Raw genomic sequence first — 72089 nt, forward strand, 5'->3', positions numbered from 1 at the left:
AATTCTGTGATGCAAATATTAGATAATGTCTTTTGAAACTTTTAGTTCCAAATTTTATTTATTTGACACAAAACAATATGATAACATCATCAGAGCTATCAGATATGTGTTGTAATTTATCTCAGAATAATGTAACACCTTGTCTTCCTCAGCTTCTGGTGAATGGAGTCTCTATTACTAACATAAATTTATCCAACACTGTAATCCGGAATGCTTTTAATGAACCATATCCCTTTTCTTCAAATAACAATGTAATATTCCAATATTTCTCTGAGGATGAAGTTAAAATTAAGAACAAAATATTTGAAAATTCCAATCCTTTGGGAAATTTCCAGTTGCACCGAAAGCAAAGGAAGTCCATTTTACAATTCTTAATGCAGTATATCCTTCTAGAGAGATGCGGATTTGTTCTGTTCCTTTTGTGATGATCAAACTGAAACATCTTTTGTATGATTGTAAATTTGCCTGTGCCTTTTGGGAAGATTTGCATTACTGCCTATTTCCTAAATTTGAAGATTTACATGTATTATTTGGATTATTTTTGAAAGATGAAAATGATTTAGCAAAATTCTTCCAAATGTCTACGTATTTCACAAGGAACTATGTCATTAGCCTACTTTTTGTTGCTGAAACGAATGAAGAAAAATAATTCCTTGAATTTCTGTAATTTAATAGAAAATCCTAAACTTGCTGAAATTATTGTTATTTTTTCTTCCTCTTCTCCTTATGTTATGATGCTTGTCTGTTGTCTGATTAAGAAATTTTAGATTTTGTAGCAGGCCATTTACGGTTGTAAAGTTTACATTGTTCAATAAAGTAAAAAACCCAAACTTTGAAAGCGGCCAGTGATTGGGAAACACCTTCGCCGTGGCCCCGCCCTCGCGGTGACGTCACTCCGCTCTGACTGCTGTTTTCTGGTTTTTAAGCTAAACTTGAGTGCATTCCTGCAGCTGTCAGTCATCCAGATGGGTGTAATACTTCCCTGGTGGAGAATCGCAGAGGCCTGCAGAAGATCAGAATGAGATCGTGTGTGTTTGTGCCCGTTAGCTGAAGGATGAGGATGAGGATGATGTTTGCTGCTGGTGCTTTTAGCTTGTATGCTAATGTTAGCTCTTCAGTATTTGTGTGTGTGTGAACAGCTAACAGCAGCCCACAGCTTTCGGCTTCACTTCCGTCTCTTCAGAGCAGGTAAGACTATAAAGTGTTCGCTGTTTATCAGCTCTAGCATCATGCACGTGTTGTGTTTGTGCAGGAAGAGTCATTAGCTGCACACATGCTGCTGTCAGTCAAACTCTGGCTCTTAAATCGCTCTGTTGATTTGACTAAAATCAAGCAGAAATGTAATTTAACAAAGAGAATCAAAGAAATGTAACAAGTAAAATATTCGAAGCAGTCAAATAAAGCTTCTGTAATTTTCGTTCTTTAAAACGCATTAACTTCAAGTAAATGGTGTTTATCTGACTTTGATGCTGTTATTCGATGCTTATGTTATTTGTTTAGTGCTGTGTGAGGAATAAGGTTTCCGTTTTCTCTGGTGTGTGTGTGTGTGTCTTGTCTCGTGTGTTGTGTGTCTTGTCTCAAGTGTGTTGTTGTGTGTGTGTCACGTGTGTTGTGTGTGTGTCACGTGTGTTGTGTGTGTGTGTCACGTGTGTTGTGTGTGTGTGTGTCACGTGTGTTGTGTGTGTGTCACGTGTGTTGTGTGTGTGTGTGTCACGTGTGTTGTGTGTGTGTGTGTCACGTGTGTTGTGTGTGTGTGTGTCACGTGTGTTGTGTGTCTTGTCTCAAGTGTGTTGTTGTGTGTGTGTCACGTGTGTTGTGTGTGTGTGTGTCACGTGTGTTGTGTGTCTTGTCTCAAGTGTGTTGTTGTGTGTGTGTGTGTGTGTGACGTGTTGTGTGTGTGACGTGTGTTGTGTGTGTGTGTGTGTCACGTGTGTGTCACGTGTGTTGTGTGTGTGTGTGTGTGTCACGTGTGTTGTGTGTGTGTGTGTGTGTCACGTGTGTTGTGTGTGTGTGTGTGTGTCACGTGTGTTGTGTGTGTGTGTGTCACGTGTGTTGTGTGTGTGTGTGTGTCACGTGTGTTGTGTGTGTGTGTGTGTGTGTCACGTGTGTGTGTGTGTGTGTGTGTCACGTGTGTTGTGTGTCTTGTCTCAAGTGTGTTGTTGTGTGTGTGTGTGTGTGTGTGTGTGACGTGTGTTGTGTGTGTGTGTTGTTGTGTGTGTTGTGTGTGTGTGTGTGTGTGTGTGTGTGTGTGTGAGACGTGTGTTGTGTGTGTGTGTGTGAGACGTGTGTTGTGTGTGTGTCTTGTCTCAAGTGTGTTGTTGTGTGTGTGTCACGTGTGTTGTGTGTGTGTCACGTGTGTTGTGTGTGTGTCACGTGTGTTGTGTGTGTGTCACGTGTGTGTGTGTGTGTGTGTGTGTGTGTGTGTGTCACGTGTGTGTGTGTGTGTGTGTGTGTCACGTGTGTGTGTGTGTGTGTGTCACGTGTGTTGTGTGTCTTGTCTCAAGTGTGTTGTTGTGTGTGTGTGTGTGTGTGTGTGTGACGTGTGTTGTGTGTGTGTGTTGTTGTGTGTGTTGTGTGTGTGTGTGTGTGTGTGTGTGTGTGTGAGACGTGTGTTGTGTGTGTGTGTGTGAGACGTGTGTTGTGTGTGTGTCTTGTCTCAAGTGTGTTGTTGTGTGTGTGTCACGTGTGTTGTGTGTGTGTCACGTGTGTTGTGTGTGTGTCACGTGTGTTGTGTGTGTGTCACGTGTGTTGTGTGTGTGTCACGTGTGTTGTGTGTGTGTGTGTGTGTGTGTGTGTGTGTGTCACGTGTGTGTGTGTGTGTCACGTGTGTTGTGTGTGTGTGTGTGTGTGTGTCACGTGTGTTGTGTGTGTGTGTGTCACGTGTGTTGTGTGTGTGTGTGTGTCACGTGTGTTGTGTGTGTGTGTGTGTGTGTGTGTCACGTGTGTTGTGTGCGTGTGTGTCACGTGTGTGTGTGTGTGTGTCACGTGTGTGTGTGTGTGTGTGTCACGTGTGGGTGTGTGTGTGTGTGTGTGTCACGTGTGTTGTGTGTGTGTGTCTTGTCTCAAGTGTGTTGTTGTGTGTGTGTGTGTGTGTGTGTGTGTGTGTGTGTGATGTGTGTTGTGTGTGTGTGTGTGTGTCACGTGTGTTGTGTGTGTGTTAGGGCTGCAACTAACGATTATTTTAATAATCGATTAATCTGTCGATTATATTTTCGATTAATCGATGAATCGGATAAAAAACCAAAAACAAGGCATTCATTTCCAACCCTTTATTCAAAAACAGAACTAAAATATTTAGAAAGTGCACAAACACGTTGCTCCTTGAACATCCCAGAGCTGTTATAATAATAATAATAAAATAAAATAAAAATGGACTAACACAAAAAACATACACATGTATGCTTTACATCTGCCAAATATACCTGAGCTGCCAGAACAACAGGGGCGTGTCTAGAGCATTTTAAATGGGGGGGCCAGTCTGGGGCACTGCCTCAAAAGAGGGTGGCCGGGGGGAGGGGTTGGATACATGATGTTCATAGGCCTATATTATATAGGCTATTAATTGCACAGTGTGAGATTCATTGGTACTCACAGAACTTTGTGAGATCGCGATGAACAAAGAGTGACAGTTTTATTGGTTATGAGCGCTCTTTGCAAGCTTTCTAGGCAATCCATTTAAAATGTAGAACTTTGTTTTTTGCCCACACACGTTGCAAAGTTTTGGGAATGACATCTGCATATTTATGCAGGATTCGCTCTCGAAGTATCAGCATATTGATAGCAATAGAAGGGACAAAATATGTGAAAATGTGCATTAAGAGAGCACCCCCACTTATTTCAGAAGCAGCTTTGGTGATTATTTCTGGAACCTGGTTGATATGCTTCTATAACTATATACAAAAACAACAAAATACAAATGCACTACATAAAATAATTTAATAAATGCATATTTACAATTTAAGCACTTAACTAAAATAAGTATTAATAAAATTAATAACTAGAGAAGGCTAACTATATTCAGCTTGCCTCCATTTAGTGAGAAAAGCCTACTCTTCACTTGAATTAGAAAAAAAAGCTTTTCTGGTCTTCAGTGATGCGAGGATAACGTTTGAGCATACACACAATATCTGAGTGAGACCCGAGCCAATTCATAAAAGAACAATGTAGATTTAAAAGCACACGTCCAGTTTTGTGCGAGTGAAGGAAATCCGCTTGCGAGTGGAGAGATGCGTGCTTGCGCGGGAGAGACCGAGTGTGTTCACTCCGCTCCGCGCTCAACTAAAGTTTTTTTTTTTTTTTTTTTTTTTTTTTTTTTATAATCAAACGTCTCCGCGTCGCGCGACACAACGAATCGATTATGAAATTCGTTGCCAACTCTTTTAGTAATCGATTTTTATCGATTTAATCGATTCGTTGTTGCAGCCCTAGTGTGTGTCTTGTCTCAAGTGTGTTGTTGTGTGTGTGTGTGTCACGTGTGTTGTGTGTGTGTGTGTCACGTGTGTTGTGTGTGTGTGTGTGTCACGTGTGTTGTGTGTGTGTGTGTGTGTGTGTGTTGTGTGTGTGTGTGTGTGTGTGTGTGTGTCACGTGTGTTGTGTGTGTGTGTGTGTGTCACGTGTGTTGTGTGTGTGTGTGTGTGTCACGTGTGTTGTGTGCGTGTCACGTGTGTTGTGTGTGTGTGTGTGTGTGTCACGTGTGTGTGTCACGTGTGTGTGTGTGTGTGTGTCACGTGTGTTGTTTGTGTGTGTGTGTCACGTGTGTTGTGTGTGTGTGTGTGTGTCACGTGTGTTGTGTGTCTTGTCACGTGTGTTGTGTGTGTGTGTGTGTCTTGTCTCAAGTGTGTTGTTGTGTGTGTTGTGTGTGTGTGTGTGTGACGTGTGTTGTGTGTGTAACGTGTGTTGTGTGTCTGTCTTGTCTCAAGTGTGTTGTGTGTGTGTGTCACGTGTGTTCTGTGTGTGTGTGTCACGTGTGTTGTGTGTGTGTGTGTGTGTCACGTGTGTTGTGTGTGTGTCACGTGTCACGTGTGTCACGTGTGTTGTGTGTGTGTGTGTGTGTCACGTGTGTTGTGTGTGTGTGTGTCACGTGTGTTGTGTGTGTGTGTGTGTGTGTGTCACGTTGTGTGTGTGTGTCACGTGTGTTGTGTGTCTTGTCACGTGTGTTGTGTGTGTGTGTGTGTGTGTGTCACGTGTGTTGTGTGTGTGTGTGTGTGTGTCACGTGTGTGTGTGTGTCACGTACGTGTGTGTGTCACGTGTGTGTGTGTGTGTCACGTGTGTGTGTGTGTGTCACGTGTGTTGTGTGTGTGTCACGTGTGTTGTGTGTGTGTGTCACGTGTGTGTGTGTGTCACGTGTGTGTGTGTCACGTGTGTCGTGTGTGTGTGTGTGTGTCACGTGTGTTGTGTGTGTGTGTGTGTGTGTGTCACGTGTGGTGTGTGTGTGTGTCACGTGTGTGTCACGTGTGTCACGTGTGTGTGTGTGTCACGTGTGTCACGTGTGTGTGTGTGTGTCACGTGTGGTGTGTGTCACGTGTGGTGTGTGTCACGTGTGGTGTGTGTGTGTCACGTGTGGTGTGTGTGTGTGCCACGTGTGGTGTGTGTGTGTCACGTGTGGTGTGTGTGTGTCACGTGTGTTAAGTGTGTGTGTGTCACGTGTGGTGTGTGTCACGTGTGGTGTGTGTGTGTCACGTGTGGTGTGTGTGTGTGCCACGTGTGGTGTGTGTGTGTGTGTGTGTCACGTGTGGTGTGTGTGTGTCACGTGTGGTGTGTGTGTGTCACGTGTGTTGTCATGTGTTTTGTGTGTCGTGTGTTGTGTGTGTCTCACGTGTGTTGTCGTGTCTCACGTGTGTTGTGTGTGTTCTGTGTGTGTTGTGTCGTGTCTCACGTGCCTTTCTTTGCGTGAACATTTGGGTGGCATTACGCAAATATTTCCACATCGTGATGTAGACATGTGGGGGCGTGTTTGAATAAAGCGTTTTAGCCCGGTCTGGATCAGCCTTCTCTTTTAGATAGAATAAATCCTTTTGTGGGAGACTTTGAGCTTTGTAACTCTGCAGATCAAACATCTACATACCAGACTAAAGACAAGGAAAACAAGAAATCGCTTCATATGACCCCTTTAAACTATTAATCTATATTTAACCTCAGAATGATCTTAAAGTAAGTCTGTTTGTGTTGGCTGTGCTTTAAAATTAAATGACTATAATCTTAATTCAAGTGACGGAGGATTTTGAAAGTCTGACAGTAATCCGTGTTGAGGTTAACCCTGCCTGCTTTACATGTTTGAAAATGATTAACAGTTGAAAGCATTACAAATTTAGAAAAGTAATCATTACTTTAATAAAATAATTGCAATAGTTACACTACTTATTACATTTTAGATAGGATAATTTGTAATCTGTAGCCTATCACATTTCCAAATTAACCTTCCCAGCACTGCTTATAGGCTACTGATTCGTTTATGGGAAACGTTATCTCATTCCACCCTCACTATGTTGTTCCAAACCTGTATGATTTTCTTCTGTGGAGCACAAAAGGTATTTTGAAGAATGTTAAAACCAAACCATAGTCTTTAACTTAATGGAGAAAAAACACTGAGACATTTCTCAGAATGTCTTCTTTTGTGCTTAAATAGATTAATCTTTCCCCAGGTTTCGACTAGCCTTAGCTCTGTAACCAGCAGAATCTCAAAATTAGATTTTTTTTACAGCACAATGTTAGCATAGAGGACTCATGTTTGTGATGGCAGCCTGTTCGCTCCCCACCAGAGAAAAACTGCACTTACTTACCCATGCCAAAAAAAACCTCTCAACTCGGTACTCTCAAACTGAAAATGCTCTGCATTTGTTGCAATACTTAGCCTGCCTATAAACCACCTTAAAAAGATTTAGGAAAATTGAACCCTTCCCATAATAAAGTGACTCTAAGTGGAATCTTGATCACTGCATTTTGTTTGTGAAAGAAGGTCAAATATTTGCCTTGTCTTATTGAGTGCATGTTGTACTGTTCACAATCATCAGTGTTTATCTTTAGAGAAGTGCCATCTCTGATGAAAATGAGCACATAGCATGAAATAACCCAGTTCTGTTTTTTGTTTTTTTTACAGTAACCCAGTTCGACAGCTTTTTCTTTTATAAATCTGATTTAAACTGGATCATTTTTTTATCTTTTGTTGTTTTGCAGGACAATAGTATCTCTGAATTTGTTGTCGTCTAGGGATTATTCTGACACATTTGAGAGGTGAGTCAATTAACCATTCAACAGAAAATAGTTAATGATCTCGATCACTTTCAAATTAATACTGTGCAGTTCATACAATAACTTGAATGTTTTTTTTCTGAACATGGTTTTGTAACTTGGTAATTGTAATTTTAGATCAGTCAAAAATGTAAGTTTGATACAAATGTCCTGATGACAATTAAAAAAAAAAAATAGCCTAATAAAAATGAAATCCTTAAACGTTTTTGCATAATATTTTATTACTATCCCCTAGAAAAGAATATTAACAAAAATACTGTACTTCTAAATGTTTGAAAAAAATGTTGTATGCCAAATCAGTCACATGGTGCAACTAACAAAGTTACAGTCAAGTCAATATTATTTGTATAGCGCTTTTAGCAATGCAAATTGTGTCAAAGCAGCTTTACATCGGCTTGATATAAAGCTGGGTGGCTTTATATCAGCTTTACAGTATTTAGACGGGGAAATAGTTTGTCGAAATGGTGTCATTCTCCTCTGGCCAGACAAAATCAGCAGTTTAAATCTAGGCTAAAGCAGAGTCAGATTGTGCAAAGGACTCATCATGTTCCTGTGGTCTTGTCCCGATGGCCGTTTAGGAGACAGGGTCTTCACTGGGGATCAGTCTCTGAGGATCAGTCTCTGGGGCTCATCTAGGTGTCCAGGTCTCCACTGACGTTCAGGGCTGTAGAGGTCATCTCTAGGTGCTGATCCACCATCTGATCTGGATACAGTCTGGATCTGGGTGGCTGCGGTGATCTCGGAATAAGAAAGAAACAGACTAATATTAGCGTAGATGACATTCTTCTAACGATGTAACAAGTACATCGGGTGTTTTGGGAAGTGTTCCCCGTTCCGGTTGACCTAATTAATGCAGCCTAACAATCCTTTAACGGATTTGAATTATAGAAATGCAATAGTGTATTATGTGTAAGCCAGGTTAAAGAGATGGGTCTTTAATCTAGATTTAAACTGACAGAGTGTGTCTGCTTCCCGAACAGTGTTAGGTAGGTTGTTCCAGAGTTTGGGCGCTAAATAGGAAAACGATCTCCCGCCCGCAGCTGATTTTGATATTCTAGGTATTATCAAAAGGCCAGAGTTTTATTTCAAGTATTAGACAGTGATCTAGGTTATTACATGCAAAAGTTTTTGGTCCAATAATTAACACCTCTGTTTTTTCAGAATTTAGCAGTAAGAAATTGCTAGTCATCCAGTTTTTGATATCAACTATACATTCTGTTAGTTTTGCAAATTGGTAACTTTCATCAGGTCGAGAAGAAATATAGAGCTGGGTATCATCAGCATAACAGTGAAAGCTAACACCATGTTTCCTAATGATATCTCCCAAGGGTAACATGTAAAGCATGAAAAGTAACGGCCCTAGTACTGAGCCTTGAGGTACTCCATACTGCACCTGTGATTGGTATGATACCTCTTCATTTACTGCCACAAATTGATGGCGGTCAGACAAGTACGATTTGAACCATGCCAGTGCACTTCCTCTAATGCCAACATAATTTTCTAGTCTATTTAAAAGAATGTTGTGGTCGATAGTGTTTTTAGTAGCTAAATATATGTGAATAATGTGAACAATTCAGCTTTTCCATTACAGGAATAAATTTCATTTTATATAAATCAGTTGTTTTAAATTAAGAATGTTTGACATTACTGTGTATTTGATCAAATAAACGCAGGCTGGGTGAGCATAAGATAACATTAGAAGCTGCCCCTGAGCCAGCTGTTGTCTGTGCTGTGTTCAAGAGAGAGACTGTGAGGATGAGCGGCTGTGAGGAGCAGGAAGAGGCCTGTGAAGTTGGGTGTTACCAGCTCTAACCTTCATATGAACCTCTGCTGAGTGACTGACAGCTGTCTGCGGTGAACATGTCTGTGCACGAGGACTTGGATCACCCGCGCTTCTTCGTGGGAGCTGATGACGGCGAGGGAGACGAGCTGCTGGATCCGGGCAGAGTGCTCGGCTATGACTGCCTGTACGAAAACGTGGAAGAGGAGGATGAGGACAGAGATGATGCAGAATATGATTCGGTATGTGAACAGACTCGTATTGGCTGCTTAGGTTCTTGGCCCTCTGGACAATAAATGGTTGAGAAAAAACAAATATTCTAGAATCACCTTGTAGTTTGCATTTCTAAAACAAATACCAGCACGATTCTACAAAATGCAAAATAGTCTGCAGTTTAAAATAAATACTTACAGACCTTGACTTGGTTAATTATAAAAAAACGTGGCCCCAACAGTAACAGTGAAAGGATTATAAAACTCCTTCAGGAATAAAATCCAACAATGTGACACAATAAGATGGTTCTTCTCAAGCAGCTGTGTATACAATTTGGTAAAAAGTAAACAAAAGTGAATGTATAAAAATAAAAACATACAAGTAGACCAGGCATCAGGACAGAAAACTCAAAGCCTTTGTGCAACAAAACAACAACTGGATAGAAAGTCAATATGCTTAATTCATAGAACTTTCATATGTAATTTGCATGTAAAATACTCATTTAGTGCCAGATTTACTAGCTGCTTGTGTCAGCGCAAACCCTCTTTTGGTGTTAAAAATGCTATCAGGATTTACTAAATACACCCAGTGAAAAGAAAAGATGTAGACACAATTATTTTTGCTGCTGATCTTATTGCAAATGTAGGAATTACCCTTTCAAACACACAATTTATAAGAGAAGAGTTTTTAAATAAATCATGCAATAGTAAATTAGGTTTGCAGTAGCCAATTTACAGGTATTTCTTTAACACCCCAAAGTAAGCAAGTCTTAAGTTATTTTGTGCTTGACATGGTGCTCTGAGGCTCATCAGTTGTGTTCTGTTAGACTGCATTTCTAAAAGCCGACAAAGGATTCCTTATAATAACCTGCCCGTAAACAAACAATACAGTGATATGAGAACCTATTTTAATATCCAAAGTAACTCAAATCAGGACCTCTATGAATAAAATAGTTATATTAAGCAAGACATCAGGCATTTCAAGCATTAGCTGACTGGCATGTCATGCGTGTATGTTGCATTGCATAATGATTTACAGCACAGTAAAAACTATATGAATGAAAATATATACAACCTGAAGAAATGCACTGAGAGCTGCTCTTTCCTGGAGAGGATGCAAAAAGCCAGAGCTCTGTTACTCAAGTTTTTTTGTAGTAAAGTTACCACTAGATTGTTGCGTTGGAGTATGGGTGACAGGTGTAGTTTCAGCTGTCAGTGAGGGATGCTTTTTTACATCGCAACAAATAAATAAATTACAGCTATGACGCAACAATTTGTTAAACATTTTAATTTCTTGAAGCGTAACTCAAATGAATGAAATGATTGTAATTTGAGAAGCGTGTTGTTATCTGCAGCCTCCTGAGAGACAGATCGTGGTGGGTATCTGCGCCATGTCTAAGAAGTCAAAGTCCAAACCTATGAATGAGATCCTGGAGAGACTTTGTCTGTTCAAATACATCACTGTGGTTACGTTTGAAGAGGAAGTCATTCTGAATGAGCCGGTGGAAAACTGGCCACTCTGTGATTGTCTCATCTCTTTCCATTCCAGAGGTTTGTAGTGTCCTGTCTGTGTTTATTGTAACAGATTACAAAAAAAAAAAGTTTTTGCTATATATAATGATAAATAGGTCAGACCTGACTATAAGCTGCATATAAGTTCAAAATTACATTATTGAGAGAAAAAAAAGGATAAGGCTGTATTCACATCAGAAAAATCCGCTAGTTCACTTTCTTTGGTCCGGACCAAATACAATGTTTTTTTTTGTTTTTGTTTGGTGCAGTTCGCTTTCACACTGCCCTTTTTGCAAGTGAACCAGAAATTGTAAACAAAACTACACGTGTGCTAAGGTCATCCATTCATTGGACAGAAATTCTAAAGCAGGGAAAAGAGGAAGTGCCAAAACAGGCTAATCATGGAGATCTTTCGTAGTGCAATCTGGTGCTATCAGATACTAACGCAAAATGAAGAAACTTATGAGCATCATGAGGCAATGTCATACGATGTTGTAATTACGACTTGCCGAAAATAAAATCTATAGATGTTAGTTTAAACATTTAACCTAGATAAATGTGCGTTAGGCGCATATAGTTTGTGCGGAGAGCGGAAGCTGAAGCGTGCATCAGGACATCAGTGGAAGCAAATTAAATACGCCGTCATTTTTGCTCATAAAGGGAAGACTAATACATCGTTTGGAACTGTAAAGGGCCTATTTTTATTTGTGTGCACTCACAATATCAACACAACGTTGTGCTTTTGTCAAATAAAGAAACCAAACAGGATGCGCTTGCAGCCTCACTCTTGAGCTTCACAAAAATGAACGAATATTTTCCTTACATGAATATATAGAAAGCTTTAAATGACTACAAAACGAAATAATTCAAATCCAAAACAAATCTTTCATTATGTGAAAACACAAACAGCGTTTCTTTCTAAAGGCGCATCCAATGAGGAGATAGGATCATCAAATTCATCTTTGCCACACTGACTCAGAAAACACTAGTTTATTAATAATTCAAATATAACCTCACTATTTCCCTTCAACATATACATGGTCACTTTTGGTGTGCACGCTTTAGCCTATTTAGGGCGCTCGTGTTACGTCGGTGTGCGCGCCATGGTCATGAAAGCTCATCATTTGCATGCATCTTTAAGCATTGTGTTTTAAAAACAAGTGATTGAAATGCAAAAAACAGCACTACATGTGCAAGCTGTCTGTTTCAGAGCGTGGTTTCTGCAATTGGGTCGGAACGAGGCCGGTTCATATTCACACCTTAAACGAAAAGCATGTTTTGTGAGCTTGGAGTTAATTGTAAGTCGCAGCACATTTCAGATAAAAATGCTTTGGGCTTATTCTGAAAAATATGGTAACTAATTACTTCAAGTAAAATGTATACAAAATGGTTTAAATTTTAAATAACAGATTATGGTTAATGATTTTAAGTTGTGCCCTAATTTGTAAAATAATATAAATTGTTTAGTTTGTGTAGAATGTGAATTATGCTCATTTAAACCATGGTCTGAATACTCTTTTCTGATTGGCTGAAAGGTGCACATTAAAAATGTTGAATGCACAGGTAGCTCCAGTCAGCTACTGTATTGTCAACAAGAGCAGAAATGTAGATTCCCTCTTGATATGAACCTGTTTTTATGAATTTATGTTCGTTATTTACTGTCTGTTTTTAAAGGATTCCCACTGGATAAAGCCGTGGCTTACAAGAAGCTGAGGAATCCATTTGTCATCAATGATCTGGATCTTCAGTATTTTATTCAGGACAGGTGAGCTTCATTTCCACCATCAGGTCTTTATCAAGTTTCAAGTTAACTGCATTGTTTATTGACCTCACATGATGTGCTCTGATACAGAAGATATTGCCAGCTGTAATTCATGCTTTTAAAACTGGAAAAACCTTTGCTCATTATATACAGTCAGGTCCATAAATATTGGGACATCGACACAATTCTAACATTTTTGGCTCTATACACCACCACAATGGATTTCAAATGAAACGAACAAGATGTGCTTTAACTGCAGACTGTCAGCTTTAATTTGAGGGTATTTACATCCAAATCAGGTGTAGGAATTACAACAGTTTGCATATGTGCCTCCCACTTGTTAAGGGACCAAAAGTAATGGGACAGAATAATAATCATAAATCAAGTCCGGTGAGTTCTGAAGCATTTGGCTGAATATGAGCAGATAATATTGCCCGAAACACTTCAGAATTCATCCTGCTGCTTTTGTCAGCAGTCACATCATCAATAAATACAAGAGAACCAGTTCCACTGGCAGCCATACATGCCACGCCATGACACTACCACCACCATGCTTCACTGATGAGGTGGTATGCTTAGGATCATGAGCGGTTCCTTTCCTTCTCCATACTCTTCTCTTCCCATCACTCTGGTACAAGTTGATCTTGGTCTCATCTGTCCATAGGATGTTGTTCCAGAACTGTGAAGGCTTTTTTAGATGTCGTTTGGCAAACTCTAATCTGGCCTTCCTGTTTTTGAGGCTCACCAATGGTTTACATCTTGTGGTGAACCCTCTGTATTCACTCTGGTGAAGTCTTCTCTTGATTGTTGACTTTGACACACATACACCTACCTCCTGGAGAGTGTTCTTGATCTGGCCAACTGTTGTGAAGGGTGTTTTCTTCACCAAGGAAAGAATTATTCGGTCATCCACCTCAGTTGTTTTCCGTGGTCTTCCGGGTATTTTGGTGTTGCTGAGCTCACCGGTGCGTTCCTTCTTTTTAAGAATGTTCCAAACAGTTGTTTTGGCCACACCTAATGTTTTTGCTATCTCTCTGATGGGTTTGTTTTGTTTTTTCAGCCTAACGATGGCTTGCTTCACTGATAGTGACAGCTCTTTGGATCTCATCTTGACAGTTGACAGCAACAGATTCCAAATGCAAATAGCACACTTGAAATTAACTCAGGACTTTTTATCTGCTCATTGTAATTGGGATAATGAGGGAATAACACACACCTGGCCATGGAACAGCTGAGAAGCCAATTGTCCCATTACTTTTGGTCCCTTAACAAGTGGGAGGCACATATGCAAACTGTTGTAATTCCTACACCTGATTTGGATGTAAATAGCCTCAAATTAAAGCTGACAGTCTGCAGTTAAAGCACATCTTGTTCGTTTCATTTGAAATCCATTGTGGTGGTGTATAGAGCCAAAAATGTTAGAATTGTGTCGATGTCCCAATATTTATGGACCTGACTGTATGATAGATAAGTAGATGGATTTTCCCAGGTATTGTAATTGTGATTGTTGATTTAAAATTGTCATTAAAAGTTTTTTTGTGTGTGTGTGGGAAACTGTTACTTATTCTTATGCTACAAATTCCAAGTGGGTTAAACTGTTGCCTCCATGTTTGTTGTTCACAGGCAGTCAGAGATGCCAAAATGTTGCTATTGTTATCATGGCTTTTTTTCTTTTTTACAATTTCCTCAATTGTGTTTGTGTTTTTTATGACAAATAATTGCTTTAACTAATAGAGTACATTCATATACACAAAACAAGCTGAGAACCATTGCTTTTTAAGATACAAAAATGAAGGCTCTCTTTGTTAGTGACATGAAAAACAAAACGGTTATTCAAACTGAGAGTGACCAGTGAGCAAAGAACGTTCCCCATTTCTGGAGCGGTCAGTGATTTCAGTTCTGCACACTTACAAAATCTCCCAAAGCTCTGCGCAATGAAGCTATTACATATATCATCACCTTTTGTTAATGATGAGAGAATTTGCAAGCGTGCCAAAGTCAGTGCTCTGGAAAACGGTCTCTTTCAGCGGATTTCTTCACCACTGGCGACTAATCTAAATGCCTCTGATTGGCTATTGCATTCATGCACTCAACAGGTACATGGTTGATTGGTTATAATGCTAGACACTGAAGATAAAAACACGCAAAAAGAAACCTTTGATGCAACTTTAACAGATCTAAATGCAATGTTGCATTTGTCATATTTTACTTTAATTGCAATAGTCGTAATAGATTTCATTTAATTGTGCAGGGGCAGTTTTTGGACCCCCATTCTTGAAATAGGTGGGCATTTTTTCCCCAGCTGACGCAGTGCACAGTGAATCGATCAGATACTGATTCACTCATTTTGATTGGCCTAGTGTCCTTTCAAGTGTCTTGACATGTAGTCCAGTTGCACTGGGACTGGGTCTGTTTTTGTTCTGCCAGCAAAACATGGTTCCAAAGTAACTGTCTGGCAATACTGTGTCTAAAATGTACTCAGTGCTGTCGCGATTAATCACAGCCAAAATAAAAGTTTTTGTTTGCATAATATATGAGTGTGTACTGTGTATATTTATGTATATATAAATACACACACATTCAGTATATATTTTGAAAATATTTACATGTATATATACATTTATATATTATATATAAACATAACATATTTTTCTTAAATGTATAAATGCATGTTTGTATTTATATATACATAATAAATATACACAGTACACACTCATATATTATGTAAACAAAAACTTTTATTTTGGATGTGATTAATTGTTTGACAGCACTACTCAATATCAACTTATTGTTTTTATAGAATTCTTTAACACACACACATGCTTTAATTCACTTCACTGCATCCTCATGTCTTCAGCAGAACAGCAGCAGTTGTGATATTTTGAACAATGGCACTTGTGTCTGATTAGTGCCATTTAAGTCAACATTTACTCCTAATTTCATAACAAACATATAACTTTCAGTCCTCTTCAAAACACAAATGAAGAGATATTGTCTCTTTACCGAACATACACAGAGAAATATGGTAAACGGATGCTCTGATGTGCTTGCTTGATGCACAAAAACAAACCTTGAGGGACAGATGGGACTTGTTTTTTTTTTAATCACATGTTAAGTAATGCTGTCATATATGTAGACGGCATGATGGAAGATTAAAGAGGCTTCTTAAACCGTTTAAACATGGGTTTTCTTGAAGCACATTTAAATAACTTGCTGTATGATGGTTTTTTTTTCCTTTTCTCCCACAAAATCCTAATTCGTATGTAATATTTCCGGGTTTAGGAGAGAGGTGTATCGGATACTGAAGGCTGAGGGAATACAGCTCCCCCGCTTTGCGGTTCTGAACCGAGATCCTGCCAGACCAGAAGGTTTGTTAACTCCCTCAAATCTCACTCTGACCTACATTTGGACTACAGAAAATAAGGCTGTGTCACCAGTGAACGGTTTAGATCATCACACAGTTTGCAGGGTATTAGTATCATTTAGCTGATGCTTGCAAATGAGAAAAAAAAAACGAGCCTACAATATTAGCCGTTATAATGCGTTTTATGTGGAAAAACTAATTTGGTTTTGTTTTTCTGATAATTAAAATTGTGAGTTGCTTTCGCTGTATTACAGTGGGTTCATGAATGATTCAAATGGTTGCAGGTTCCCTATGTAGTTTATAGGATTTGTTGAGAGCAGTTGTGTACTTTTCCAAATCCTAATCAAATCAAGACTCTGTGAATTGATTTTTCTCCTTGTTATAAAGCAGTGATTACTTGAGTGTTTCTCTTTGAACTGAATGCGAGGTGGTTACAGCACTACACAAATGAAAAGTCACGTGGCTTTGCTGATTTGATTGGCTGAGAACCTGATCATGTGCGTTTGGACTCAAAATTGTTCTACCCATCTACCCTGTTTCTAAATCGAGCGATTTCATGGCTTCTTTATGATGCTGTGTGGTGTTTTTGCAGAATGTAATCTGGTGGAGGGAGAGGACCACGTGGAGGTGAACGGGGAGGTTTTCCAGAAGCCATTCGTAGAGAAGCCAGTGAGTGCTGAGGACCACAATGTCTACATCTACTACCCCACATCTGCAGGAGGGGGCAGTCAGAGGCTCTTCCGCAAGGTGTGACCATAATGATTCACAATCAATCCCTTCAACACCAAAATACACCACATTACATCAACTGATTTTTTTAAGCAAAATACTGTTCCTGCTATATATATTAAGTGACTTTTACTATGTTCTTTCATCAAAAAAATAAGTATAATGTACTTAGTGTTCATATTTTATTGTAAAACACAACAGTGTAATTATAAAAGTAATTCCATGCAGGTATTTTTAAAGGCAGCGGCTATTTGCACTATTTACACCAAGAGAAAATAGCTAGATTCTGTTTACACTGTTAAAATAGCAAGATTTGCTGCTATTTATACTACTTATTGCAAATAGTGGCAATTATCTGCACCTCAGTATTGCAGTACTTTATGAAACCGTATGCAATAATAAAGTATGGAGTATAAATTATAGTTTTAATTCCAATTATTAAATAGAGGCCACCTTATTGGGACTGATGGAGTTAGTGTAAATAGACACTTCGATTTCTTTTTAAATATAAGTATAATGTAAAAACGTATGTACTGTACTGAGTGATTAATTTAAATGTAAGTACATAGTAGTTAAGGCCACTTTATATGTGACCCTGGAGCACAAAACCTTAAGTCGGTATATTTGTAGCAATAGCAAAAATACACTGTTTGGGTCAAAATTATCCTTTTTTTTATGGCAAAAATCATTAGGATATTAAGTAAAGATCATGTTCCATGAAGATATTTTGTGAATTTCCTACCGTGAATATATCAAAACTTAATTTTTGATTAGTAATATGCATTGCTAAGAACTTAATTTGGACAACTTTAAAGGTGATTTTCTCAATATTTAGATTTTTCAAATAGTTGTATCTCCAAATACTGTCCGGTCCTAACAAACCATACATCAATGGAAAGATTATTTATTCAGCTTTCAGATGATGTACAAATCTCAATTTTGAAAAATTGACACTTAAGACTGGTTTTGTGGTCCAGGGTCACATTTAAAGTGGGACCAAAATTCTTCATAAAAATATTTCAAGACTTAAACCATTAATCAATAAAACTGAAAATACAATTATTAACAATGAATTTGATTAATCAGGTCTATTTCTATAAATAAAACACACCTGACACAAAGTGCAAGGTCTAAACTACCCAAAGCATGAGAATGAGCTATATTAAATGTGAGAGTGATTTTTGTTACAGTATATTAAACTGACTCATAAGTGAAGAGTTTAAGATGGCACAGGTTCTCTGTGTGTCCTGTTTAGTGTGTGAGACAGAAACAGTCGCTGTCACTCATGTTGCCAGCTTGCTATTCAAAATAAATTGTGTTGTTGCTGACATTGTGAACAGGGTTCAAATCCTAGCCAACTTTTTTTAAATAATCAATATTTGCAGCATTTATTCTTTATTAAAATAATCAAATATATTCCAGTTTATAGGTTGTCTTTATACTGGGACTCAGTTACATAACATGCAATGCTTTTTAGGAGTGAGTAGCAGAGCTGCTTAATAGCTTGTGTAACACTGACATCTCTGATTTTAATGATTTAAGGTGGTGTAGTGTGGTGCAAATAAGCATTTATTATTCAAAAACAAGAAGATTAGAATCATAACATGACATGGTATACTTGAAAGGTTCATGTTCGCACTAAAAATATGTAAATAATTCAGCTTCTGGTACGCTGTTGTTGTGTTCCAGTGCATCAAATCATCCAAACTCGTCCTAACGGATCACGTTACGTCTGTTTCAGATTGGCAGCAGAAGTAGCGTCTATTCTCCCGAGAGTAACGTCAGGAAGACTGGATCCTACATCTATGAGGAGTTCATGCCTACAGATGGAACTGATGTGAAGGTATCGCAGTCGTTCATCTTCAGCAGAGCAAAAAAAGCTCACACCCTTTTCATGTATTTTCATATTAGTGGTGGTTATTCTGATTCATCAGTGACTAAATTATTTGGATTTTCTTAAGAGGAAAGTTTATTTTTCTCTCTCTCTCTTTGTTTCTGTTCTTCACAAAACTTCTTGAAATGTGAGACATGGTGTATGTGAAAACTCTTGAGTCCTGTCTGGCTGTTCAGTTTCTTATTTTATTTCCCTAGCTGAAGTTGTTACAGCATTTGGACACATAATAAGTTTATTAAAAAAGTACAAAAAAATGTGACGAGCACATAAATCCTTAAATATCTGATTTAAATCAGTTTTAGCTAAGGTGATAAAAGAGTATCTAAACCGATTTTTTCTAATAATGTGTATTTTAAAATGATTTCCAGACGGATTGTGTTTACAATATGTGACCCTGGAGCACAAAACCAGTCTTAAGTCGCTGGGGTATATTTGTAGCAATAGCCAAAAATACATTGTATGGGTCAAAATTATCCATTTCTCTTTTATGCCAAAAATCATTAGGATATTAAGTAAATATTATGTTCCATGAATTTGTAAATTTCCTACAGTAAATATATCAAAACTTCATTTTTAATGAGTAATATGCATTGCTAAGAACTTAATTTGAACAACTTTAAAGGAGATTTTCTCAGTATTTTGATTTTTTTGCACCCTCAGATTCCAGATTTTCAAATAGTTGCATCTCAGCCTAATATTGTCCAAACAAACCATACATCAATGGAAAGATTATTTATTCAAAGTTTAAAAAAACTGACTGTTACGTCTCTGATGTAAATTTAGTCTAGGATTTGAAAGAGGTAACATTAAGATGACATATTAAAGAAATAAGCCAGAGAAATAGATGGCAATGGAATTCGTGACACAAATTACACCAAGAAAAGTTTATTGTTCCCAAGAAATCAGTAGTTAAACAAACAAGACAAAGGAAAAAGAAGGGATGTTAAAGTGGCTCTTAAATCATAAAATAAAAATAACTAAAGAATCCCACATACTAACTAATTCCCAAATCCCCTAAACTATTAAAGTAAAGATATAAAAGAAAAAGTCTTCAATGCCAAAAGTATCATAAACTACATTAAATATACAAAGCAAAACATACAGGAAAAGAACACACTAATAAACTAATGTCTCTAATACATCAAAGATCTCTACGTGATCTTACTAAACTCTTCCACTCCTTCCTTGTCTTCCAAACCAGCGACAAGCTGACAAAACTAGCCATTAACAACGGAGGTTGTGACTAAGACATTACCAAAACCATTAAAGCTCTGAAACTCTGCCAACTAAAGTGAGCCAAAACACAACAACGGATGCACACAACAATCACAATCCCACTCCCGCTCTTCAGCTGACCTTCTCCTTTTAAACCTCTCGGACGAGAACGTGATTGGCAAGAGAAACATGTCGTCATAGTTGACTAATGATGAATGACAGCAAAGATGGCCAGTGGAATCCAAGGAAGGCGGTACCTAAGAGCATGAGAGTAAGAACAGCAAAAACGCAAAGGAAATAACATGCAGCACAAAAGGTCGCAGACCGTAACACTCCCCCTCTTAAATTAAACTTTATGAAAAAAAGCTGACCCTTATGACTGGTTTTGTGGTCCAGGGTCACATATGTGTCCAAAATTGTTAGCAAAAATGTGAATTAGCTATCACACTGGCTCATCTAGTCTGTACATGCAGTATATTCCAGTTTTCATGAGTTCAGTCATTCAGTGCAGTTGTGCTGCATCTGCAAATTTTAAAAGATGTTCTTCTACATGATAGTTTTCATCTGTTTGATATGCTGTCCTGTTTGTTCACATCAGGTGTATACTGTAGGTTCTGACTACGCCCACGCAGAGGCCCGTAAATCTCCTGCTCTGGATGGGAAGGTGGAACGAGACAGTGAGGGGAAAGAGGTCCGTTATCCAGTCATCCTCAATGCCAGAGAGAAACTCATCGCTTGGAAAGTCTGTTTGGCTTTCAAGGTAAATGAAGATGTTGAAAACAACTCTGAGACTGCTCCTTTTAATAGTTAGAGCTTTATATCTGAAGGCGATTTCTCATTTATACACTGATGCAAACTCCTCAACTTTCAGTGACAGCTCACTTTTTTGAGCTCAAAATAGGTCAGCTATGAGATTTGCTTAGATCAATGAGAAAGTGTTTTTATGAGGGGGTCTCACAAGGGTACTTGTGATCTTACAAGGATAAATAAAGAACTGGGGCTGGTTGCATAAACTGTTTAGGCTAGTCTTAGTCATAACTGGTCATAACTTTTTTTTAATTCAGTTATAAAGCGTTTGTCTTATTTGTCTTGGAAAAGTAAGACTGATAACCACTTGGCAACTGCTAGTAAGTTTCACATAGTATTTTCTTTACTCTTTACTTCAAAAACTATGTCTGAAAAGGTTCATATTTGAGGTCTGAGATGTGTGAACGGTGAAGAGAGGGCAAACATTTTGCATTTTAGGACAGCATTGCCATCTAATCAGCCAATATTGTCTTAAATAACCTGCATAGCACTTCATCTTTTATAACATGGGATTTTGACCAAATATATTCAATCTTTATTTTTGTCAAATGTTGCAACAAAATGTTTTGTGTTTTTGGTGAAATATTACCGTTTTGGACATATAAGGTAATAAAAAATATATAAAAAAAATACCTTAAAGTAACTACAAATGAGCATGTACATGTAGAACAAATATCTTTAAAATCAATTCTGTGTGGAGCATGCCCCCGATCTGTGCAATGTTCTCACCTTTTCCCCCCTTACCTGTTTACAGCAAACCGTGTGTGGGTTCGATCTGCTCCGTGCCAGTGGCCAGTCATACGTCTGTGACGTCAATGGCTTCAGCTTCGTCAAGAACTCCATGAAATACTATGACGACTGTGCAAAAATCCTGGGGTTAGTTCATCACACAAATACAAAATATCCTGCGGTTTACGGAATCACTTTTAGTTTCTAATATACTTCAATACTGGTTGATTAGGTACACAGATATAATCTTATCTTTTATTGTCAGATGCAAAAAAAGGTTTTGTATTTTGTAAGTGCTGCAGTTTTTTTATAATCAGATGATTACACTATGGTTATTTATGATAAGGATTATTAGTGCATTTAATGTACAACACACATTTATTTATCCAGAGTAATGGTGTATTTGTTTAAAGTCAAGTGATAGTTTTTCTTTTGCCCCTCAGGAATATCATCATGAGAGAACTGGCTCCACAGTTTCAGATCCCGTGGTCGATCCCTTTAGAAGCAGAAGACATTCCCATAGTTCCCACAACCTCTGGGACTATGTATGTCCTCAAAGACAAACACTGTTTTAAACTTATAGTCATAATTACATTACCAATGTTATTAGTGTCCCAAATCAAGACAAGACGTCTTTGATGCAACCTGAGGGATTTCTGTCCCTCCATTGAAAGTCCAATCCACCAAAAACTTTGACGATTTCCAAAAAATGATAAAAACATTGTAAAAGCTTTATCTAGCGAATAGATTATATTTAGGCCTTCATTTGCATATAACATTGATCAATGCACAGAGCACATCAAATATGCTAAACAGGAGCTCAGTCGCACTGGTTTGAGGCGTGAGAACAAACCTCGTTGATTCTTGTGCTTCACACAAACACATTTGAGCTTTTGTTTGCCATATTTGATGTGCTCTGTGTGTCGATCAAGGTTTATATGTAAATGAAAGCCTAAATGATATCGTCATCATGTAAAACGATTGTGTCTTTTCAGGGGACTTGGATTAAACCACTTGATTCATATGGATTGTTTACCATACATTTTTCTGAACTTTTTGCATCCTCAAGTTTTAGTGTCATGGATTTTCAATGGAGGGGACAGGTTTCAGTGAAGATGTCTTGTGTTTCGAAGGGGACCAAAAGACTTGTGAATGAATTGAATTTGATTTTGGGTAAAATAACCCGTTAAGTGTAGAAGAGAGTCACAGTGTGCTGCAACTGGATATTGATTTAATTATAGCTTGAGAAGAAGAAAGCCAGTCATGTGGGTTTGGAATGACGGTGAATAAATGATGACAGCAGTTTCATTTTTGGGGAACCTTTTAGCATGCATTAATATTATATGTGACCCTGGACCACGAAACCAGTCATAAGGGTCAGTTTTTTTTTAATTGAGATTTCTGCATCTGAATAAATCATCTTTCCATTGATGTATGGTTTGTTATGATGGACAATATTTGGCTGAGATACAACAATTTGAAAATCTGGAATCTGAGGGTGCAAAAAAATCTAAATATTGAGAAAATCACCTTTAAAGTTGTTCAAATGAAGTTCTTAGCAATACATATTACTAATCAAAAATTAAGTTTTGATATATTTATGGTAGGAAATTTACTAAATATCTTCATGGAACATGATCTTTACTTAATATCCTAATGATTTTTGTCATAAAAGAGAAATGTATAATTTTGACCCATACAGTGTATTGTTGGCTATTGCTACAAATATTATGACTGGTTTTGTGCTCCAGGGTCACATATATTATTGCTGATGTACTAATTTATATATTTTTATTTCTGTATAAGCTGAAAGTAAATATGCGTTCAATGTATTTCAGGATGGAGTTGAGGTGTGTGATCGCTGTGATTCGACATGGTGACAGAACTCCCAAACAGAAGATGAAGATGGAAGTTCGTCATCAGCGGTGCAGACTTTCACCTCTACTCTGCCGCTGATCTACATTCATCATAAACGCTCACTAATTCAAGTGGACACTGCACAACTAAAAATCCACTATTGTATTTCTCATGTTGTGTCTTTCAGGTTTTTTGACCTCTTTGAAAAATGTGAAGGTTACAAAAGTGGAAAACTGAAATTGAAAAAACCAAAGCAACTCCAAGTAACGAAATTGTTTTAATAACTAATATCTTCCATCTTTATTTGACCCTCTAACTCTAGCACTCTCTATTCTAATTCTATTCTATTCCCTTTTAGACTTGCACTCTATTTATTTACTAACTGCTTGTTTTCTTTAAAAAACACTAGCTCCTCGATTCTTTCTATTCTATCTGTTTTCTTTTAGTTTATTATATAATTAAAAAGAAAGCCTTGCTATGTGTACTGTGTTAGGCTAACTGAGACTTGTTACAGCACTTACATATTATTGCTCTTTTGTTGGTTTTGATTGCTTCTATTGTCCTCATTTGTAAGTCGCTTTGGATAAAAGAGTCTGCTAAATGACTAAATGTAATGTAAATGTAACAAATATTACTCATCATGCATATCTAAAGCATGCATTTGAATATTAGCTGATTTGCTCAGTTGTTTGTTGTGCTTATTTGACTTGGACAGGAAGTGTTGGACATTGCCAGGCAGCTGTTGTTAGAACTCGGCCAAAATAACGATTCAGAAATTGAAGAGAGCAAAGCCAAGCTTGAACAGCTAAAAACAGTCCTTGAAATGTAAGTGGCTCCAGTGAGTTTATTGATGGGGCCTTGATTCTGATTTGTAGTCTGTTCCACAAGAGAATGAAGTGCATACAGCAGAAGAGTGGGTAAATAATGACACAGTATTCATTTTTGGACCATTTTGAATTTTATTGGTAAAGCTTCACCAAATTTAGTATCACCTTTAAATCATCTTCAGATCATGCTAGTAAAAAGTTTGATCAATCTGATAACAGCACCAGTTTTTGTGGTATTTCAATCACTTCTAAAATAATCCCTGCGGATGCTATCCGGTCCAAATTAATGCCACTTTTGATCAGATCATGCTTGGCCCAGTTATATTCAATTATACAGCTATTTTTCAGTCTCATTTCTAACGTCTCATTTTGTTTGTTCAGGTACGGCCATTTCTCTGGCATTAATCGCAAGGTTCAGTTAACATATCTGCCACATGGCTGCCCTAAAACGTCCAGTGAAGAGGAAGGTAAGGATGGTCTGGCATGCATCTTCAGGCTGCTTATGATTGATTTGTATGCTGTTTCCTTGTTTACATGGTTTTATGTAAGTGTGATATCAGTTACATTTTATTAAAAACATCATTTTTTCTTATGTGTTTGTTATATGTTGGTGATGTACTGTGAAGCCAGACATGATTTTCCACAATGTGGATGATAAAGTACAGTAAAAGTACATTAAAGAGGCTTATTTTAGTGCAGCCTTGTGCAAACAGAATGAGTCTAAAACACATTGCAGGATTTTCTTGCAAAACCCACTCACTTAAAAGGTCACAAAAGCCACCCCTCATCGTATTTAAACTTTGCTCATTCACACCTCAGATTTGGAAAGGGTAACAGAAATGGGCATGGAAAAGTGGGACGCAGGGAGGGGAGAGTTTTAAGTTTGAGTAAAACTCTTGCTCTTCTTCTTTTTTTGGTATGTGAAATATCAGATGGTTAACGAATTGTTCATGGTTGCTGCATCCAAGGCTGATGTATTTGATATGGATGTGTTTGTTCAGACGTGCGGAGGGACGACCCGTCTCTCTTGCTGGTTTTGAAGTGGGGTGGAGAGCTGACTCCTGCAGGCAGGGTACAGGCTGAAGAACTTGGCCGGGCCTTCAGGTGTATGTACCCTGGAGGACAAGGTACTTTACTCTCTCTGTGCTCATTATCTTAGATCATCCGATCATCCGATCTAAGATGGTGCCGCTGATGGCAGCTACAGTGCTTTGCTCTTCAGTTTTTGTATTCTTTTTGTTAGTTTTTCCTGTTTCTCAAACACGATCAGTTTTACCAAGTCAGTAGTCAAGTCAATATTATTTGTATAGCGCTTTTAACAATGCAAATAGTGTCAAAGCAGCTTTACATCGGCTTGATATAAAGCTGGGTGGCTTTATATCAGCTTTACAGTATTTAGACGAGGAAATAGTTTGTCGAAATAGTGTCATTAGTGTGTTTAAATGCAGCTTCAGGGCAGTTTTGAAGTTACACAGAGTTCACGCAGAGCTAGACAAGACTGTTTGAGGTTAAAAAGTATATATTGGAATTTTTATTTTGAAAATAACCGATCGTTTAGCTAGATAAGACCCTTGTTCCTCGGCTGGGATCATTCAGAGCCCTTTGAAGCTGCATTTAAACTGCATTTTGGAAGTTCAAACTCGCGGGCACCATAGAAGTCCATTATATGGAGAGAAATCCTGAAATATTTTCCTCAAAAAACATAATTTTCTTTTTCTGACAAGGGGGTTAGTACATTATCTGTAAAGTTTAGTTCTGGAAGTGAACTACTCCTTTAAAGTGCATTAAAATGAGTTGTTCCAATTTTAAATATACCAAAATAACAATTGCAGGGTATTTTTATTAAGTACATAAATATGTAAATGTATGTGTAGTAGACTTGGCATGAAATGAATGTATTTGAAATACATTTGAGTATATTTATTTGTCACTAGGGTGCTCTTTATTGTTTTTCTCCTTGTCTCAGGCGATTATGCTGGCTTTCCCGGCTGTGGCCTTCTCCGTCTGCACAGCACATACAGGCATGACCTGAAGATATACGCCTCTGATGAAGGACGCGTTCAGATGACTGCTGCAGCGTTTGCTAAAGTAGCATGACCACCTTTATTTCCTCCATTGGGTTGTAAATACAAAAGATTCAGTGTTATCAAAGTAATTTATTTGGATAAAAGCATCTGCTAAATGACTAAATGTAAATATAAATGTAATTTGATTCAGCTGTAGAGCAGCTATAGTGTCTTCCACCTCAATTCTTCAAATATTTAAATTGTGAATGATCTCAATTCTTTTATTTATATAGTTAATGTGTTCCTTTTATTAATGAAAAGTTTGGAGGCAGTTAGGGAGGGTTTTGGAGAGAGGGTGCAGAATTAAACTTTTAATGTGTTAATGTTAAAAGCACAAGCCGTTTTAAATATTTAAATTCCATCTTTTTTGTAATTGCAAGCTTTAATGTTTATTTTGACAGCCCTAGTTTAAATATTATTATTATTATTATTATTATTATTATTATTATATATTTATTTAAATATAATAATTTTATATATATATATATATATGTATGTGTATATATGTATATGTTTTTTTATTTTTTTATATGCTTATTTGTCATATGCACGACTGGACGCTTGAGTTGGAGTAAGAGTATGTCTGCTGTTCCTTCAGGGCCTGCTGGCGTTAGAGGGTGAGCTGACACCCATCCTGGTGCAGATGGTGAAGAGTGCGAATATGAATGGGCTGCTGGACAGTGACAGTGACTCCTTAAGCAGCTGCCAGCAGAAAGTCAAAGCGCGACTGCATGAGATTCTGCAGAAGGACAGAGACTTCACGCCTGAAGAATACGAGAAGGTCTGGGACACTCTGGAATTATCATATTTAAGAGATTAAAGACAACAAGATACTATTTGCAGAACATTGTTTGTAGAATCGGTCACAATGTTGTTCATCACTGCGTTTGGGAACTATAATTTTAAAAGCATTTCTCATTATAAAAATGCAACTGTGAATTTACCTCTCAAAGTCATCTCAGAAATGTTCACCCATTTGAGACTTGTTACATTTTACCATTTTATCTGATTTTCTCTCACTGTGAGTGGTGATGTTTTGTTCTTGGCCTAGCTGGCACCCACCTCCAGCACATCTCTGGTGAAGTCCATGCAGATGATTAAAAACCCTGTGAAGACGTGTGATAAGGTGTACTCCCTCATCCAGAACCTGACGCTGCAGATCCGCCAGAGAATGGAAGACCCCAAATCAGCAGGTAGACATGATGTTAATAACTGTGCATGCTTTATTAAAGCGTTAAACAAATACATTTTACTCCTGCATATAAAGAAACCTTTGAAAGTGCATCTATTTTGTTGCAATTTATTGACATTGTGAAAATGTAATTCAAGTACAGTGCATTACTCTAGTTACTCTAAAAAAGTAATTAATTACTACAGTGTACAAGTGTAATTAGATTACTCTCTCCAAAAAGTCATTAATTACTTATTACTAATTACTTCCTAAATCCTATGTCAACCTCGACAATGATAGACATAAAATGGTTCTTTTAATTCTTTTAAGTAACTACATAAATTATTCTGGTCACACTTTAGATTAGGGTCCAATTCTCACTATTAACTAATTATTAACTATGACTTCTGCCTCAATATACTACTAACATCTTACAAATATACGTCTTACAATTCATTCATATTATCACAGAAATACTGGGATGAAAGTTCATAGTTTGGACATAAACATTGTCTATGGTAGCGATAAAAATAATGTTTTTGTGGGTTACATTGTTTTGCCAGTAGGTGGTGACAAGTGACTGTTAAACATGTATTTGTCATTGAATCATTCATTCAAGAGATTTGTTCAAAAACACTGATTTATCCAGTAATGAAACAAGTGAAGTGTTTGAGTGAGTCATTGAATCATTCATTCAAACCTATTTTTTCATAATATTAATATTAAAAATTGGTTTAGTTAAATATATTTTATATATTTAAATTAACAATTAAAAATGAATTAAACACTCTAAAACTGACTGCAGCAATTCATATTTTGTCTGAGCCTTTTGTAAATTATGCGTTAGTTCAGAATCGTGGGAATATCGTGATCTCAATTTGAGACAAAAAAAAATGTGGCTCTAGTATTGAATATAAATGTTCTACAGTCTATACACAGTATTAAGTTCAATTACATAAGAAGTAACTGTTAAATTACAGAGTAATCCCATACTTTACTTTTTCAAGGGAACAGTTATGAAATTACAGTAACTAATTACTTAGTAACTCGTTACACCCAACACCGTTCCAGTATTAGTTAGTTTTATGCTGAGATATTTAGAGGGCCGGGTTTTGGACGGAGGGTGTGTGGTTGGTTGCTTCTAATTGAGTGGCACGTTCTCCAGATATCCAGTTGTACCACAGTGAGACTCTTGAGCTGATGCTGCGTCGGTGGTCTAAACTGGAGAAGGATTTCAAGATGAAGAACGGCCGATACAACATCAGCAAGATACCTGATATCTATGACTGCATCAAATATGACGTGCAGCACAACAGCTTGTTAAAGCTGGACAACACTATGGAAATATACCGGCTTTCCAAAGCACTGGCTGACATTGTCATCCCACAGGTGACCAGTTTTATTGCAGTTTTGAATTCCTCCATTTGCTTTTGGTCAGATATCAATTAAATGAATTATGAGAGCTTGTATAAATGTATTCTTGAAATATTTTTTGGTAATTGTCCTTATTTGCTCTTGTCAGGAATATGGTATTTCTCAAGCTGAGAAACTGGACATAGCCAAAGGTTACTGTACACCTCTAATCCGCAAGATCCGCTCTGATCTACAGAGGACACAAGACGATGACACCGTTAACAAACTGCACCCACTGTAAGACATTGTCTATTTCAGTGCTTGAGCTCATAAAAGACCACATAAAATCTAGGCTGTGCACAGTTCAAGAACTGAAGGAACATGACGCGAGGAACAACATTTTCCTTGATCTTTATGACATTCATTGTGCTTTGTAAAGACTTAAAGGATTAGTTCACCTAAACATGAACATTTATCATCGTTTACACACCCTAATGTAATTTCAAACTTATAAGATTTTTTAAATATATTCTCCATCCATGTCCACGCAAGCTTTAAAAGGTTCATAAAGAGTTCGTAAAAGTAATCCATAGGAATCAAGCAGTTTAATCCATGTCTCCTAAAAGAGTGTTTTGTACGACCAACTTCGAAATCTTAAAAAAGAAAGAGCTCCACAACCAAGCCTTTCATTCATATGGTCAAAGACGGTGGACAATGGTCAGATGTTACCATTATTTTTGGTGCATACTAGTGCCGTCAAACGATTAATCGCATCCAAAATAAAAGTTTTTGTTTACATAATATATGTATATGTACTATGTTTATTTATCATGTGTATATATAAATACACACACATGCATGTATATATTGAAGAAAAATGTTGTTTATATATTAAATATATTTATTTACAGTATAATATAATAATAAATATAAATATATAAATCTCTATACATGTAAATATTTTCAAAATATATACTGTGTGTGTATTTATATATATATATATATATATATATATGCACAGTACACACAGATATATTATGTAAACAAAAACTTTTATTTTGGATGCGATTAATGGTTTGACAGCACTAGAGCATAATACTTGCATTCAAAGACCTGAAATGAATTGGCATTTGATTGTAAATATTTCAGGTTTTGGGTGAATTCAAAAGGCTTTTTGGGTTGATTGTTCTGTCTGCAGATATTCCAGAGGAGTCATGTCTCCAGAGCGCCACGTGCGGACCAGACTTTACTTCACCAGTGAGAGTCACGTCCACTCTCTGCTGTCTATCTTGCGTTATGGAGCCCTCTGTGATGTATGCCCTCACTAGTATCATCTTCTAAAGGGTTACTCCATTAATAACTTACCCTCATGCCGTTCCAAACCCGTAAAAGCTTCGTTCATCTTTGGATGAACACAATTTAAGACATTGTATGAAACCGTCCCAGTGGCTGCCAAACAAGGGCACAGTAAAGACTGTTCTGACTGTTTTTTATACTGTTCTGTGCCGTGACCGTGTTAATTGTTTGGCAGTCAATGGGACAGTCACAAGCCTCCCGGTTTTCATACAAAATATCTTAAATTGTGTTCATCCGAAGATGAACGAAGCTTTTACGGGTTTGGAACGACATGGGGGTAAGTTATTAATGACAAAATTTTCATTTTGGGGTGGAGTACCCCTTTAAAGCTTTATAAAGTACGTTGAAATATCCTGTCTGTTGTTTTGCTGTTCTGAGCAAAACTGAATAGTACTTGAAGGAATTTGTTTGGCTGTATCCTCAGGAGGCCAGAGATGAGCAGTGGAAGAGAGCCATGGACTACCTCAGAATAGTCAGCGAGCTCAACTACATGACACAGATAGTCATCATGCTCTATGAAGACCCAAACAAGGTACCAGCATGTCAGCACACATACAATGCTATTAAATAACACACAAGCATTTCGCCTCTGATATGTCTTGATACCCAATAAATGTAATGCAAATGTAAGGTCATGTTTTGAACATGCAAAACTTACGTTATAACTTACCTTTTAAAATGAATGTGCTGTGTTGTAATTTTAGAAATAAAGCACATTTGTCTTCAGGCACACAGGCCTGTCATTCAGCGGGTCAGTCTACACTACACGTGCTTGATTTTTATTTATTTATTGTATTAGAAGAAATCAAATTTGTTGCAAGCCACTCAACTGGTTTGCCTATATGAGACACTCTAACAGTTAATTGTGGAAAAAGACAATTAGCTTCATATTTTGTTCATATATGCATGTATGCTGTTTGTGGACAAACATGCAATGTGTGTTAATGAGGGCTTTGGATTTGTAGGATCCTTCATCAGAGGATCGTTTCCATGTGGAGCTTCATTTCAGTCCAGGAGCTAAAGGCTGTGAAGAAGATAAAAACCTGCCGTCTGGATTTGGATATAGACCAGCATCCAGAGAGGTTTGCACTGACTAATGGTGTGTGTGTGTGTTTCCTGTAATTTATTCTGCGTATTTCATTTCCTCTTCAATTCCTGTGTTCTGAGGGAATTGGTGGTTAAATTCAATTTAAGTTTATTTGTATAGCACTTTTCATGATGCAAATCGTTGCAAAGCAGCTTTACAGAAAATTAAAGTTTCTACATTATATTTAGTAATAGCTTATCAGTGGTGACTATCTCAAGTTGATGTCCATATGGCAGAAATGTACGGTAAAAATCAAGCAGTTTGTTAAAGCTGCAGTCCGTAACTTTTTTTGGTTAAAAATGATCCGAAATCAATATTTATTCACAACGGTTAGCTTATAATAATGTTTTCTAATTTGGGTGGTACAGGTAGTTTTTAGCGGGAGATTCGAGCATGGCACTGCATCATTACGTCACGTCTGTAAACATAAAGAAGTTGTCCCGGCTAGTAGGCTGTCACACGTGAGGATCCTGCAGGTGGCGGAGCGTTTATAGCCTTTTCTCACAGCAGCTAGAATAATTAAATGTAGCATTTTGATGAGGGTTTGTAATCCAGAAATGAATGAAATTAAATTATATTCCAGTTTTAAATATGCCTCTGATTACAGATAGTCTGGGATTACACAAGATTTGTATTTTAAAGAAAACCAGTTCGAAGGGAGCATAGTTTGCTTTTTGGGTTAAAATAATTTCTTAATATGAAATTCGAATGGCATGACCATTAGATTAGACTGTACAGAAATTGAAATCTACACTGTAATACACTATACTCATAGTGACGCAATGCTGATGTTGTTAACATTTAATAATTTGAGAATAAAGTATAACAATAATAATAACTTGCACAGTTAGATGTGATATGAGCTAACCGATCTTTAGATTAAATGCCCATTGGTAGTGCGATTTAATGCTTTTTTTTCATCAGTTGGTCAGAACAAACGTGGCAGACTTGTTACTTGTTCAGATGGCAATATCCGGTGAAAATTCTTATTTGGGTCATATATTCTAAGACGTAGGCTAGAATCTGTGATTGTGAAGCACGGTAAATATCCACACCGGTGCGGTGACTGATCGCCACGCACTCTTCAAAACATTAGATTCATCTGCGCTGGAGCCGTGCCGACTCTCAACCCCACGCAAGCCACATAATTCCAGGTTTTCAAACAGAGATGGCGACAAAGAGGCAAAACTTACGGACTGCAGCTTTAATATCATGTAACCAAACAGACGGTGAACACTATTAACAGCAATGATTAAAGACTCAATTAAGAGTTGTTATTTACAGTATATATTTTTGAATGTTTTCATTTGCAGCATTTCTAAGTTGCATATTTATTTTTAAAACTGAAGTCCTCAAATGCGCTTAAATGTTGAATGTGTCTCAGAATGAGGGCTCCAAGAAGAAATCCCATAATGACAGTGAAGAGGAGGCCGGTGGTGCTAAACGTGACGAGCCGGATCAAGCTCTTATGATGTTCCGCCCCATGGTGTCAGATCCCATCTACATCCACAGGAAGTCCCCTCTTCCCCGCTCCAAAAAGATCGGCTCTGTGGAAGTAAGTTATTATACAGTATGTTATCATAAAAAAGGGTCTCAACGCACTTTTAAATGAATCAAAGTAAGTCATTCACAGTTAATAGCCCCTTTCACACATGCAGACTTTACTGGAAAATTACCGGTAAATTGCCAATGAAACAATGCTCGCTATGGAGTGCGACAGCACATTTTTTTTGTACTCTGCATAAGAGAGTGTGTGTGTGTGTATATATATATATATATATATATATATATATATATATATATATATATATATACCCAGAGAGAGAGAGAGTTTTTGAATGAATTTCATTAGAGATGCTGCACAGACTTAGTTACCAAGTACAAGTATGCCAGGCTGTTGTACATAATAGTAATTAAAATATGACTTAAGAAACTCAGTTACACTTTACAGTAACGTTTCAGTTGTTATCATTGGTTAACATGAACTAACAATGAGCCATATGCTTTTTTATAGTAGTTAATAAAATACAGGTGTTAACTTTTTTGTTGTTGTTAGTTCATAGTGCATTAACTAATGTTAAACAGATACAACTTTTGATTTTTAAAACGCATTAGTTCAAAATTGACATTAATATGAATTCTATAAAGGTTTTGTTAATTGTTAGTTCATATTAACTAATGTTAACAACTAAGAACTAACTGTAAATGAACAGAAATTCATATGATCAAATTTGTTTGTATACAAAACTGATTTCAAGCATTCAAGTACAAGCTTTTAAATGAATGTTTTTAAAATCACAAAGAAATGCAGTGTTTTTGCTGGTTGTTAATGTGCTGTGCATAGCTAGAATAATATAGTTGTTAAAACATGTTTTTCCATTGCTGTGGCATTCACATTATGCAGGAATATGATCGATTTCAACAGTCTCTCTTAAAGTGAATATACTTTTACATGTCCTTAACCTTTAACGTGCCAAAGCCTTCTTTTCACTTTCAGTTTCTGTCCATTTGAATCTTGTTTTTAGTAATCAGTTTGATGTTTCCATATTTTGTTTTCTTCATGTATGTAATTTTAAAGTATATACATTTTCTCAAAATGTGAGCAAAATAGTACGTTGTTGTTCTGGGTCTACAACTGTAGTATTACATATTGCATTATAGTTTAAAATATAATAACAGTGATGATTCTGTCATCAAACGTAGACTTAACTGTAACTTTCTTTTCTTTTCCCAGCTCTATCACTCATAGTTGCTTTAGTTCAGCATGTTTATTAGTTTAGCCCAAATGAAAATTCATCAACTGTATGTTTCTACAACATTTTTCCTACTAATCTATCGTCCCATCTATAATTTATTACACTAAATAACCAAATAATCAGAGTCCATGCTTCTTTAATAATGAGAGAGTTATTTATAACAATCATTTTACCATGCTCTGTCTGAATGCTCTATTCTGATGATGTGTGCGTTAAATCAATGTAATGCACAAGTAGTTCCAGTCAGTTCTAAATTAATGCACTAAGTTCAGTGAAGCACACGCATACAGACAGTCACTCGCGCACACAGAAACATTCCAAAAAATATTTTCAATACAAGGAATAGTTCACCCAATTTGTCATGTGCTCGCTGTCATGTTATTCTCATACTATGACTTGTCAGAATTATTGTACAGCATCACATGAAAATTATAACATCCTGCTATATTGATATCACGCAGTATTGTTTCAAGTATTCAGTTTTCATTCAACTCTGCTAGTAGCCTTGTAGCATGTATATAATATTTTGGGCGCAAAAGCATGTCTTTCATATTTCAATTCAATTCTCTCACCACAAATGTGTATTATTTTGAAAACTGCCACCGTCTCTTATTTGTTGTCTTTTTTTAGTCCCCATTGCAGAAAGACTTTATCAAGACGCCTGCTGGCAAAGTATGAGCACACTTAGCTGTGTTTGTCTTCTGTTGAGAGAAAGGCCTTGGTAGTGACTGTTGGTGGACTCGTAGCCGGACTGTTGTTAATGTTGCATGACTGTGCTGTTTCTGCCCCCTGTCTCACTTCCAGGAAGAGAGCCCCCTGAGTGTGTCTAGCCCTGACTCTATAGGTACCTGGATTCATTACACCTGTGGTGTTGGTACTGGGCGTCGAAGACGCAGATCAGGGGACCAAATAACTTCCTCCCCAGTCTCCCCCAAATCACTGGCTTTCACATCCAGTATTTTTGGCTCATGGCAACAGGTTTTTACCAATTTAATTCATTCTTCACACCAACCACTAACGTACTGTTCATTCACACTCAAGATCTTGGCGGCGGTCAGCAAGGACACCTAATAAGCAGATGAATTAAAAGAGAGCACTATTATCTCATTCGTCATGTGTTTGGTTGAAATGTAATGCACTGGTTTGTGTTCTGGAATATCAGCATTTCAGTTAGTTTTACCAGTTTAGGTCTAGCAAAAGTGTCTTTGAAGATGATGTATCTTCTTTATGTGATCTGTTCTAAACATACTGTATGAAAACTTACCTTATCTCCATTGACTGAGTAGTACTACATTTTGTGGTCCATTATATAGACAAAAATATCCATTAATGTCACAACACCGAATACCCAGTCTTTGTTTTTACAGACCAATGGTTTCTCAGCTTTAAAGTCAACACGAAATGAAGATTTGCAAAAAAAAATTCTTGATGCATGTTCTTCACCTTACTTTGTTATTAATCTGTGCATTTTACTCCGAAATAAATCACATAGGCCACCCAGCTAAATAGTTTAGTCTTTGTTTTTGGATATTGTTGTAGGTGGTACACTTTTTTTATCAGGGGATTCTTGCCAAAAGTTAATTGTTAATAAATAGTTAATTACTTTTAGTATTAGTGTACTTAAACATTACTGCAGTGATGGAACATGAGAATGAACTTTTACTATTGTAACATGCTCTCAAAGGTGAATTTTAGTTTATTTGAAGTAAGTTTTCTGCGTTTAGTTTTTTCAGGAAGGGGGTAGTCCTCCACAATGCACTGCAAACCCTCCATTCTGGTTTTGAACAGCTATGTTTCAATTAATTCCTGATGGATGAACTCAAGTGCCCCTCAATTCTTTTCCTCATTGAATGTCCTCAGAAATACATAATTTTAAGAAAGTAAAATGGGCTGCAAATGCCATTTCAGGTTGACTTTAAATTCTGCTTTATTTATGCATACTAATGTTATTATTATCATCATTCTTGATATTTACGAGACTGACCTGAATGAAGTAAATATAGGTTTGTATACATTTTTGTTTTGAGAAAAGATACTTTTGACCTTTGCTGCTTTTTCAGACCATAAACTAAAAATCTCATGATAACTTTTCAGTATTTTATTGTTCTCTCTTCTCCAATCTACTGTCTTTATCCATGTTTAGCCTCTCAACTCTTTTCATTCATCTGCTGTGCCATTAGCTGTCCTTTGCATCCTGCTCCATTTCAATAATGCCAAACGTAATCTGACCTCTGGGCTGCTGTGGGATACGTGTTACTGATATCATGTACAGGGTGGACTATGCTTGTCACTCATCTCTTCCAGGACAGAAGTTTGTCTCGGCTTTGGCTCTTTTTAATATTCATTGGTCCCTGTCCTCAGTCAGATCTTTATTTCTTGTTTTTACAGTTCATTAGGAAGCTCTTAGTAAGAGTATAAACACATATTTAACCATTTAGTGAGCATCACTATTTTTTTTATGTTTTACAATAATTATAACCCATATGTTATAATTATGCTTGTGTCTTTGTTTAGCAATATATTATTGCTTGGTCGGATTGTTCCATTTCATTTGTACACAACATTATAACAAAGTGGGAACCTCAGTCAAGTGCTTAACACACGTGTGGAAGATGGCGGCACAGATTAACTCAAGTAAAGTGGCCCAAAAAATAATTTCGACACTTTAGGCACACTTAAAAATGTCATTATGCAAGAAAAGAACACTGACACTGGAGTCTTTGGAGAGTAACATGATACAGTATAGACTTGATGTTTACTTCAAATTGTGTGTTATCTTGTAAACAATATCTTTCAGATAGATTGAAGGTGCTTTGATATACACTAACATTCAAAAGTTTGGGATCAGTAAGATTTATAGTTTTTTTAAGAGGTTTCTTCTGCTCATCAAGGCTGTATCTATTTGAACAAAAATACTGAGAAAAAAATAGTAATATTGTGAAATATTATTGCAATTTAAAATAACAGTTTTCTATCTTAATGTACTTTAAAATATAATTTATTTCTGTGAAAAAAGCTGAATTTTCATTACTCCTCGGCGTTATATGATCCTTCAGAAATCATTCTGATTTTTTTCAAGATTCTTTGATAAATAAAAAGTTTAAAAGAACAGTGTTTATTCAAAATAGAAATTTTGTGGTACAATACGCACTACTATTCAATAGTTTGGGGTCAGTAAATACTTTCTTTTTATAAAGAAATGAATACTTTTATTCAGAATGGATGTGTTAAATGGATAAAAAGTGATAGTAAAGACTTATATTGTTAGAAAAGATTTCTCTTTTGAATAAATGCTGTTCTTTTTAACTTTTTATTCATCAAAGAATCAAAGAAAAAAGTATAACAGGTTCCAAAAATAATATGAAGCAGCAGAACAGTTTCAACACTGATAGTAAATCAGTATATTATAATGATTTCTGAAGATCACGTGACACTGAAGACTGGAGAAATGATGCTGAAAATACAGCGCTGCATCACAGGAATATATTATATTTAAAGTATATTAAATCAGTATTAGTTGCAATAATATTTCACAATATTACAGTTTTTTCTGTATTTTTTTAATCAAATAAATACAGCCTTGAGGAGCATAAGAGACTGCATTAAAAAACATTAAACATCTCACTGATCCCAAGCTTTTGAACGGCAGTGTATGCCATAAAGACAGATTAATGTGTGCCTAAGTGTGTTTTTATTGCCACGGTCTCCATTGATAATCCTTTTAGTTGAGAACTAGGCTGAATCTGTGACTTGAGCTGGAAATCAAGATTGATCCAGGCCTCAGGTAACACGAGAGCTCTGTGCTGTTTATTGTCCTGTGCCAAGGATAACCTCTTTTTTTCCCCCAAAGTAGATTTCAAAGTTTCTTTTGGTTTTGCATGAAACTTGAAATGAATATTTTTAACAGAGAAAAATAACCGGGCTGTTCCCTGCTCTGTTGGGTTTTACATGAATGCAAACGCATATGATTTGTACTCTATAAACTGTTGCCATGTTTGTCCTCATACCCTTCTGCATTCCTGATCTCATTTCCTGTTTCTGATATGGAATGAAGTCTGTGGCAATGCCAAACGCATGGTCCATTTCTGTTTCCTCATGCTGGGTTTTGTTTTGTTTTTGGTGTATAGACCTGTGAACTCACATTTACAGTGCTGCTTATTAACATCTGGAATATGCCTGCTAGATGGGTTGGTAGTTATTGTAGTGTGCTTGTGCTCTTTCAGGTTCTGTCCGAGAACAACAGCCACAGCAGACCCAGCAGACTGCACCCGGATCACAAGCTCACCGCTGGAATAGGTAAGATGTCACTGCACACTCATAATGTTCATTTATCAACTGACCAGACATGTTTTATAATATCCTGAATGTTCATTATGGAGGAACTGTCCTGGTCGTGTCCAAGTAATGTTTTGCCGTTCCATTTCTAATCTCTGTTGTATGTGATGTTGATGTGGCTGCTCTCTCTTGATCCTCTAAACCCAATGACCAATTAATTTGGGTCTGAACTGAAACTGAATGTGTAATTCTATCAGTGAGCTTTACTCTGAAACACACTGTTCAAAGATTTTTGCCACACAGCTGACTAATACAGTGCCAGCTCTCATAAATGCTTGTAATGTCCTTTGTGTGTTTGTAGGCCTTTATACACAAACGCTCATGGTTTGCAGCATATACTTTTGCCTTACTGTGTGATTATACATATTTGTAGCTGGACAGGGGACATGAAATACTATTGGATGTCCTGCGGTGTGACATGCTGGGCGATATGGCCAAAAACATTCACAATCTTTTTTTTTTGTTGCTTAACTTTTACTTTTTGATGTGTGGATATCAAATAATTTTTCATATTTGACTATTTAAAACAAGAGTGACACTACAAAGCAGGGCTCTGAACCGGTTCAAGGAACGAAAACGAAAACCGGAAACGAATTAAATTTTGACTGAAACAGAAACTAAATCAAATTTTATAGTTCTGAACAGAATCAAAAATTTGAAATGGCCATTAACTGGTTAATAACGTTATTTTATCGTTCCATTTAATATTTTAAATTTGCTGTCAACCAATCAGGAATTCAAGTAGTACAGACGATACAAATGTGATGCTGACGCATCCAGCGAGTGCAATGCCGCCAGCGCTCAGCTGTGAACTCTAGTCGCAATGGCAATGAATTCTGCTGCCATCTGTTTTAATGGAAAATCTGACAGGGTGCACAAATCATCAGAAGACCGGCGGTAGAGTTTATCCGACGACAGTGTAAGATGGATTCAACAGATCTTACGCACCAGCGGCGCTTCTGTGAACGGAGAAAACACAATAAAACTATATTACATAAAAAGGAATATATATGCCTATACACTAAATATATTTCATGTAAATCATTGACAGATTAACAGAACGAAAGAAAACAAATATGCTGAGTTAGACCTACGGTTCATTGTGACGCATTCCAATGTTCTCGGAAAGGAAAACGAGATGTAGAAAGTAGTTTTCTTTATTTTGCAAAAGCTTTACAGTTTTATTTTACAGTTTTATTTGTTTTGCAGTAGCTTTACAGTTTTGAATGATGTCTTGCATCTGTATAAGCAACCAGCGTTGGTATGGCCATATCGCGCCGGCGCCTCACGCGCACAAACACATATTTTTGCGACATTGCAGCCAATTCATTATCAAAATAAAATACAATTAAAGGAACGTGTAAAAAGTTACAGTGCTCCGTTGTCTGATCTGTTGAGTTCAGCGTGACCACCGCCTCACTGTGCTGTTATAGCTGATGTGAAGGATCATGTTTTACGTCGATGAAAGTAAAAGCCAATAAATAATATTTTAGTATACGTCGAGAATATGGACACATTTGGATTTGTGCCGAGTGACCGAGGTAGGCATCAGTTTCACCTTTAATTTGTTTTAGAATGACGTTTTTATAGCCTTTGCTATCCTTAAGTTTAGAGGATTTGTTATGGAGAGAAACTAATAACTCTGTTTTATAATGTTTGTAAACATTTTTGATTTACCGGCATTTTAGCCTTCATCATTTCTGAATAATAGCCCAATAAAATGCGACGCGGCTTAGCCTTTGTTTGTTTTTTCCTCAAAACGCAATTTTATACAAGTAGCATTTCTTTTTTTACAATTTGCTGCAAACATTTTTAAATATCTTAAAAAAAAAATACTTTAATGTCTTTAAAGCATTAATAGATTTTTTCTTTTGTTTAGTAGCCTACATTTAGAAATGTAAAAATCTAGAAAAGATGATGCTGTATTGGCTGTGACTAAAAAAGAAACTTGTAAAGAAAACACTGTACTTTATTATTATTATTATTATAGGCAAAGACAATTTTTAAAATGACGGTATTAACCGTTATTGTTTCTTCTCGAACCGGTTTCGGAGCGGTAATAATACAGAGGAACGTTAAAATATCGATTCTGCTCGGAGTGAACCGACTGACTATCTTTCCGTTTTCAAGCCCTGCTACAAAGTGGTGAAAATGTGCTTAAATACTATAAAGGTTACGAATGTTGTTGTTGTTGTTGTCAGCTGTTAAGCAAAATGTATTCTGTCCATACAGATTGATTTGATTTCGATACAGACTGATTCTACAAATCGTTAAAAACTAACTGATATGACACCTCTGGAACGCAATTGTTGTAAATATGATTTTAGGTGGGTATAGTGCATTTTGTCAGTAATATGTGACCGTATTGCTTATTGGTCGCTGAGTGTTTTTAATTCCTACTCTGAAAGTGAGGACCGCTGAAGATCAGTTTGCCTTACTAGGTTGCCATGACAAAAGACATTACTGTCATTATGGGATGCTTTCAGTGAGGCTGCACTACTCATTCTGTGGCAAGAATCTTCTAGAAATGCATGCTGCATGCATTGCGAGGTGTGTCTCTTGAACACCCGATTGCTGTATGTATCTTCTCTAACTCCCATCAGGGTCTCATTGCGCTGGCTTGTTTAGCACCATGGTGCTGGGCGGCTCCTCCAGTGCTCCTAACCTACAAGATTACGCTCACGCACACCGTAAAAAGCTGACCTCCTCTGGCTTCTTAGATGGTATGTGCAAACACGTACACACACCTTCTAATGGTGAATCCCCGTCCCTGTTTTTAAGGAATCCTGGAGTCTTATCTGTGTTTTCAGTGTGAAGCGCCGGAGCTCGGGTCGTTCTCAACTGCTTGCATTGAAATAAGTCATCTTTTTGTTGTTTTTGCCCTGAGTGATGTATTTATGCTGCAAAATCTACAATACAACAACCTCAGGATCTTTTTTTTGGATTCTGCACCTCATGAAAGAAATGTATGCTATGATCTGTGTATGTTTCATGAAAAATCAGGTTTAATAAGACAAGCTGTTGTCTATAATCCCTCAAAAAAGCTATACAGTTCCTTTTGTTCATTTAATTAGTTCTACGTCCCGTCCTGTGTAACATAAAAAAATAATCTTCATGCTTTCTTTTTTTATTATTTAATTTCCCTTAATGTAACTACCACTGTACATCATAAACACATCCGCTATACCCTATTTTCTTTAAAAGTTTTCTTTAGATTTCCCTACAGCAGCTATACAATAGTATTTTCATATTTCAACTTAACATTTCATTTGAGTTCACCAAAATATATATATATATATATATAATATAAACTAAGCTCTATTCAAATACACAGTGTAGTTCAAATTTAACTAAATGAATTAAAAGCATTCAAATTAAAAATGAATGAATGAAAATTGTCATAATTTTACTCATCCTCATGTCGTTCCAATCCATTGTTCATCTTCAAAACAAACACATTTTTTTAATGAATCCTGATTTCTGTTGCTACACTGGAGGACCATGCAACCAAAACTGTATTTAAAATGGATTTAAAATGTTCCTTAAAACATGGTAAATACAATCCCAATGAATCAAGCAGTTCAATCCATGTCTTGAAGAGAGACGCACTTTATATAATTAATTTAAGCTTTAAATTTCCGTCATATTTTGGTGACAAACTTTTCATTTATTAGATTTCACTAAGATTTTACAGTTCTGAATTTTGTACATTTTTCATTTCAATTCATTACAACTACAAGGCAGTTTTATGTAATTTGTTGATCTGTCTGTTGTTGAAACTCAAATTATTAGCTAAAATTAGGGATCTACAGCAGAAACTAAAATTACACTAAAAGTACATTACGGTAGTTTTTTGGGTTTACTGTATTTCCCTTGTCCAGCGCCACCCCTGCACCGTCTTTAAATATAGACAAGACATAAACATCCTAGAACAAATCATGGAAGCCAGAAATGTCCCAGCAAATCAATACCTCGGCTCTGAATTAAAATAGTTGAGTTAAAGTACGGCAAGAATAGTTTTGAACGGATTTATATTTTATATTTCAGTTGGTAAAATTTATTTCTCTTATACAATTATCTGGATCAGTGAATGAGGCAAGCATTATGCACAAGCACAAGAAAGATATGCCAATATCCAGGAGAGTAGTTTCTGCTAATGTTAACATGTCCAGCCAGGAGGTGTATCTGTGAAAAGCCAAAAACATCATTTTAGTCACTAGTTGCAGTGACTGTGATAGAAACTGTTCAGCGGGAATTTTGATTGCAACTATAATAATGCAACAAGTGACTTAAAATCATTCTGACTTTGTAGCTATTATTTGAGGAGAAATAGAAATCAAGATAACTTTCCTGTTGTATTTTGTGTATATCAGAGATTCCACGGCTGATTATTGTTGTGAATGAAGATTGTTGTAGATGTGTTCATGGAGCAGCAGTGCTGTTGTGGATCAGAACAGAAAGCATAGCCACAATTATATCACTTTAACCTTAGAATGCATGATCTAAAATAACCTACATGAATGCATAATGGGGGCAAAATGACCTGTTTTGGATGAAGTGATTTTTATTTTTATTTTTTAATCTTTCAGTTTAATTAATTCATTTAAGAATCTTATTATACACAATGATCAGGTGCCATAAAATTGTGGATTTAACGTAATGCTGTTTACTTTAACATCTTGCACAAAGATTTCCACCTTTCTGCCTTTTTCATTTTGACATTTTACAGCTTTTAATGGCCTGAGTCCAGTACCAGTCACAAGTCTGAACGTGCCTATTCCTTCAACATGTACTCAGATGTATCCAAACTACTGACTGATGTGAAATATGAAAACCAAACTTTAAGTAATCCATGGAGTATAAATGAATTCTATTTATTAGTAGTAGTAGTATACGAATACTGACAAAAACACCTTGGTGAGTTAAAATTCAATATGAAGTATCTACAGTTGATTTTGACGCCCTTTACAAAGACTTGGCATAGTGATACAAAATATATGTCTGAATTTTAAATTGCAAAAACATAAAAACACAACAACAACTGAAAACTCCTGCTCTATCGTGTCGATTTAACCCCCATTATGCATTCTAGGGTTAATATGGCGTGTTTTATTGAACGGAAAGAAAAGGTTTCATATTGAAAAGTGGAAGGTTTTTGTTTGATTTTTAATCACTACTCCTATGGCTGTCCAAACACTTAACACAAGCACTCCTCTGCGTCTTTCCTGCATGACTCTTGCCTTCTTTAGCCCTTCTTTAACCCTCTTTCTGTTAGCTGTTACACATTTCAGGTACCTGTTTTTCTCTTTCTCAGAGGCCACGCGTGGTTCTGCTGTAAAAAGATTTTCTATCTCATTTGCGCGACACCCAACCAATGGTATGTTTGCTTTTGTTAATTCCTAGTTCATGTCTTCCCCTCACATTCAGTTTTTGAGTTTTTTATTATTTGTTCTTCTGGATATAGAGTTCCTCCATCTACCGCAGAACAGGGAACATGACAGTTATTACTTTTAGAGGACTAAAAATACCCTTTCAACACCAGGAACCAACAGTTTACAGTATTTGATACACTACCAATTTTTCAAGTTTTCCCACTTACAAAGAATGGAGAGATCTGTAATTTTCATCGTAGGTACACCTCAACTGTGAGAGACAGAATAAATATATATAAAAAAACAAACAAACAGAAAATCACATTGTATGATTTTTGAATAATTAATTTCCATTTTATTGCATTAAATAAGTATTTGATCACCTACCAACCAGCAAGAATTCTGGCTCTCACAGACCTGTTAGTTTGTCTTTAAGAAGCCCTCCTATCCTCCACTCATTACCTGTATTAATTGCACCTGTTTGAACTCGTTACCTGTATAAAAGACACCTGTTCACACACTCAATCAATCAGACTCCAACCTCTCCACTATGGGCAAGACCAAAGAGCTGTCTAAGGACACTAAGGACAAAACTGTAGACCTGCACAAGGCTAGGATGGGCTACAGGACAATAGGCAAACAGCTTGGTGAGAAGGAAACAACTGTTGGCGCAATTATTAGAAAATGGAAGAATTTTAAGATGACTGTCAATCTCACTCGGACTGGGGCTCCATGCAAGATCTGGCCTCGTGGAGTATCAATGATCCTGAGAAACGTGAGGGATCAGCCTAGAACTACACGGGAGGACCTGGTCAATGACCTGAAGAGAGCTGGGACCACAGTCTCAACGGTTACCATTAGTAATACACTACACCGCCATGGATTAAAATCCTGCAGCGCACGCAAGGTCCCCCTGCTCAAGCCAGCACATGTCCTGGCCCGTCTGAAGTTTGCCAAAGACCATCTGGATGATGCAGAGGAGGCATGGGAGAAGGTCATGTGGTCAGATGAGACCAAAATATAACTTTTTGGTATTAACTCCACTCGCCGTGTTTGGAGGAAGAAGGATGAGTACAATCCCAAGAACACCATCCCAACAGTGAAGCATGGGGGTGGAAACATCATGCTTTGGGGGTGCTTTTCTGCAAAGGGGGCAGGACGACTGCAGGGGAGGATGGATGGGGCCATGTATCACGAGATTTTGGGCAACAACCTCCTTCTCTCAGTAAGAGCATTGAAGATGGGTCGTGGCTGGGTCTTCCAGCAAGACAATGACCCCAAACACACAGCAAGGGCAGCTAAGCAGTGGCTCCGTAAGAAGCATTTCAAGGTCCTGGAGTGACCTAGCCAGTCTCCAGACCTGAACCCAATAGAAAATCTATGGAGGGAGCTGAGACTCTGTGTTTCCCAGCGACAGCCCCAAAACCTGACAGATCTGGAGAAGACCTGTATGGAGGAGTGGACCAAAATCCCTGCTGCAGTGTGTGCAAACCTGCTCAAGAACTACAGGAAACCCCTGACCTCTGTAATTGTAAACAAAGGTTTCTGTACCAAATATTAAGTTCTATTTTTCTATTGTATCAAATACTTATTTCATGCAATAAAATGGAAATTAATTATTCAAAAATCATACAATGTGATTTTCTGTTTTTTTTTTTTTTTTATATATTCTGTCTCACAGTTGAGGTGTACCTACGATGAAAATGACAGATCTCTCCATTCTTTGTAAGTGGGAAAACTACTTGAAAAATCGGCAGTGGATCAAATACTTATTTGCCCCACTGTATGTCTCCTCTGCACAGTGGTCTCTTTACATGGATTTCAAAGATTGCTGTCAGTTTTGTTCCATCACCTGTTAAAAAGGGAATTTGGCATATTTTGTTGTTGCCTAATATTTGCTTGTTTATTTGTGGCTGAATGAGCTAGTTCTAGATTCTGATGAAATATGTTGAATTAACAGGTGATCAGAGGTTGCTGCTCTTGGGCCTATTCAAAGGATATGTCTTTAATATAACACTTTTTATTTTAACCTGTTTATATTTATCTGCATATTTTAGCTGTTAATGCTTTGTGTTTTCTGAAACTTTATGATCTAACAGAGTCGTATGCATTAAAGTGGAAATCCATGATTAGCTGTAATATAAAGCATTATTTAAAACTGAATATTTCTAACATGGGTTGTAGTGTTTAATCTAAGATCTAAGATTATGTTTTTGGCCCATTTTTAGCATATAATTTTTATTGTTTGTGTTTGTTTTTGTTTTTTTCTTTTAATCTGCTTTTCTAAATGGGTCAGTGTTTTCCAGTATGTTCAGTGGTAAGTGTTAATCATGCTTAATATACTCGTTCTATCCTGTCTAATTAGTGTTTGTTATTTTATTTTGGCTCTGTTTCCCAAACTTGAGTAGTAAGTATTTAGATCTAGTCTTTCTACCCCGTTTGGACCCTTACCAAACTCCCAGTCCACTATCTCTCCTATTAAATTAAAAAGAAAACAAATCAGTCCCATTTCATTTTTAACTTCATGTATCCACAAGAAAACTATCCTCTGAGCATTGTATGTTTTTGGTTTATTCCTTGCATTCGCAGAAGGAAAAGTAACAAGTAAATGCTCATTTATATATTTTTAAAATAATTGCTGAGACAATCTTCACATTTAAGACCTATTCTGAGTAAACCACCAAACCTATTAATTTGAACATTGCTTAATATCTGTTGGCATATATTGTTGTGATTTGATCTTCTTAATATACCTCTTCTTTTATTGTTAATAGGTGTTGTTTTTTAACAATCTTAGCAAATCAATCTGGGTGTTAAGTAGGACAGCATTTAAATATAAGTAGAAATAATGAAAATGTAAACAGTTCTACCTTTTATTTCAGTCAACCGTAAAATACTAGTAAATCCACACTTATCGTAAAATTGTATGCGCTTTTGTAATCCCCAAAGCGCATTGCACATTATATAAATGAACTGCTGCTTGGCAACCGTTACCAGGGTTAGGCTAATGAACTTGTCAGAAGAATTGGTTATTTTAATAAATGTAACCGTTTATGACTGTTGGTGTCTTTTATATTATAAAACTGTTATTAACTGTTGCTGGTGTATAAATACAATAAACCATGAGAGACTGTTACAGTGGAATAATCACTGTAATGCATGGCCTCTCATTGCTTATTGCTTTTATTAGAACGATTCCTGAATATTATATTCAGACATTTTGTGCCAAATTGCATGATGTGAATAAATCATAATCATGTTGTTTCACTAGTTTCATCTGAGAAATAATAATAAAAAAAAGTATACAAGGTAGGTCGATTATCATTTCCGCTTCATAAATTCATCTTGGCCAAGTGATGTTTTTGGTAGATTGAAGGTACTGTGAGCTGTTCTTTGTGTGACCCATCTGCCTCCATCCTAACCACCTCAAACTCACGTTTGATGGAGTTGTTGCTTGTCACTTTCAGAGGAAATGGAACGCCATGTGTCCAAGATCTTAAGTTATAGTTCATGCTAAATGATTATTCTAGCTGAAGATGTTCTACAGTCTTTTTTCAAGTTCTGATATTCTGGTATATTTCATTGAAGGTTTTGAGTTGTACTCCATGGTTCCTTCAATCTGTCCCTTGGAGACCCTCCATAATTCCCTCTCTCTCAAACAAGTGGATGACTTCCTCGCCTCCATCGCCACATCTCATGATCCAGTACTGGAGATATCTGCATCCTCCCCAGGTACGGTCAAGACACTGACTGCCACTGTATATTGTGTGTGTTTTACTGCACATTCATCTTAACTGGTTTCTGTTTGTTGACCCTCAGCTGTGCCCACAAAGAAGGCTCCTTTGAACACTTACACTCCAGCAAAAGTTTTGCCCTGTCCTTTCACACAGTCTCTTGGCAAGAAGACGTGCTCACCAGAAAAGAGTGCATCAGGCATGTTGCATTAAATGCAAATATTGATGGTGATATATTGGAACAAATTACTACATATACAGTTCATTATTTAATGTATGTAAAAAAATAAAATAAAATAAAAGTCTGTTGAAAATGGATAAAGTCACTTCTGATTTATTAGGGTTCCCACAGTCTGATCCAAATTGATCTAAAACGGGTCGGCAACCTTTTGGGCATGAAGTGCCATTTTAAATTTTTCTGATTTACCACTGTGCCAATAAATAAATGTGTGCTCTGCTTCTGTGAACAGTAAACCCCGCCTACTTTGATTTGATTGGCCATCTTAATTATTTTGTCATTGACGAGCTCTGTTAGACTGCTAAGGCATTGATCTAAAGCACTTCGTATGTGCAGTGATCGCACGTGCATCTGTAGACCAGTGCAAGTTAATTCTCACACTTTATTCATTTATAGCTCCTAAATCTATTTATCCGTTTATGCAGTTTTTCCTATTGCTTGTGTGCCAGTAGCAGAGTTTCTATTCAAAGCTGCAAATTTAACTTATGCGCAAAATTAGAATGTTGCATAAAACATTTGCGAATCAGCACCGTTTCCATGCAACGAGTCAAAGAGAACAAAATCATCACTTCCTGATAAACTGGCACTAAATATCACAAAGAAAGTGGGAGAAGCCACTGGATATCATAACTTTCATATATAATAAACGACTTGTGCCTCAGAGCGAACAGACAAAACACAGTAAATGCGGTCATTGCTTTCGTGGATGCCTGCTGTTCGGGAATGCAGTCGTGTAACAGTTCTGGGAGGCAATTATATAGAAATATTTTGATGACAGACTTTACTCGGGTATTTAACAATGATCATAACAGCGTTTGCTAGCTATGCCATCCCATTGAGCAAAGTCACATGACTCTTGATGTGCATTGAGGAATTTATTAGGCAAATGTGTTTCCATCTCCCATTATTCGTATTAACCCTTTTTCACACAAGACCAAAACCAACTCAAGTGAGCCTAAAAACATTTTTGCTAATTATTATTTATTTTTTAATTTGGCGTTTCCATCACTCTTTTATGATGCAATGCTTCAAAATGTGCATTAAAACAGGGTGATGGAAACATAGCTAGTGATTATTCCTCTGCGTGCCACTGGTTGCTGACCCCTGATCTAAAATATGTAATTGTCTAGATATTACTCTTGTGTAAACTAAAACTTTCTCTTCAATGAATTGGTGGTACAAAACTTTTCTGAATTACAGTAAATGAATATGAAAGAAAAATCCTTATGCAGTGATCATGAACTAGCAAGAATAGAAAGAAGTCGAGAGGTGTTGGAAACCATTTATTCATCAGAAATTCATCAGATAAAATTCCTGAATTAGCTCAAGATATACTTGTCACAATCCAGTGTGTCCCTTTGCTTGTTTACTCAATGTATTTTTTTTCCTTTCAGATCAAGTTAATTTTCCAGCCAGAAAACTCAGAGGCGTTTCAGCAGATATTTCAGAGCATGGTGCGAGTAGCGGCAAAACCTCACAGCCAAGCTCAGAGACCAAGCAGCCCAAGCCTCCTCCCAACATTTCCATCCATTTGCCACCTGAATCTCATGACTCTGCTGTTAAAACCCAACAACGATCCAGTGGCACAGCAACACGTGACACCCCTGCTCTAGAAAACAAGAGTGCTACAAAAACCATGTCAGGATTTTACACATGACATCCATTCCTGCAAAAACACGGCTATCAAAGCAGGTGACCACATGCCAAGCTCATGGACAACTGATGTATACGTTAACTGGACCCAGTGAACCAAAACTCCGAGCATGTTACAGGCCTCATTACTTTTAGTGACAAGAATTTGTCAGAATTAGCTGTACCTTTATTTGCATTTAAAGGAACATCTCACTGAATGTTTGATACCAAAACACAGTCCACCAAAAGATATCACATTGTTGTAATTACAATAATATCGTAGGCTTATTTAGCTTTTCCATTCACCTTGAATGGTTCAGAAGAATGTGTTACATTTATCTTGTATATTTGACTGTTAAAATGTAAAAGCTCACATAGAATTACTTGTCATAGTATGACATGTTACTGCAGCTGGATTTAATTCCTTTGGAATATTTAATGAATGCAGGCCTCATCAAACAAGGTCCAAAGTGATATTTCTTGTTTAGAATCATATATTTAATGTGTAGATTTGATTACAATCCGACTGTGCACTTCTTTCCCTCCACTGCAGCTGACATCTGCCTTATGTTAACAATTACTTTTCCATCAAACTGAAATTAAACATGAATGTTGTGTAAATTGGAAATTTGGCTGTTTGTATTTTTAAGTTCATGAAAAAAACAAAACAACTGAGTCCAAACTAAACTGTGCATTAGAAAACTGGAAGTGGTTGAATAGTTCTTCAGTAGCCACTTCTTCGATACTCTGGCCCCAACATAATTTGTGTTCCAATCTAATTGCATAATTATCTAGTACCTGATTCTTTCAAATTTTGGTTTCAAAGGTCCACTTTTCTCCAAGCTTCTCCAACACACTGGCCTGTAACTTTGTAGTAATCCTGAAAACCTTAACTAGCTGGTTAACTGGTGAGTTTGATCAGTGTTAAAGCTAAACTATATATAATATGGCCCTGCAGGAACAGAATTGGACACCAGGTTTGGGAAGCACTGGATCATACATCACTAGTGTCTAGGGCCGTATTTACACTGCCGGTCTTGATACCCACTTCTGATTGTTAACTATATCCAAAATCTTTAATGATCAGCTTTTAAAAGTGACCCATAACCAATATCTTGTGGGGCAGTTGTGGCCTAATGGTTTGAGAGTCAGACTTGTAACCCGAAGGTCGCGGGTTTGAGTCTCAGGCAGGCACGTGCAGAGGGGGGCGCGGAGGGTGCTTGAGCACCTGCCCCTTTGCCCCTTGATGCCCAAAGTGCCCTTTTGTCAAGAGGATTTTTATTTATTTTTTTTCAATTAAACGTTCTTCTGTGAAGGCTTGCCCAATCTAACTATTAGTAAAATTAATGATTAATAATTTGGCCGTAAATAAAATCACCCACATGATAACCTTTCACCTGAGGACCTCATCCGGAACGATCCCTCACGCTCAGGCAGCACTTCAATATCGTCCGCGCCACGGTTGCAACTTAAGTAAGTGGGGTTTTCAGCGGAGTGGTGTGCTTGTTTACTTATCATTATTATTATTTTACAAGAACAACGTGAAGAGAACATGCATTGCACACACAGCTTTTGTTTAAATCGCTGTGTTTAGCTTGCAGCTAACGCCACTTCTTAACGTTATACGCACGCAGCAGGACCATAAACAAAGGTGCATGTTCACTTCGTTCATGCTGTGTCGGGACTGGTCTTTTTAATGTCATTTGACTAAAATCTATTCATACTTTGAACTTTTATTGTTACAGTATTTATTAAAAAATCTAGAGTGCCTTAAAGTAATTACCTCAAAACTGGTAAAACAAGGTTATACTGATTTTCTCATTCTCTGAATTTTACTTTACAGAGGATGGAGGATTATCAATCCTGTTTTTTCATTCAAAAATGAATAAATTCAGAACAGGATTAGAATAAAATTATATTTTAAATATGACAATTTTTTTCTCTGCAAAAGCAACATTAGTGTTTACAGTAGCAAAAACACCTTAGCCTGTAAAGTCAATAACATCTCTCTGGAAATAAATTTAGGGAATTGTTTTTTTTTTAGGGACACGACCAACAGGAAATTGCTGTTGTAAATGCCTACAACAACTCCTCCTTCACTTATTGGTAAGATTAATGCTACTCTGTGATATTTAGTAGGTGCCAACAGAAAGAACACACACTTTAGAATTTATTTTATTTATTTAGATTTTTGATTAGACAAAATCAATCAAAAACCAAATATATTTCAGAGTCACAATGCAAAATATGAAATCATCATCACAATATTGCATATTGTCTGTCTTTCTGTTTTCTGACCCTTATCCCAAATGTTCCCGGTAAGTTAATAAATAAATATTATTTAACTTTTAAACTTAAAATGGTCTTTTCTGTTCTGTTTCTTTTTCAAAACTGCATCATGGCATTTGCTGCTGTATCAATACAGAAGCATCTGCATCAATACGCGTATCAGCAAGGAATGCGTCACGATACATTGCTGTTATGATATTTTGAACACAGCCCTATTTAAAGCCTTGTTTCATGTGCCCCATTTTATATTTTGAGCACCTGCCCCTCCAAAGGTCTCTGCACGGCCCTGGGGTCTTGTAGGAATTGTAGGTGGGGGGAGTGAATAACCAGCACTCTCTCCACCTTCAATACCACGACTGAGGTGAGACCCCTGAGCAAGGCACCAAATCCCCGGGCGCCGCAGCATAATTGGCTGCCCACTGCTCCGGGTGTGTGTTCACGGTGTGTGTGTTCACTGCTGTGTGTGTGCACTTGGATGGGTTAAATGCAGAGCACAAATTCTGAGTATGGGTCACTTCACTAATAACTGCATTTACACCTTACACTTAGTGGAGCAACCCAAAGTAAACGTATAGATGTACCAGAAACAGGGTTGCCAGGTCTGCAAAACAAAACCATCCCAATTGCTAATGAAAACTAGCCCAATCATGTTTTTTCTGTGGTTTTCTCCCTCCATCGGGGGGGGGGGGGGGGGGGGGGGGGTATCACTCCTTCAAAATTGTGTTCCCCGCAGACTAAAAAACAACCTGCAGCAATGTAAAAGCAGCCCAGTTTTGCCCAGTAAAAGTAGCCCAACCGTGGACTTGGACACATTGCCTGGAAAAGCGCCCACCTGAGTTGACGTCTTTCGCCACCATTGGTTTTTTTAAATGACATACAGCTCGCATTGGCAGGGGAATATCCGATCTGTCTCTTAAGGACAGAAGATGAAAAATCATATGCAACTTATTGTACTTGTGTAATGTGACTTGTTTCAAGTCAAGTCACCATTATTTATATAGCGCTTTTTACAATGCAAATTGTGTCAAAGCAGCTTTACAGTATTTAGACGGGGAAATAGTGTGTCGTTCTCCTCTGGCCAGACAAAACCAGCCATTTAAATCTAGGCTGCAGCAGAGTCAGATTGTGAAGAGGACTCATCTGGTTCCCGTGGTCTTGTCCTGATGACTGTTTAGGTGACAAGGTCTTCACTGGGGATCAGTCTCTGGGGCTCATCTAGGTGTCCTGGCCTCCGCAGACATTCAGGTCAGGTCTTCAATCGTGCAGAACAAGCACCCAATAAAGCATTGTGATAATCTAGCCTCGAGGTCATGAACGCATGAATTAACATTTCTGCATTTGACATTTAGAGCATAGGTCGTAATTTAGCTACTTTTTAAGATGGAAAAATGTGGTTTTACAAATGCTAGAAACATGTTTTTCAAATGAAAGATTGCTATCAAATAGCATGCCTAGGTTCCTAATTGATGAAGAATTTACAGAGCAGCCATCAAGTATTAGACAGTGATCTAGGTTATTACATGCAAAAGTTTTATGTCCGATAATTAACACCTATGTTTTTTTCAGAATTTTAGCTGTAAGAAATTACTAGTCATCCAGTTTTTTATCAACCATACATTTCGTTAGTTTTGCAAATTGGTAAGTTTCATCAGGTCGCGAAGAAATATAAAGCTGAGCATTATCAGCATAACAGTGAAAGCTAACACCATGTTTCCTGATGATACCTCCCAAGGGTAACATGTAATGCGTGAAAAGTAGCGGTCCTAGTATTGAGCTTTGGGGTACTCCATACTGCACTCGTGATTGGTATGGTACCTCTTCAAGTTTCAGAGTGAAATAGAACAGTGGTTCCCAAACCTGTTCCTGGAGTCCCAACACTGCACATTGTGTTTGTCCCTAATCAAACACATTTGATTTAATGCATTTGTAGAGACTCCAACACTTGAAATGGGCGCGTCAGACAAAGGAGACATGTAAAATGTGCACTGTTGGGAGGGCTCAAGCAAAAGTGATATCAAACAAAATGTAAATATGTTTCATTTGTAAGGTGAGACTGGGGAATTTTGAGGATGCGTGGTATTGACAGGCACTCTTTAGCCCAGGGCAATAGTTCCCAATCTGGACCTGGAGAACCCCAGCACTGCACATTTTCTGTTTTTCTTTTTCATTTTTTCTTTAGTGACATACGACCAAGTATGGTGACTCATACTAGGAATTTGTGCTCTGCATTTAACCCATCCAAAGTGCACACACACAGCAGTGAACACACACACACCGTGAACACACACCCGGAGCAGTGGGCAGCCATTTATGCTGCGGCGCCCGGGGAGCAGTTGGGGGGTCGGTGCCTTGCTCAAGGGCACCTCAGTTGTGGTATTGAGGTTGGAGAGAGAGCGCTGTACATTCACTCCCCCTACCTACAATTCCTGCCGGCCTGAGACTCAAGCTCGCAACCTTTGGGTTACGAGTCTGACTCTCTAACCATTAGGCCATGACTTCCCTACATTTTACGACTTCCATGACATTTTAGATGTCTCCCTAATCAAACACGCATGACTTAACTCATCAGCTCATTAGTAAAGACTCCAAGACCTCAAATGTGTGTGTCCGATAAGAGAGGCATCAAACACATGCAGTGTTGGGGCTTCTCCAGGACCAGGATTGGGAACCACTGTCCCAGGGCAATAAAACTCTGGCCCAGAGACCTACTGTCCTGTAGAGTTTAGCTCCAACCCTAGTAGACAACCAGCACTCACCTGCCTACTGCTTTCTAGAGATCCTGAAGACCTTAGGCTTGTTCAAAATGCATCGAAGCTGCACAGGCCGATCGTCGTATGACATCAAAGTACAGCGAGAGTGATTGGAGAGCAGACAAGTCTGGCCCTGTCCACAATGGCACACTTCATGTGCACTTACAGTCTTGCGGACTTACAATGGCCGCCACATGTGCATGTTCGTTAAGTCCACAAGACCGCTGGTTGTCCCATTTGTCATTTTATCTTTCAGAAGGGTGTGCTAAGCTTATTTCTACTCTCCTTTTTGAGGTTTTTCTTCAATTGACAGCATCCACTTATAAACTAATCCTGGCTGTATGTAGATTACAGCAAGGGTGTCCAGTCCTGCTCCTGTAGGGCCAGTGTTCTACAGAGTTCAGCTCCAACTAGGGTTGTCACAATTCTCAATATAATATTAAACCGTTCGGTACGACATCCACGGTTCAATAAGCGCTCGTGAGTTGTGGTTTTTCGGCTTTGTGTTTAAATAATTTCCATGTGTTTTAAGAAGAACCAGAAGTGCAATAAGCAGAGGTACAGGATATACAGTGCCTACAATATGTTACATATGTACAGAAATATACAGATAAGGCAGTACTATGGACATAATTTACCAATGATAATGATATACAGTTGGGTGATATGAACATACTATAGAAATGGATTATGCAGCAAATGTATGTACACTATGAACATAATTACAAATGGATATGAATAAGCGACACATTAAGATATATAAACACTAGTGCAATGGGCATTGAAAGTGCATAGAAAATAAACATTTCCAGTACATAGTACTCAGTGTGTAGATGGATTTAGTGATAGGGAGGGGTGAAGAGTTTGTAGTGGTGTGTGAGGGTGGTATCATCGGGCAGAGTTCAGTAGGGAGACAGCTGTAGGGAAAAAGCTGTTCGTGAGTCTGCTGGTCTTTGTTTGGAGGCTCCTGAAGCGCCTCCCAGAGGGCAGTAAGTTAAACAGTCTATGGTCAGGGTGAGAGGAGTCCTTAAGAATGCCGCGAGCTCAACGTAAACAGCGTTTTCTCTGGACGTCCTTAATGGCAGGAAGTGGTGTCCCTGTGATGCGTTGGGCGGTTTTCACCACCCTCTGCAGTGCCTTGCGGTCAGCAACTGAGCAGTTCCCATACCAGATACAATTGGTCAGGATGCTTTCGATCACACACCGGTAGAAGTTCACCAGGATGGCTGGAGACAAGTGGTTCTTCTTCAGTGTCCTAAGGAAGAAGAGGCGTTGGTGAGTGTGAGGGACCGAGAAGCCAGGAACAAGGAACACAAGCTTTGCAAAAGAAAATGGGTCTTTATTTAAACCCAAAGAAAAAAATAATTTTACAAACTCATAAATTTCTTACAACAAAAATAAACAAGCAGAAAATGAGATCAAAACAATTAGACAAAAACCAACAAACAAACTAAAACTACTGACCTGATCAAATGAACAAAGCAACAGTTTATAAAGGGAAAGATGGGCCCATTACAAATTAAGAGGGGAAACAATTCAACTTTACACTCAACATATAACCATAAGCAAATCAAAACCAAATCAAACAAAAAGGTATATAATACATAAAAATAATGAGAACAAAATATAATCAAATATAATAAATATACAACTAAATAAATCAATTGATCAAACTATTAACATTTCTTCCTCCCCCGGGCAATTCCAGCAAATGGTATGTCCGGGCGGAACCCATAATGCATAAATTCTCTGTTCCTGCCCGGACTCTAATCCTTGTCACACCAGGATGCGGCTGTCGCGGACCATGTTGGAAGCTCATCACGGTAAACTTAAACTCAAAATAGAAACAAATATAAATAACATATACAACGTAACTAATTTGCGTGCACTTCAAATCAGTAACAATGCATATAAAATGTGCTGTAAATGTAAACATATGAAAACCTAACAAATAAAAAATAATATTGTTTGTGTGATTTATTATGATCCATCATTATACTGAAACCAATTAATATAAATGATAAAATAAACTTAAATACAGAGTATTCCTAAATGTATATCCTTCGTGTAAATGTATGCATGTTGACGTGTGTGCCTGTGTGTGCGCGTGTATGCATCCACATTACCGCTCGTGTGCGGCCACCATTCAGGCCGTCACATTTCCCCCCCCTTCAGGAATCTCGCCAATAGAGCGGGAGAGATAGTCAGCAGTAACGTTGACTTTACCAGGAACATGTCGTATCTTGAATCTGAAGGGCTGCATGGCGAGATACCATCTTGTAATCCTTCCATTAGAATCCTTCATTTTCTCTAACCACTGCAATGCTCTATGATCAGTCTCAAGGGTAAACTCACGGCCTAATAGATAATACCGTAAGGAATCCAACGCCCACTTTATGGCTAAACACTCCTTTTCCACCGTGGAATAACGTACTTCTCTTGGAAACAATTTACGACTGATATAAGCCACTGGCTGTCGGCTCTCTGGTGGTCCTTGCAATAGGACAGCTCCCACTCCCCTCTCAGAGGCATCAGTCTGCACAATGAAAGGACAACTAAAATCAGGATTGTGTAGCACAGCACCAGTTGTCAAAGCTCCCTGGATGTCCCGGAAGGCTTTCAATCTCTCCTCAGTCCACTGCAATTGGTTCGGGCACCGTGCCCCCACCATGTCCGTTAAGGGAGCAGCCCTGCTGGAAAAGTTAGGGACAAAGCGATGGTAAAATCCAGCCATACCCAAAAATGATCGCAGGTCCTTACGTGTCTGGGGTACCCCACACTTCTCCAAGGCTTGAACTTTCTTCACCTGCGGTCGCACAACACCCTGGCCAATAACATAGCCCAAGTACTCAGTCTCTTGCTTAGCTATAGCACACTTGGTAGGGTTGACAGTTAGGCCGGCATTCCGAAGACGCTGCAAGACTTCTCCGAGATGCTGCACATGTTCCTCCCAGGTGTTACTATAAACGACAATATCGTCGAGATATGCAGCAGCAAAAGTTAGACCACGTAATACTTGATCGATTAACCTCTGAAACGTCGCCACGGCCCCATGAAGGCCGAAAGGTAACACCTTAAAATGGAAAAGGCCCCTCGATGTTCTGAATGCAGTTAAGGGCCGCGAGGAAGGAGTCAGTGGAATTTGCCAATAGCCTTTAGAAAGGTCCATTGTTGTAAAATACTTCGATTGGCCCAACCGATCAATTAGGTCACTTGTGCGAGGAGTAGGGTAGGAGTCAAACTGTGATACTGAATTCAGATATCGGAAATCAATGCAGAACCTTATAGTCCCGTCCTTCTTTGGCACAAGGACTATGGGGTGACACCACTCACTGTTCGAAGGCTCAATAATGCCCAAGCGGAGCATAAAGTCTACCTCTTCCTGCAAGGTCACCTGGAATTTCTCAGGTATCCTATAGCTCTGGCGTTTCATGACAGCATCAGGTTTCAGTACTACACCATGCTCAATCAAGTTGGTAAACCCAGGATATTCAGAAAATACCTTCGAAGTGAAGAGCACTTGTACCTGTGACTGCTGGGAAGCTGTTAGATGATCTAACCCGATGTCCCCAGGAACTGGCTGCGGCAGATACTGCTCATCGGATTCCTCCTCTTCAATACAGCGAATCATCAATGACTGTGACTTTTCAGGACGAGGAACCCACTCTTTCAGCAGGTTAACGTGCAAAACCCGACTAGATCGATCTTGACCCGGCATACTGATTTCATACGTCGTAGGACCTAGGCGTTTCTTGATCTCATAAGGACCCTGCCATTTTGCTAGCAGTTTACTCTCTCGACTAGGCAACATGACAAGTACCTTTTTACCGACCTCCAGATCCCTTTCTCGAGCCAGGGGATCATACCAGGTTTTCTGTTTTCCGCTGGCTTCCGCCAAGTGATTCTGAGCCAAACCAGTCATCTTCTCCAACCGTTCCCTCATTTGCAGAACATAGGCGACAACACTGGTGGGCTCTTTCTTTCCAGGACTCCCTTCCCACATCTCCTGGAGCAGAGCCAATGGACCCCTGACGTCACGGCCATACAACAGTTCGAAAGGAGAGAAGCCTGTGGAAGCTTGAGGGACTTCCCGATAAGCGAATAGAAGATAGGGCAACCATTGATCCCAGTCTTGACCAGTCTCACTGACAAACTTCCTTAACATCTGCTTAAGAGTCTGGTTAAATCGCTCAGTCAACCCATCCGTTTGGGGATGATAGGGAGTAGTACGCAGACTCTTAATTCCTAAGAGCCGGTAGACCTGCTTCAACAAGCTAGACATGAAATTAGTGCCCTGGTCGGTTAGAATTTCTGCTGGAAATCCGACCCTGGAAAATAACTGGACCAAGGAAGTAGCCACTGGTTTCGCCTTCACAGATCTTAACGGAAATACCTCTGGGTATCTGGTGGAATAATCCGTTATTACCAGCATGAAACGGTTCCCTGAGCGACTCCTCTCCACTGGACCAACGACATCCATTCCAAGCCTCTCAAACGGAGTACCAATGATAGGAAGTGGTTGTAGTGGTGCTCTTGACGGACGTCTGAGAGAAACCTTCTGACACATAGGACAGCTTTTACAAAATTGGGCCACATCTATTTTTAAACCAGGCCAGAAAAAACACTTTTTAATTCTTGCAGTAGTCTTGTTTTTCCCCAGGTGGCCAGCCCAAGGAATCGAGTGACTTAGATGTAACACCATCTCTCGAACACACTGTGGAACCACAAGTTGTTTCTGGACCCCGATCTCTCGATAGAGTATTCCCTTCGTTATCACATATCTAGCTGTACTGTCATCTAGAGGCTTCTCTCTTACCTCTGCAGCTCTAGCAAAGCACTCTGTGAGCGTAGCATCTTCCTGCTGCATCTGAATGATGTTAGTGGGCACCTGGAAGTTCACAGGTAAGTCACAAGCCATATTTTCAGACACTGTATGAGCAGCATATTTTACCTTTTCTTGTCTTTTTTCTCTTCTAGTCTTTCTCCTCTTCGACACCCCGATCTCAATCTCTGCATTGAAGAAAGGTAAAGTACTTAGTTGGTGCTCCATCCCCTCTAACTGGTTGGCCTTTGCTCTAGTCACCACCACATTACACTGTCGAGTCGGATGCAACAACTCCAACAGCACTGGTATATCTCGACCCAGAATCACCGGAAAAGACAAGTTATCCGCTACCCCCACCTCCACCAGGTAAGTCTGTTCTTCTATTTTGATATAAACATTGGCGGTAGGTAATAGTCTCTCGTCTCCATGTACACAGCAAATAGGTAATTTGTTGACTGTGCTGATCAGAGAGGATGATATGAACTTTCTTCTTACCAGCGTCTGATCACTGCCGGTGTCAACCAAAGCAGTCAATTTCTCACCATTTATCTCCACATTTGTAGTTCTCAAGGAGCTTGGGGATTTAGTTACATCCCTCCTTGGTACAAAACAAAGCTGTGTAAGCTGAGCTGAGATCCTTGGACAATTTGGTTTAGTGTGCCCTTCTTGACCACACCGGTAACATATAGGAGGTCGTTTAAGAGAAAAATTTAATTTGGTTGAAGTAGGCTTCCCCATGTAGGGCTTACCAGACCCCTCCACCTTCCGTTGCTGAAAGTGAGGCATGTCAAGAGAACAGCGGTCATTGACAGATTTCCAAGCCCACGGCTTACTCTTTCCTCTGGCTGCAACAAACACATCCGCCAGAGACGCTGCTTCTACTGCGGTTCTAGGATCTCTCTCACGAATCCACACCTGAAGTTCAGGGGACAGCATTCTAAGATATTGCTCCAGAATGATGATCTCACTCACCTCCTCCACCTGTTTCCTCTTAGGCTGGACCCACTTTCCGAAGAGTTCTTTGAGCCGGTTATAAAGCTCTATGGGACTTTCCGATGGATCTACTGATAAGGAACGGAACTTTTGTCGATAAGTTTCAGCATTGACATCATATTTCTTTAGAATAGCATACTTCACCTTGTCATAGTCAGTAGCCTCATTCACATCCATATTGACATAAGCTGCTCTTGCTTTACCCGTCAGCAAAGGGATTAAATGCCAAACCCAATCAGTTTTAGACCACCTACAAGCAACAGCAATCCTTTCAAAAGTCACAAGGAAGTGTTCTACATCATCAGTATCACTCAGCTTCTCCAATCGAGGTATCTGAGATAACGGTGGGCCTATATTGTTCCCAACCTGATTAAAACTCTGCTGATGAGCCGAAGCCACGGAGTTTCCATCAGAATCTAAAGGATCCGCATTAGGCCTTTCCCGGGACTCCCGGTCAACATCAGATAACTGAAGATTCGGAGAGGTGCGTGCTTGGACTTCTATTTGCAAAAGCCCGAACTGGTGTTGGAGAGCCTTAAACCGTCGCTCCTGATCAGCCTGCTCCTGCTGTCTTACAGTCTCCCGGCCTTCCATCCTGGCCATATGGGCTCGAAGCAGATTTGCCAAATCAGTCACCGAAACTTCTCTGTCTCCCACTGCCTCACCTCCTTCAGCTCCTTCAACCAAGTCCTGGTCTTCCTCACCCCTTTCTTCCTCTTGCGGCAAGGGAGGAGCCTTAAGCCCACCTTTCTTTAAGGTCCGACTCATATTAACAGGGAAAAAAAACAACCTCGAGGGGCAGAAAAAACAAAACTCAGCTTTGTGTCCTTGACTTACGGAAACATCCCACCGCTGCCACCATATGTGAGGGACCGAGAAGCCAGGAACAAGGAACACAAGCTTTGCAAAAGAAAATGGGTCTTTATTTAAACCCAAAGAAAAAAATAATTTTACAAACTCATAAATTTCTTACAACAAAAATAAACAAGCAGAAAATGAGATCAAAACAATTAGACAAAAACCAACAAACAAACTAAAACTACTGACCTGATCAAATGAACAAAGCAACAGTTTATAAAGGGAAAGATGGGCCCATTACAAATTAAGAGGGGAAACAATTCAACTTTACACTCAACATATAACCATAAGCAAATCAAAACCAAATCAAACAAAAAGGTATATAATACATAAAAATAATGAGAACAAAATATAATCAAATATAATAAATATACAACTAAATAAATCAATTGATCAAACTATTAACATTTCTTCCTCCCCCGGGCAATTCCAGCAAATGGTATGTCCGGGCGGAACCCATAATGCATAAATTCTCTGTTCCTGCCCGGACTCTAATCCTTGTCACACCAGGATGCGGCTGTCGCGGACCATGTTGGAAGCTCATCACGGTAAACTTAAACTCAAAATAGAAACAAATATAAATAACATATACAACGTAACTAATTTGCGTGCACTTCAAATCAGTAACAATGCATATAAAATGTGCTGTAAATGTAAACATATGAAAACCTAACAAATAAAAAATAATATTGTTTGTGTGATTTATTATGATCCATCATTATACTGAAACCAATTAATATAAATGATAAAATAAACTTAAATACAGAGTATTCCTAAATGTATATCCTTCGTGTAAATGTATGCATGTTGACGTGTGTGCCTGTGTGTGCGCGTGTATGCATCCACATTACCGCTCGTGTGCGGCCACCATTCAGGCCGTCACAGTGAGCCTTCTTGACTAGGCTGGAGGTGTTGGTGGTCTAGGTCAGGTCCTCCGAGATATGGGTTCCCAGGAACTTGAAGCTGGAGACACGTTCAACAACCATCCCGTTAATGTGGATGGGGTCATGCGTGCCACCTTTCTTCTTCCTGAAGTCCACAATAAGCTCTTTTGTCTTGCTGGTGTTGAGGAGCAGGCTATTGTCAGCGCACCATGCAGCCAGGTGCTGTATCTCCTCCCTGTAGGCAGTCTCATCGTTGTCTCTGATGAGGCCAATCACTGTGGTGTCATCAGCAAACTTCAAGTCAAGTCAGCTTTATTGTCAATTCTTCCACATGTACAGCACATACATACAGAGAATTGAAATTGCATTACTCTCAGACCCTTGGTGCATACAGTTAACATTAAACACGTTCAGATACAGATAAATACAGTTTAAACATATGTACATACAACTATACAAATATACAAATGAGGATATTGTAGAAAAAAATAAGAATTAGATCGATAAAGTGGCATAAGGCGCATGGCAGATAGAGTGCAAAACCAGTTAAATAGAAACAACACTGTGTAGATATATTTGTAGTGCAAAAGAGCTTATCAGTCTGAGGACATTGTAGAAAATAAAAAAAGAGAGATAGATAAAGTGCATAAGGCACATGGCAGAATAGATGGAGTGCAAACCAGTTGAATGTACAAAAACAAAACTGTGCAGATTTGTTTTGTTTTGTTATGAGTGTAGTGCAAGAAGAGCTTATCAGTCTGTTAAAGTGACAAGTTCGGATAGCTTTTTGTCAGACTATCCGAAGGGGTAATTTGCAGTCAATGTTGGATAGGTAGTGATCAGCCAATGCTGCACAAGTGACAGGTGCCGGTCACAGTTTGTTGGTCGGTGGGGGGGTGGGGTGTCACAGAGTCAGAGTTCCTAGTGTGTTGCTGTGTTAAATGGGGGTGAAAGAGGGGAGGGGGGGCAAGGACGGGAGGGAGTTCAGCTTCCTGACAGCCTGATGTATGAAGCTGTCCTTCAGTCTGCTGGTCCTCACCTGGAGACTCCGCAGTCTCCTCCCTGATGGCAGCAGACTGAAGAAGCTGTGTGTCGGGTGGGTGGGATCGCCTGCAATGCGGAGGGCTTTGCGGGTGAGACGGGTGCTGTAGATGTCCTGGAGGGAGGGGAGAGAGACACCAACAATCTTCTCAGCTGCTCTCACTATTCGTTGAAGTGACTTGCGGCAGGATGCGTTGCAAGCGCCATACCACACAGTGATGCAGCTGGTTAGGATGCTCTCGATGGTGCCTCTGTAGAAGGTGCACATGATGGGGGTCGGGGCTCTGGCTCTTCTGAGTTTGCGGAGGAAGTAGAGACGCTGCTGTGCTTTCTTGGCCAGTGCTACAGTGTTGTTAGTTCAGGAGAGGTCCTCAGTGATGTGCACACCCAGGAACTTGGTGCTGCTCACTCTCTCCACAGTCGCACCGTTGATGGTCAGAGGGGCATGCTGAGTGTGTATTCTCCTGAAGTCAACAACAATCTCCTTCGTCTTCTTCACATTCAGAGAGAGATTGTTGTCACTGCACCACCCGGCCAGGCGGCTAACCTCGCTCCTGTAGTTTGTCTCATCTCTGTTGCTGATGAGACCCACCACAGTCGTGTCATCCGCAAACTTAATGAAAATGTTGGAGTTGTGTGATGGTGTGCAGTCGTGGGTCAGCAGAGTGAAGAGGAGGGGGCTCAGCACACATCCTTGGGGGGCCCCAGTGTTCAGTGTGATGGTGCTGGATGTGTTACTGCCGACCCGTACTGCTTGAGGTCTCCCGGTCAGGAAGTCCAACAGCCAGTTGCACAGAGAGGTATTGAACCCCAGCTGGGCCAGTTTGTGAGTGAGCTGTTGAGGGATGATTGTGTTGAATGCTGAACTGAAGTCTATGAACAGCATCCTGACATATGAGTCTTTTTTCTCCAGATGTGTGAGGGCTGGGTGGAGGGCAGTGGTGATGGCATCATCGGTCGAGCGGTTGGACCTATATGCAAACTGGAAGGGGTCCAGGGAGGGGGGGAGGACAGACTTGATGTGGTGCAAGACTAGCCGTTCAAAGCACTTCATGAGGATGGGAGTGAGTGCTATTGGACGGTAGTCATTGAAGCAGGATGGAGATGACTTCTTAGGTTACTGGAATGATGGTGGTAGCTTTGAAGCATGTGGGGACAACAGCCTGATTTAGTGAGATGTTGAAGATGTCTGTGAAGACCTCAGTGAGTCGAGTAAGACGCCCAGGAATGTTGTCAGGGCCCGGAGCTTTGCGTGCATTGATCCTGCTGAGGGACCTCCTCACATGATGATGGAGTTGGATCCATGAACTTGATGATGGAGTTGGATCCATGCACAGGCCTGCAGTCATGGGTGTAGAGGGAGTAGAGAAATGGGCTCAGCACACAGCCCTGTGGTACGCCGGTGTTGAGTGTGATGGTGGTGGAGCAGGTGAGGCCTGACCTAACATGCTGAGGTCTGTTGGTCAGAAAGTCCATAATCCAGCTGTAAAGGGAGGTGTTAACACCCAAGTCTCCAAGTTTAGTGGTCAGCTTGGAGGGAATGACGGTGTTGAATGCTGAGCTGAAATCAACAAACAATATCCGTGCATATGTGTTGTTGTTTTCCAGGTGTGTGAGTACCGAGTGCAGTACTGTGCCTACTGCATCCTCAGTGCTTCTATTGCTTCTATAGGCAAATTGGTGTGGGTCCAGTGTGGGTGGGAGGCAGTTCTTGAGGTGTGCCAGGACCAGTCGCTCAAAGCACTTCATAACAATGGGTGTGAGTGCTACGGGGCGGTAGTCATTCAGGCACGTTGGGGAGGAGTGTTTCGGCACTGGCACAATGGATGTGGACTTAAAGCATGTTGGCACCATTGCTTGGGTGAGTGACAGGTTGAAAATGTCTGTGAAGACCCCTGCGAGCTGCTCTGCACATGTCCTGAGCACACGTCCAGGAATGCCGTCGGGGCCAGCAGCCGTGTATGCGTTGATCCGGCTCAATGCTGTGCAGACATCTGTGGAGGTGAGTTTGAGGGTCTGATGGTCTCCTGAGAGTGTGATCTTGGTGGCTGTCTCCTTGTTGTTGTTGTCAAAGCGAGCATAAAAGTCATTTAGCTCGTTAAGGAAGGAGATGTCTGTGACCGTTGGAGTGGAGTTGCATGGCTTGTAGTCACTGATGACCTGGATGCCCTGCCACATGCGCCGGGGGTCAGAGTTGGAAAAATGCTCCTCTACCTTTAGCTTGTAGCAGTGCTTGGCCTTCTTGATGCCCCTCTTCAGGTTAGCCCTGGATATGCTGTAGGCCTGAGCGTCATCTGATCTGAAAGCAGCGTTGCGGGCTTTCAGCAAGAGCTTCCTTGTTCATCCATGGCTTCTGATTAGGGTACGTTGTGATCTGGTGGTATAGATGTCAATGTCCGTGTGAGAGCCACTGGCAGCCTGAGAAGCAAACATACTCCAGTCCGTGTGTTAAAACTTGTCCTGAAGTACAGACTCTGCTCCCATTGGCCACACTTTGATGGTCTTCACTGATGGCTTCACACGGTTGATGAGGGGTGAATACTTGGGGGTGAGAAACAAAGAAAGGTGATCAGACTGTCCGAGGTGGGGGAGGGGAGTCGCGATGTAAGCTCCAGCGATGTTTGTGTAAACATGATCCAAAGTTTTTTCTCCTCTAGTGTGGCAGGAGACAAGTGTGAGTTTCTTTCTACTGTGGACACAAACTGAGATTAAATTGTTGCTGAATAGTAAAGCATATATTGTATAAATATTGTTGCCACACTGCAGTGTGAAAGTTTTTTTGTTGTCTGTAGCTCAGTGTGGCAGACTGTGTTCTGAACAAGTGGTATTCAGTGTGGAAAAGGCCAATTTTTCTCTTTGTTCTAAGATTTTAGAACATCACAAAGCAGCCTGTATCTGTATTTCAGAAGTGAATATATAATGGCTTAATGTATTCTATGAATATTTCATCGTTATAATGAATTCACTATATATAAAAGTACATATTTATCATGAAGTGTGAACAGAAGCCATATGTTCATAGAATGCATTACAAAGGAATTGAAAAGCATAGTGGCCTTATATCAAATCAAAGTAGGAAAACCAAACACTGTGCAATAGATTTGTCTTTTGTGTAAGACATGTACTGTTAGTCATTTTACATTTCGTATAAAAATGTGTGATATATGTTTGTGTAAGCAATATGTTTATTATAATTCATTTTGGTGCCATGAATATATGTACTGTGGTAAAGTGTGTGATATCAAGTGAATTCATAATTAAGTGATTGTTGTCTTTAATTATGTTGGATCTCAGTGCTGCATTCGACACTGTTGATCACTTGATCCTTTTAAAACGTTTGGAGTGTGATGTAGGCATAAAAGGAACAGCTTTAAAATGGTTTCATTCATATCTGCATGATCGAACATTCTTTGTTAATTTCGCAAATAACTCATCTTCTGTGGTTCCTTTAAAATATGGTCTTCCTCAAGGTTCTATGGGCTCTAAGCAACGAGAATTCTGATGTATTTCCGCTCATACGTTATACCAGCAAGGGCGCTTCCGGTTTGTATGGTAACTAAGAAACCATCAGCTGTGGGAGAGTCACGCCCCCTCACTAAAACAACAAATATAACGCCGTAGTTTTATACAGTTTTAAATCGAGTTTATATATATGTATATATTATTATTATTATTATATTATATTATATCTTCTCCATAACCATGGAAAATACGTTTTTCCGACGTCAAAAGCAAATGAAGGCAGCCTCGGAGCACTGTGGTGTCCCGCTGTGCTCTGTGTCTTCACGCTACAACTCCTGTGCTAGTTTTCATTCCTTCCCGGTGAAGGAAGAGATCAGGAAAAAATGGATTGTAAACATTAGAAGGATCAACATCCAAATCACGAAACACACAAAGGTATGCAGTGTACATTTCAAACCAGATGATTTTGTGGAAGGAACAAGTAGGAGGCGTCTGAAAAAAGGTGCTGTCCCTTCAGTATTTGAGTGGAACCGTGAATGCCAAATGCAGCCGCCGAGGTTAAGTGTTTGGGAACGACAAGAGCGACCACCGCTACCGGAATCAGATATGGAGGAAAACGAAATGGAAATTGATCGTGGACATACAGTCGAACACGATTATTGTTCAGTTCCGGAGCCTGCAGCTCTAGACTTATCACTATGTGAAAATGAGGAGTTGAAGAGAGAGATAGAAGATCTGCGGAAACAGCTGGAGCAGGCCATGGTGAATAGCCGCTTTGGCCTCCAGAGGTTCGCGGGGTCTGATGAGGATATTCGCTTTTACACAAGGTAAAACCATTTTGTGATTATCATATGTTATGTAAGCAATTAACACAAAACAATTGTGTAGAATGCAGTTGTGGGAGGAGGAGGGGGGGGGGGGGGGTGTTTGGTGAAGGGCAGGGGTGGGAATGGGTGGGCAAAAGTGTAAAGGTGATAAAGTGGTGTGGGCAGGAGGTATGTATGTGGCTTGTGTGGGAGGGGGAGCAGGAGGGGTGGTTGGGGCTAAGTCAGTGTAGTTTCGTTATCTGAGAATCAGTTTAAGACTGTAGTAATTACCTAATTACAGTACCATGTGTTATGCCTTAAATGTTTTAAAGGAAACTTTTTTTTTCTTTTTTTTTTCAGATTTGTAACCTATAAACACATGATGGCCTTCTGGGAACAGATTGAACCTTCAACACACAGGATGATTCGCGTCACCAGCTCCAAAGTCACCAGGGAGACTGGGCTATATGTGAAGACTCGGGCACTTCCTGCAATCGATGAATTCTTCCTCTTCATGATGCACCTTGCTTTGGGCCTCAAGCAGAAAGACCTGGCTCATCGCTTTCATGTTCATCAGACTACAGTGAGCCGCATCATAACCACTTGGGCGAACTTCCTCTATTTTCTTTTAGGTTCTGTGCAAATTTGGTTGCCGAAAGAGAGAGTACGAGCCTACCTGCCAGAGGAATTTGAGAATTTCCGAGACACCCAGGTCATCCTGGACTGTACCGAGCTCCGCTGCCAAACGCCTTCGTCTCTACTATTACAGAGTGAGGTCTTTTCCAACTACAAGTCTCACTGCACCTTCAAGGCTTTGATAGGAATGGCACCTCATGGTGCAGTAACTTTTGTCTCTGGACTGTATGCAGGGTCAATCAGTGACCGGGAGCTGTTCAAGCAATCAGGGATCATCGACGTCCTTACCCCTGACATGGCCATAATGGTGGACAAGGGCTTCTTAATTGATAACCTGGTACCATGCAAAATCCATAGGCCTGCTTTTGTGACCAAGGGCACACAAATGTCTGCCGGAGTGGTGAGACACACTCAGTCTGTGGCCAGGCTCAGGGTGCATGTTGAACGCCTGATCCGGCGGGTGAAGGAACATAAGTTGTTTGACGCAGTCATCCCCTTGTCCATTTCTGGTAGCATTAACCAACTGTTTGCAGTGTCATGTCTTCTCATTAACTATCAGAATGGACCACTTGTCAAGGCATGGGCTCAGTGAGTCTACACAGCATCATTCTTGTCTGTGTACTAAGTCTTTTAAAGTCTTTATTTGGCACATTGAAATGTTGTAAATATACTGTTGTAAATATGGTCTGGAAACTCTAATTTTCTTACTATGATTGGCTAATAGATTTTTTGCTTGTTGCTTTTGTCTCTGGGATCTTTTTTGTCTTGCAACATATAATTCTGTTAACTATCAGATTGGACCACTTGTCAAGGCATGGTTTGAAATATTGTAAATATTTTCTGCAAACTGTCTAATTTTCTTACTATGATGGCCTGATGTTTTTTTGCTTGCCTTTTGACTACCCACAAATAGTTCGTACCAACATTCTTTCATTACTGATACCTGATAATTAACATTCTTCTTGACCAGTTGGTTCATTAAAAATTTTTTTTTTACAATAGCAACACAGTTCTAATTCTGTCAATCTTCTGCCACCTGCTCAAATCTTTATTTACAATGGTGAAAGACATGACTAAGATACAGTATTTTTAAGTGTCTTTTCTATTTATTAAAATGTTGAGTCATAAGTTATATTTATGAATTACATTTATTATGACAGTTACCTACAACATTCCTTCACAATTATTAAAGCAAATAAATAAATAAATAAATATGTACACAAAATCCCTTTCAGAGCACATCAACAGTAACTTGATGGTCCATGGGCACTTTGGGAAAAGCTGTACTATTGTATGCTAGTTTACATTGACAGTTATGTAACAGTATAAAAATATCTGTGAACAGCAGCAGTATACAGTGTAACAGTAAAACAATAACAGTATGCGTTCTGTATACAAAGTAACAATTTCCATTTTGTATAGACTTGCTAACATAAACAACAGATCGGTTCAGATATTGTATAGATTTGCAAAAATTAACAATAACATCTGAACTCACTGAACTGATTGAAACTGATTAATGAACCGATTGAAACTGATTAAATTTATTGAAAGGTACTATGCCCAAGGCCATTGGAGTGACTTACTGCAAACACTTCTGTACGTAGTGGTAAAAGAAAAAATGGTCTGCTCTGTCTCTAATGGTGTGCATTACATCAAGATCTTTATAAATTCGCTCAACTAACATGTCTTCCTGAGCACAAACAACAAAATCACACCACTCTAGCCCTGTCAAGAGCATCTGACCTTGAACTTGCCAGTAGTACTTGTGCTGCCTCCTGAGTTTCAAAGCACCACCAGAAATTTTTAGATAGGGGCAGTCCACATAGCTCTGGATATTGGGGCATTTGACCTCAAGGAGACCAAATGGTGGGTTCCCAGATGGATCAAAGATGACTCCATCAGGAGAGCTACCTAGCCATGGAGCATCAGGATGTACAATGAACCCACAGGGCGAACAGTTCACGTTTTTAAGAGTGCAGTACTCTTTAACAGCGAGTGGCTCCATTTCAATACCTCTCCTCATGTGCGTGGTCTGGCCAGTCCCCCTGAGAATTCTCTCAGCCAGATTCTCTGCAGATGTATGTCCACGAACATGGCATACCTCGTGGAAACGAGTAGATGTCACTCTCATCTTTCTCAAACGATGCCACTCCTGGCACGAACTCTGCCCTTGTGTTGCAGCTTCTATCCTGTGGGCCATGTTGAATGACACCTCCAGAGACTTCAGGTGTAGATGTTCCTGCTCTGATAGAACATAGGCACAGGATGGTGGTTCGAGCCTGTAGCTGTGGATGGGAAGGGAGGGTGAGGCAGGGGCAGATGGGATGTTGATGACTTCCCTCAGTGCTGGTGGTTTATGCTGAAATGACAGCACGCTCCCTGCCTGGACAGCTCCAAAAGCAGACTGGGGAAAGTCATTGTACACCTCTGATACTCTCAACATGGCAAGATCTGGCAGTTCCCCATCCAGTGCCTTGTAGAGAGAACTTCTGAAAAATATTACTAGTAAAAAAAAAATAAGGATTAAATAAAAAAATCACTACACCAAATTTCTGCCACAACATACATAAAATGGGTTACATGCAAAAACCACACCGAGATACAAAGTAAAGAATCTCACCTTACACAGTCTGTTGTTGAATTTCTGGGTTTTCGAAACTCCATTTCTCCAACTGGGCCTGGCCTAACACCCTAACATCAGAGTCACATTCAGCATGGCATCACAATAGCTAAATATATGCACAGTAATAGTACAGTTCACATGTTACATGACTTACCAGGGTCCTTGGTTTATGCCAGATCTGCTCTGTGTCTGTGCAGCTGTGCACCGGGGGAACAGCAGGAATGTTTAGCTGCGAATAGTGGGCAGTCTGATAAAGTAGTGCAACCAAATGATTACATAAGGCACAGCCCGCCACACAGGAACAATGGCTGCTCACCAAAGCAACAGGTTTTGAGTGCTTTAACATCATCTAGGGAGAAATAGAAGCTTAGATGAGATATTGCTTGGCAGATAAAGCATTAACAAGAAAAATAATGCTGTATTCTGAGGCTCACAGACAAAATATGAAAATGTATTAATTTGTAACAATATAATACAGGCCTATTTTGCTTAGATAATGTTACTTTTATTAAGCGGACAGGCAATTTATCAGCTTGCCTAACCATTTCCCTAACAATAACCCTACTCTCAAGTCGTGTGGCTTTTCACTTTTCTTCATGGATCTATGACAGACTGCCCTCACGCTGACCTCTCCTGTCACCTTGTCTTTCACTGACACTGTGAGGAAGGATGACGAAGACACAATTTGAGACTGTAACGTTACATTTTTACACAGTATCTTGACAGTATCTCTATAAAATAAAACACACAAACTCACAATCGAAAGTTAGCTGAGAAGTCTGTCAGTCATAGTCGAACAAAACAACTAACTTTAACGTCAGCCATCTAATCATTCAGTTAACGCTAACGGTAACGTTAGCTGCTACAATAACATTTAAACGTAACGACTTACCCTCGTAGTTATCGATGTAGCTGGCTATATACATCTTAAATCCCTTTTCCCGTTTGCTGGAGGGAGTGGGGCATGACTTCTTGACAAGTCCGTCCACATCATTGATATTCAGACGAGGTAGGTCTTGAAGACAGCGAGTGTAAAAATGAGCCATGTTTACCAGCTGTCGGTCAAGAAAGCTAGAATTTCGCGGTCAGTGTAACCGGAAGTTTGTCAGCCGGTATAAGCCAATCCGGAATTGTGACGCGCATAGAGCCTATTCTGGGCCCTACACTATTTTCATTGTATATGTGCCCACTTGGATCTATATGTCGTCACTATGACATTTCCTATCATATGTATGCTGATGACACTCAGATATATTTACCACTTAAAGTTGGGAACGAGCACTCGCTACAGCCCCTGTTACTCTGTCTGGAAGAGGTTAAAATTTGGTTGTCTAAAAATTTTCTTCAGCTTAATGACAAAAAATCGGAGATAATTTTTTTTGGTCCACCAAAATTAAAAGAGATAATCTCTAGTAATATTGCTCCTTTAGAAATAACTGTAAAAAACAGTGTAAGAAACCTGGGTGTTATAATCGACTCAACTCTCAGTTTTGATAATCAGATAAAGTCAGTAGTAAAAAGTAGTTTTTACCAACTTAGAATGATCTCCAGGTTAAAACCCATTCTTAGTTTTAAAGACTTAGAAACCGTTATTCATGCATTTATTACTTCGAGATTGGACTATTGTAATTCTCTTTATGCTGGGATCTGTCAGCGACATCTATCTCGTCTGCAAATTGTGCAGAACGCTGCAGCCAGGCTCCTGACAGGCATGAAAAAAAGGGATCATATTACTCCAGTACTATCCTCTCTTCACTGGCTACCAGTTCAGTACAGGATCGATTTTAAGATTTTATTGATGGTTTTTAAAGCACTTCATAATATGTCCCCAAGTTATATCACCAATCTTTTAGAGTACCATACATCGGCTAGGACACTGAGA

General features: G+C 38.9%; 1 protein-coding gene across 10 annotated transcripts; it reads left to right on the forward strand.

The window, feature by feature from the left end:
• Positions 1 to 847: 847 nt before the first annotated feature.
• Positions 848 to 49663, forward strand: LOC306864034 (inositol hexakisphosphate and diphosphoinositol-pentakisphosphate kinase 2-like). Of its 10 annotated transcripts, none has more exons than XM_079407711.1 (32): positions 876 to 1188; positions 7175 to 7231; positions 7828 to 9271; positions 10597 to 10792; positions 12428 to 12518; positions 15798 to 15883; positions 16472 to 16626; positions 18350 to 18451; positions 20316 to 20477; positions 21279 to 21400; positions 21697 to 21798; positions 23092 to 23178; positions 23298 to 23373; positions 23826 to 23935; positions 24319 to 24404; positions 24939 to 25064; positions 25904 to 26025; positions 26602 to 26784; positions 27055 to 27196; positions 28340 to 28563; positions 28697 to 28824; positions 29726 to 29840; positions 30308 to 30415; positions 30849 to 30965; positions 32355 to 32525; positions 34531 to 34704; positions 37950 to 38022; positions 40665 to 40784; positions 43376 to 43438; positions 47022 to 47165; positions 47253 to 47366; positions 48800 to 49662. In XM_079407711.1, exons 3-32 carry the CDS (start codon positions 9110 to 9112, stop codon positions 49060 to 49062), a joined length of 3924 nt encoding a protein of 1307 aa, XP_079263837.1. In that variant the 5' UTR covers positions 876 to 1188; positions 7175 to 7231; positions 7828 to 9109; the 3' UTR covers positions 49063 to 49662. The 10 variants fall into 10 exon arrangements, with proteins under 10 accessions (XP_079263842.1, XP_079263837.1, XP_079263843.1 ...); XM_079407717.1 differs by having other exon boundaries at positions 8990 to 9271; positions 47253 to 47395; positions 48800 to 48871; XM_079407714.1 differs by lacking the exon at positions 40665 to 40784 and having other exon boundaries at positions 8923 to 9271.
• Positions 49664 to 72089: the final 22426 nt, after the last annotated feature.

This window comes from Barbus barbus, assembly GCF_936440315.1.
Source record: "Barbus barbus genome assembly, chromosome: 45".
Taxonomy (NCBI): Eukaryota; Metazoa; Chordata; class Actinopteri; order Cypriniformes; family Cyprinidae; genus Barbus; species Barbus barbus.

Coding starts and splice junctions, on each gene's coding strand:
- LOC306864034 (XM_079407711.1), top strand. CDS start 9,110: ATGTCTGTGCACGAGGACTTGGATCACCCGCGCTTCTTCGTGGGAGCT. Junction 16,627..18,349: donor GTCAGAGGCTCTTCCGCAAG/GTGTGACCATAA, acceptor CGTCTGTTTCAG/ATTGGCAGCAGAAGTAGCGT. Junction 21,799..23,091: donor CCCACAACCTCTGGGACTAT/GTATGTCCTCAA, acceptor AATGTATTTCAG/GATGGAGTTGAGGTGTGTGA.